Source organism: Leopardus geoffroyi, chromosome A1 (assembly GCF_018350155.1).
Source record: "Leopardus geoffroyi isolate Oge1 chromosome A1, O.geoffroyi_Oge1_pat1.0, whole genome shotgun sequence".
Classification (NCBI taxonomy): Eukaryota; Metazoa; Chordata; class Mammalia; order Carnivora; family Felidae; genus Leopardus; species Leopardus geoffroyi.
In genome coordinates this window covers 188682030-188744702 of record NC_059326.1, presented here as the reverse complement: position 1 = coordinate 188744702, position 62673 = coordinate 188682030, and the positions used below count along the sequence as shown (strand labels likewise).

The following is a 62673-nucleotide window of genomic DNA, read 5'->3' as shown; positions in this document are numbered from 1 at the left end:
TAAATATTTTTCATGGATAATTGGAAAAGCAATAGAACTTACACTGTTTTAATAACAAAATAAATTTATCTTCTTCAGAAGATAAAATATAGAAGGGAAAAAATATAGAAACAAGTCCTGTTTTGTTTGGTTTGGATTTTTCAGATTTTCCCCAAAACATTTTTTATTTTCCCAACTTTTTTTATCTTGTAGAGCTTCAAATATACAGAATTGTTAAAAAATTGCAACCATCACTCATATGCTCATCTATATTCAGCAATTGTTAACGTTTTGAGTATTCGCTTCATATGTATGTGTTGTTTGTTAAGCTATTTGAGAGTAAATTGCAGACATCAACACATTGCACCCCTTAATACTGCAGGCTGCCTCTTCTAAAAATAACAGCTTTCTCTAATATTACCAAATGACCTTGCCACACCTAAGAAAATAAATAATTCCCTAATCTTTTACTATCCGGCTGATGTTCCAATTTTCACATTTCTCCCCAAAATATCTTTCACAGGTAACATTTTTCCTAACCAAGATCCACTCAAGTTTCACCCGTTGCCTTAGTTTTATGTATTACAAACCAGTTTTGCTTTTAATCCATCTGAGTACTTGTGGACTGTTTGGAATCTCTAACATCAGCAGGAGGGAAAAATGTATTGTTGCTATCATTTTCAGATTTAAGCTCTGCTGGTGTACCTCTATTTTACCCAGCCACTTTCTCTGTTTAATTCTGATTAAGACAGAGATGGCTAGTAATGCAAAATTGTGTGTTGCTTTTCAAGCATGATGATATTAGCTAAATAGAATGGGTACTGATTGTCATAGACATTTGTTAGTTACCTTCCCAATATCTATTATTCTCCTTTTTCTCTTTTTAATATCATCTTGAACATTCTAGCCATGCAGTCTATTGTGGATTAATCACTTTACCCTATCTCCCTTAGTGATTAGTCCAGGGAAGGACTCATGACCCAAGTCAATCAGGATAAGACTCAACACCAGAGCTTTTGACCAGAGCTTTCTCTTTCCTGCTAGATCTAAAAAAGGAATCCCATAATTTCAAGGACTACGGGCAGTCATCTCAGATCCAAAAGGTAAGAGACAGCCTGAAAATGTCTCAAAGCAGGTCAAAGAACCTGCAACACAAAAAGAAACCAGGACCTGGTCACAGTGTATGAGTCCTGTTCTAAGCCTCATGTGAAGCCAGCATGTCCACCTTCTATTCTTCATATCAGCCAATACATTACTTTGGCTTAGCTACTGTGGGGTGAGTTTTCTATTATTTGCAGTTAAAAGAGTCCTAAGGCATTCAATCCTTTTAATCTGTAGTGTAATATGCTGTTATAAACAGAAGGAAGTAACTTAAAAAAATAATAAATAGAAACACAATTGTACAACTTAACAAATTATAAAACAAAGCTATTTAATCACTCTCCAGAAATAGAAGCTTGCTAATACCCCAGAAAATCCTCACATACTCTTTCCCATCACAACTATCTCACCACAAAGGTAACCATTTTTCTGACTTTAATATAGTCACTTCCTTTTCTTTGTTTAACCACCCAAGTGTGAATCTCTAAATACTGTAGTTTAGTTTTGCCTGTACTTGAATTTTATGTACATGGATGCTTATAGTATGTATTCTTTGGTGACCAGATTTTTCTGCTTAACGTTGTGTTTGAGATTCAGTTATATTCTTGTGTGAAACTGCGGTTCAGCCATTTTCATTGTGGTATAGAATGCTATCACATGCATAGAATATTATTTGTTTATTCATTCTGCTATATATGAGCATTTGGGTTCATGAACACCCAAATTCCAGTTTGGGGCTGCTACAAATTATGCTATCAACATTTTTGCTCTTGTCTCCCAGTGCACATGGGCACACATTTCTTTAGAAAAGAATTGCTGTGCCATAGTCTGGAAGTATTCAACTTAGAGGTGTTTGCACCAATTTACACTCCCAGCAGCAATCCCTCAGAGTTCCCATTGCTCTGCATTCTAGCTTACAATTGACGTTGTCAGTCTTTCAAATTTTAACCACTCTAGTGAGTTTGTAACTTGCATTTCCTCAACTGCTTATGAGGTTGAGTACCTTTTCACGTATTTCCTGGCCTTTGGACTTCCTCTTTTGTGAGTTGTTCAAGTCTCTTACCCAATTTTCTCCTGGGTTGTTTATCTTTTGCTTTTTGTTTTATAGTCCTTTATATTCTGAATGTAAGCCCCTTGTCAATTATATACACTGCAAAAATCTTCTCTTGTTCCATAGCTTCCTTTTCATTCTCTAAATGGTATTTTTTAATGAACATAAATTCTTAATTTAATTTATATTAAATGCTTCTTTTAAGCCTGTTTCCCCCCTGCTCCACAGTGTCATCCATTGTAAGTCAGGTGTGTATATTTGAGTAAGTTTGTTTCTGAACTTACTATTCCATTCCACTGGTTTGTTTACCTTGATGTGGATACCAAACTGTTTCAATTACTCTAGCTAAATAAGAAGTCTTGATAGGTTGTTGAGCAAGTCCTCTCCCCTGAATTTCTTTCTTTTGTTTTCTTTTCTTTTCTTCAAGAGAATCTTGGCTCTTTGCATTTCTTTATCAATTTTGGAATCAAATTTGGAATTTTGGCTTGTCAAGTTTCCTAAGATCTAGTTCAGATTTTTAGTTTTTCACATGGAGGTCTTGTATTACCTTTTATTGCATTAATTCCTAGATATTTTATGTTTTTGATGCTACTACTAATGGTAATTTACATTTTATATTAGTCTTTGAATATGAAAGAGTAAATCTCAAGAGTCCCTGTCCCTGGGAACTTTCAGTCTCTTGGGTTTGGAGACAGACCCATAAATGGTTTTAATATAAAGCTAAATGAATTGGTTACGATAAGGTAGGCAAAGTTTACCATGGAAATACAAACGGGATGGATTAGTGCATTCTGTAGGGTCACAGGGTGGAAGGAAGGAAAAGGCATTCTAATTGTTGAAAAATAGATAAGGAGTCACCTGGTGAGTAAAGACTTGAGGCAAAGAGGGGGAAAGCACACATTTTACATACACATTTCAGGATGTAAACATGGGACACTCCTGCCTCAGGGAGTTGCCAAAACAATACAATGGGATGTCAGCATGGGTGTGAAGTAAATTCTCCCTGGGCATAGTTTACAAAAGGAATGTGAGCAAACTAGTTCCAAGGCTCCTGGACCCATTTATCCAGATAATGGCGTGAGCAGAGAGGGGATTTGAGAGAAGTTTCTCTGGAGAGAGCTGTTGCTGTCAGTACCAAGCAAAGGAAGCATCATGGGGGACACTACCTCCTTCTGCTCAGGTCTGATGGTAGAGAGATCTTCTGTGAGACCATTCACAGAAGTTGAAATATGTTCTCTGCAAAAGACTGAGAGAGTAAAAGACAGTGTGGCTGTCTTGGGACGGACGAGCATTATCAGAGTTTATCAAAGGAAGCAAAAGGTGTGTGGGTGTTTCCCAAGGAGCAGATGTGCACCACATGGCCCCAGTTGTCTGGAGTCCTGTACAATAGGACTAAATAGAAGGACAGAGGAGACTGATAGTAAGAAGTTGGAGATAAAAATCCAATTCCTAGGGTCACATGTGATCACCTAGAATAGGGATGCATCCACCCAGGTCATTGAAGAATTAAGAATCTTCGGGGCGCCTGGGTGGCGCAGTCGGTTAAGCGTCCGACTTCAGCCAGGTCACGATCTCGCGGTCCGTGAGTTCGAGCCCCGCGTCGGGCTCTGGGCTGATGGCTCAGAGCCTGGAGCCTGTTTCCGATTCTGTGTCTCCCTCTCTCTCTGCCCCTCCCCCGTTCATGCTCTGTCTCTCTCTGTCCCAAAAATAAATAAACGTTGAAAAAAAAAAAAATTTAAAAAGAATCTTCTAGGGGTACCTGGGTGGCTCAGTCAGTGAAGATTCTGAATCAATTTCAGCTCAGTCATGATCTGGCAGTTCATGGGATCGAGCCCCCACATAGGGCTGTGTGCTGAGGGCACATAGCCTGCTTGGGACTCTCTCAAAATAAATAAACAAACATTTAAAAAAAATGAATTTTGGGGCACCTAGATGGCTCAGTCGGTTAAGCATCCGACTTCAGCCCATGACTTCGAGCCCTGCGTTGGGCTCTGGGCTGACAACTCAGAACCTGGAGCCTAGTTTAGATTCTGTGTCTCCTTCTCTCTCTGTTCCTCCCCCACTTGCACTGTGTCTGCTCACTCTCTCTCTAAAATAAATAAAGATTAAAAAAAAAATTTTTTTACATCAAAAAAAATTAAAAAAAAAAGAAGAATCTTCAAACAACCCATGGAGAGCCACCAGCTTGCCTTAGTTGGTCAGTTATAAAAAGCCAGCTAGCTTCTCCTAGTTGATAGACCAGTAGCAGTCCGGTGCTGATCGTTCAGATTCTACAAAGTAACCAGCAACCAATGTGGAAGCAGCCTAAGTACTCTTGCAACCAGGTCCCCCTTCTAAGTCACTGTGTGGACTAGCATCCTGGGGCTATTAGCAAATCACTTTTTGTTGTATTATCCCTGTATCTTTTCAATCAACTGCTATTAAAAAAAAAAAAAAAAAAGTGCACTAGGTACTAAAAGAGAAAGCTTCAAGTGTAGCCATCTGCCAGACCCAGAGAAGTTGAAGACCCCCAACAAGTATGAACTTCCCCATCCCTGACCTGTCCCGCTTCGAGCGGTCTCCACCCAGGTAGGGTCTGATGCAGTTGCTGGTACACTGGAAGGAAGGCAGTGGGGACAGAGCAGAAGTCCACCACTTCACATATGGAGAGATCTTTCACTGAAGGGAGATTGAAGCATTTAATTAATCTTCTGACTGGACACATTCTAATTACCGAATCAAGACTGTTGATTTGTAACTTAAAGTGAGTAGGACTGCCCATCCATTAAGGATTCTTGGGATCTGCCCAAGTTTGCTTTGGAGGGCAGGGCAAATAAATAAAATAAAATAAATTTTTTTTTTAATTTTTTTTTTTAACGTTTATTTATTTTTGAGACAGAGAAAGACAGAGCATGAACGGGGGAGGGTCAGAGAGAGAGGGAGACACAGAATCCGAAACAGGCTCCAGGCTCTGAGCTGTCAGCACAGAGCCCGACGCGGGGCTCGAACTCACGGACCGCGAGATCATGACCCGAGCCGAAGTCGGCTGCTCAACCGACTGAGCCACCCAGGCGCCCCTAAAATAAATTTTCTGAATAAAAATGTTGATAGCTAGTGGGTAACAAAATCAGATACCCCCAGAGTGTAAAGTACATGCAAGAAATGAAAAGCAGTATAATTATGATTTGATCTCAGATTTCCAGAGGGAATGTAGGGAGAGATGAAGTAAACTGGGCTCTATTCAAGAGCTGAGGAAAGACTTTCCATGGCATGCTAAGGAGTCTGGACTTTAACAGGAAATGAAGCAATACTGAGTAGTTAGCACAGGACAGTAATAGTTACTGGGCATTTACTATGTTCTAGGCTCTATACTAGGTAGTTTAAATGAATTATCACATTGTGCTCTGCTTCCTGTCCGTCTAGCCATATACCAGAAGAGGTAATGAGTTTGTTCATAGAGACACGTCTGAGTCCAGAACCCAAACTTCAGTTAAATCTAAGCTTTGTTCTTTTCTTTTTTTTTTTTTTTTAATATTTATTCAATTTTGAGAGACAGAGAGAGCAAGCACGCGCATGATTGGGGGAGGGGCAGAGAGAGAGGGAGACAAAGAATCTGAAGCAGGCTTCAGGCTCCGAGCTGTTAGCGCAGAGCCTGACTCAGAGCTCAAACTCAAGAACGGTGAGATCATGACCTGAGCTGAAGTTGGATGCTTAACCGACTGAGCCACTCAGGCACCCCCTCTAAGCTTTACTCTTGTTTCTCCCCCCCCCGCCCCAAGCTTTACCACTGACTACCTGTGTGACACTGGGCAAATCACTTGACCTCTCTATACCTCTGTTCCTTCATTTTTTAGGATGGAGATAATTGTCCTATCCACCTCATAGAGTTTTTGTGCCCCCATTTTTTGTGACTTCAACAACATAGATAATCCATGTGGGATTTTTTTCCTTTTTCTTTTTTTTAAATTGTGGTGAAATTCACGTAACATCAAATTAGCCACATGTTGTTGTTGTTGTTTTTAATTTATTTATTATTTTGAGAGAGACAGAGACAGCATAAGTAGGGGAGGGGCAGAGAAAGGGAGACAGAGAGAATTCCAAGCAGGCCCGACATGGGGCTCGAACCCACAAAATGTGAGATCATGACCTGAGCCAAAACCAAGAGTCAGACACTAAACCAACTGAGCCACCCAGGAGCCCCCCAAATTAGCCATTTTAAAGTGAACGATTGAGTGGCATTTAGTATATTCACAATATTGGGCAAACACCACCTCTACCTAGTTCTAAACCATTTTCTTTGCCCCCAAAGGAACCCTCTGCCTGTAAAGCAGTTGTTTCTCCTAATCCCCTTCCTAATCTCCTCATTTAACATTCTCGTGTAAATGATCTTTTCCTCCCACCCGTTTGTTACCATAGTTAATTCTCAAACTGTCATTAACATCAACTTCCAGAATTTCAATTTTGAGCGTCTTTCTCTGTGATCACTCCTACAAATACTCTTTTTAAAAATATACTCATGTGTTCTTCTTAGCATCAAGCTTCCAATCCACTGACCCTACCAACTCTTCACATACCTTTCTTATGTCCTACCTCTTTCTTTACCCAGCATAGATTCTACAGTCTACCATTTAAATGTCTCATTTAACTTAAATGACTCATGTTAACTTTCCTTCCCACCATCTGCTCAGCACCTGCACTTGAGCAGCTGAGATTGCTGGACAAACCACACAAGCAACCATGAATCTCAAAGCTTAGCCTTCAGTGCTGCTACACAGAACCATTGCATTGTTCTAGTGAGGTTGTTCTCGACTCCCCAGAGTGGCTCACTCTGCTTTCTTCTCAAACTTCCAATACCACCTACTTTCTCTCCTCCATTCACTTTCAGCTGAGTGAGTAGCTGAGAAGATGGATGCAACCGATCAAGTTCCTCACCTTTCTTCCATGATCTACCAGCTTGGTGGTGATATTCTTGGTCTTCACTCCCCTCAGGTGGGAGAAGTTTCCCTGCTTCTGTCAAAGGTCATGTCCTCCACTAGAGATCTGGATCACAGCCTCTCTTGCTGTTCAAGGACTTAGAACCTATAATAATTCCCCTTCCCCCTCCCCCCCATACCATCAACTTCTCTTCCTTCTCTCATGGATAACTACCACTAGCATACAAACATGCTTAGGATGGTAGTCTTTAAAAAATCCCTCCCTTCATGCCTTGCAACCATCACCCCCCATATCACTGCGAAGATTTTCTGGGAAGTTGTCTATAGCGCTCTCTCAATTTCCTCACTCTCCATTTGCCCCTCAACCCACTCCACTTACAAGTCCACCCCAAATACCCCTTGAAACCATTCCCAGTGAGATCATCAAAGACTTCCTCATTGTCAGGTCCAACAGTCCCTTGCCAGTCCTCATCTACTACTACTACCAGTAGCATTTCAAAGAATCTGTCATTTCCTTCTTTCCAAAAACATTTCCATTTCTTGATTTCTGCACTGGATTCCTAGGGCCGCTGTAACAAAGTTCCACAATTGGGAAGCTAAAAATGACAGAAAATTTTTTTTTCTTTCAGTTCTGGAGGCTAGGAGTTCAAAATCAAGGTATCAGCAGGGCTCTGTTCCCTCTGAAGGCTCTAAGGAAGAACCATGCCTTGCCTCTTCCAGCTTCTGGCAGCTCCCAGAAATCCTTGGCACTCCTTGTCTTACAGATGATGCATCACTCCAATCTCTGCCTCCATCATCACATGGCCTTCTTATAAGATTATCAGTTATTCAATTCTGGGCTCATCAGTATCCAGTATGACCTTATCTGAACTTAACCAACTGCATGTGCAGAAACCATATTTCCAAATATGGTCACATTCTGAGATTCCGGATGGACATGAATTCTGGGCGGACAGGATTCAATTCAGTATAACTCCTGTGACTGCACACTGCTGGTTTCCTCCTTCCTCCTGGCAGCTCCCCCTCACTCTCCTTCTGGGGCTACTTTGCTTACCCTAATTCAACTCTAAATGTTGCAGTGACCCATGGCTTGGCCCAGGGCCCCTTGCCTTCTTCTTCTGTTTTTAAACGTTTCTCTCTCTCTCTCTCTCTCTCTATATATATATATATACATATATATATATATATATCACGAGATCATGACGTGAATCTGGGTACTCCCTGCCCCTTGCCTTCTTTAAATACACTCTCTCAGGGCACCTGGGAGGCTCAGTGGGTTAAGTGTCCGACTTCTGCTCAGATCATGATCTCCCAGTCCGTGGGTTCGAGCCCCACCACAGGCTCTGTGCTGACAGCTCAGAACCTGGAGCCTGCTTTGGATTCTGTGTCTCCCTCTCTCTCTGTCCCTTCCCCGCTTGTGCTCTCTCTCTCTCTCAAAAAAAAACAAACATTAAAAAAATTAAATATACTCTCTCCTGAGGGTATATCATCTAATCCCATGGTTTTAAAATTCCACTGATGACTCCCAAATTTATGTTCTAGCCCTCACCTGTACCCATATTGATAATCCTAGTTAAAACTTATTGGATGCTTCCTATGTGCCAGACTCTATTGTAAATTCTTTCTGTGTATTAGTTAATTTAATCCTTACAACAAATTTATGGGGTACTATTTTTATCCCCAATGTATGGATGAAGAAACTGAAGCACAAGGAGGTTAAGTAAATTGTTCAAGCTCACATAGAGAGAAGGAGCCAGGATTTGAAACTGTGTAAGACGGGTCCAGAGCCTCCTCTCTTGACCACTACATGCTCTGGCTTTCCACTGGGCTCCAGGCTTATGCTCTCAAGGTCAAACTTGACATCTGCACTTACAAGAATTAAATAGAATGCTTGACTCCCACTCCCCACCCCATCTCCATTCCCACCTTAATCTTTTTGTCCTTGCTTCTACATCTTAGTATTTGGTACCATCAACACCCAGTTGCTCAAATTAAAAAAAAAAAAAAATCTAATAATCAAATTTGATTTTGTTCTTTCCACATCCACCCCAGCCTCCATTCCCACCCCCAACAAATCCAAGGATGCCTATTAGCTTTACCTCTAGAACATATCCGTTTGCTCCGTTTTCACTACCACCCTAGTTCATGCTAAGCTATCATCATCTCTAGAGTTAGTGCAATTACTTTCTTCCTGGTCTTTCTGCTTTCACTTTTGCAGTCGATGTATATAACCAACCCAACAGCCCAATGAGTCTTTTGAAACATAAATCAGGCCATGACATGCCCAAGTTTCAAAGCTTCTAAAATACCCCCTTACATTTACAGTAAAATCCCTACTCCTGTTCTTAGCCTACAGGTTCCTGCTTGATCTGGCATTGCCCGCCTCTCTACCCTTACTCCTACCACTCTCTTTCTCGCTCAGGTAGCTCCAGTCATGATCTCACCCCTGCTTTTCCAGGAATGCTTTGTGCCTGCACCAGGTCCATGTACCTGTTCACCTTCATGCCAGAAATGCTGTTGGAAATGCTCTATTCTCACATCTTCTTCACATCAGACCAAACACTGCCTCCTCAAAAGTCCTTTCCTAAATCCTTACCTAATGTTCTGCCCCAATCACTTTCTTACACATCATCCTATATTTGTGTTTTAATAGCATTCACCACTATTTGGAGATACTTTAATTATGTAGTTGGTTATTTAAACAGAGACTTTCTCTGTCTTATTTATATTTATGTCTCCAATGCCCAAAATGATGTGCAATACACAGTGACTGTTTAATATTTTTCAAAGGAGGAATGAATGAAACTAAGTGAACAGACAAGCAAGGCCAATCACGGGAGGTTGTTTGGAGGTCAGTTTTACGGCCAGTTTTCAAAGGTCAGTTTGAAAGGAGAAAAGATGATTAGAGAAGAGAAAGAATATTTTTAGCAAGAAAACAAAACATTCAAAAAAGTGATATAGTCTTGAATAAGTGACAAACAGAGGCAATAACTATACCACTTCAGGTGACATGGAAAGTCGGCCAATACAGAAGTAAAATTAGCTTCTTAGAGCAAGGAGTTATCATCATTTGGTTAAACATATTGAATGTCATCCTAAGGGGTTTAAATTTATTTACGCCTTCAACAAATATTTATTCAGTTTCTACTATGTGCCAGGTACTATTCTAGGTACTTTTTAATATAAAAATAAACCAAAGAGACATGATCTCTGCCCTCATGGTGTTTATAATCTAGTGGAAGGCTGACATCAAATATTAATATTCCATAAACATTTGGAATTGCCAAACAAACTGCCAAAGTGTGTGTGCTGGGTTAGTATTTTGGTAACATTAATCAATGTGATTTTGTCCCTAGAACTGTTTCCCTTTGGCCCTTACCCGTCCATTCATCTCAGTATTCTGTATGTAATGACTCAGAAAAGGTATGATACAGTGAAATCCAATACATAAGTAACAGGAATCTTGCTCTAGCTTTGGAGATCAAGAGTCACAGGCTCCACTGACTGAGCCATCCAGGGACCCCTGTATTCATTTTGACCTAAATGTGAGAATTGATGACAGTAAACTACAAAGCATTGTTATGAAAATAAAAAAATATAAAAATAATATTTTTAATAAATAGTCTTTGTCTAGAAGAAAAACGAGACTAATTGAGAGGACTTAATTTAGATTAGGGGTTCAAGAAAGGCCTCTCTGAGAAAGTGTCTTGTGAGCAGAGACTTCAAAAAATGAGATTACCAAGGGAAGAACAAGGAGAGGAGAGTTCCCGGTGGGGCCCTGGGAAGGGCTGGATGTGCTAGAACAGAACAGATGGAGCTGGATTGAGAGGAGGCTCAGGTCAGATCAGATAGACCCTCGGAGGCCATGCTACACCATCTGTTACACAAGTATAAATATTATACAAATCCCAAGTGTTGTGAAAAAACCACCAAGGATTTTAAGCAGAGGGCAGAGGTGTTAGGTATGGCTGATTATACAGCCTGGGCACTATATAACTCCATGAAACACTGCAGGCATAGTCCCTGGTGTGGCACATTGCCTCCCTGCGGGTGACATAATCAAATTAAGATTTTAAAAATATCAGTCTGTGTGCTGTGTGGAGAATTCTAGGGCCAGAGTGGAAGCAGGGAGATCACTTAAATGGCTATTGCAGTCTTCAATCAAGTAGCCTAGCATAGTACTTGTGATAGAGAAGAGTGAACAGACCATATTTGTGGTTTCCACAGTTAGCATTAGAGGTCCAGGTAGATTCCTGAATTTGGGAGTAGTCTACTTAATGGTGCTTGAGAAACATTAATCTTCTAGCCAGTGGTGTGCTGGAGCAGACGTGTAGCAGCTCTGCACTGGCTCATGAAAGCTGAGTGTGTACATCTCTCTCTAATTCTTTATTCAGTGACATCAAATTGATAGCTTGAAATCTGCCTTGGTGGGAGTATTTACACCAAGGAAATTGGCAAGTGCTACAAACAGAGCTTCTGTACCCAAAGAGCTGGTTGTGATACATTTACAAGTACACCACTGCTTCCAGCTTTTTAAAAATATTTCAACACTAAAGAATCACTACATAAGATATGGTAAGTGATGGAACATTCATAAGGCTGCTGCAGTTAAAATAAATGGGATGGTTATAAGAGACACTGGGAGGAAAAAAAAATCTGTAAGACTTGATGGTTTATTAAAGGCAGTGATGGGAAGAGAGGAGCAGATTATATTTTCTCCCCTGGAAAAAGAAGTCATTTCCAGACGCATCTCTTTGGAGAAGACTGCAAAGAGAACATTTCACAATTGAGTTTCCCATCATGTGTATTTTAAAATGGCCCTACTTCAGCTGTCAAGATTTGCAAGTGCCTCTTAAAATTCCAGCTTATTGTAGCTCAGAATTCTGAATTCTATCACCATTTATTGGTGTAGTTAAATGAATGGAATAATAATTGAATCCCAAACTCTCAGTCACTGAGCATAACTGTCTCACTACAACAAAAGATCTGTAGAGATCTAGAGAAGAACATTCTTTAAAACTCAAAAATGTCTTTTGATCTGTGAATGGTGCAGAATCAAGGCAGCCTGTGTGGAGACTAATCAGGCCTTAAGTAAATATGTGGAAAGTTCATATGAGGGTTTCTAAAGGGCATCAGGAAAGGAAGTGAAAGAAGCTACTAAGAGATTACTAAATAAACATTTTTTTCATGAAAATAAGTGTTCTGTAGAATTTATAACTTACATCCTAAGAAAAATACTAAACACCCTTTACTATCAGCATGTACATCTAATAGTTCAGAAACACTAAATGTGTTAAACCTTAATCAGTATAGGTGAAATATAAAATAATGATTTCATTTTTTCACTCTTTCAGTAAACCTCTGTTGAAGGCATACTAAGAGACAAGTATTTCCCTAGATCTTGGAGATATAAAAATGAATAGGACTACCTTGGGTTTGTGCATAATAACTGAGGAAGACGGAGTCATGAACAGATTAGAGTACAATGTGGACAATGCAGAGGTTCAGTATTTAGAAGACATTATGGAAGCCCAAGAAGGGACACATAACTCAGAGTTGAGTGAGCAGAGGCAGCTTCCTGGGGGAAGTGACACTAAGCTGAATCTTAAAGAGTAGGGGGAAGCCGGATGATGTATGTGTATGGAATGGGGGAATTTCAGGCAGAGGGGAGAGCATGATAAAAAACACAGAAGTGAGAAACAGCAAAGCGTTCTTTAGATCCTTACTTGAAAGGCAGAAGGGAAATAAGGAGAGGAGGCTGGAGACCTACAGTTCTCAGTGGCACACCAAAGAGAAGGCAACTAGAACGGTCCACCCTGGGTGTAGACAAAGACGGGGGGCATTGTCTGTGGAGTATTTGAAAACCATAATAAGAATGATTACATTGCCAACAATTCTAAACAATGATAAAATGATCCCTTCTGTCAAGTGGCCATGCTCCTGAGTAGACCACTATATGTTTTTCCTCAAGATGTGGAGCAAGGAAGTGACATGATCAAGTTCCTGAGCTGTGCAGATACAGAGATGCCAGCTGCAGTTATATCTAAATGAGAGATCCTTTCTTTGCATCCCCTTAGAATTTGAGATAAGTTTTTATTGACTTATGGGAGATCATGAAGACAGATACAGCAACTAGGCATTGATTTTGGACTGGAACTGTACATTCAGGAGTCAACACAGAGTGGTAGTTAATTCTCTGGGAGTGGAAGAGAACCTGGGAAAAGACAAGTGGGCCATAGATGGAATACTGGGTAGCTGACTACTTCATGGACAGAAGACAGAACAAAAGTCTAAGAAATAGAGAGTGAAGGGATGCTCAGAAGCCTAAGAAATCTAGATAGCACAAAACTGTGGCAAGACTTCCCAAGCCCAAGGAGGAGAGAGAGCATTGGAGATAATGCAAAAGAGATAAATATCAGTAGGTGTCCATGAGGAAGAAATCATGGTACCTGCTGGGAGGTAGCTAGGGGGTTGACGATGTAATGGCTGAAACCCTAGCAAGAATTGAGAGTGACAGACTCATCTGGTAGTTTAAGTGCATTTATGGGCCCATAACCCAGTCCCATATTAAGCTCTGAAGGTGACAAGACCCCAGAGTTTACCCACAACCCAGTGTGTTCAGGGAAACCCAGTGTGGTTCAGGGAATAAAACAGACCCAGTGAGGGTCCTTCTTGCCTCAAAAAAAGCATGGCCCTAGCAAAGAGACTCATCAAACCAGAAAAGACAGGAACATGGGTGGACAAAAGACCAAAGACCTTATGGGAAGATGCACATCTCAAAAGATGCTATCATTCTAAGAGCTGAGGCCCAGATGGCTTCTCCATGTGACTCACATTAACTAAACCTATGTTTACCCCCTACCTCCACTTAAATGTTACCTCAGAAAACTTGCATTGTCTGAGGCTCATCTTCTCCCCCTGATAGAATAATTACCCATCCCCAAATAAAAGTTAAGTTCAAAGATAGAAAAATAGTTATATTTCTTGCATATTTCAGTTTGTGAATCGCAGTCTATATGTTTATTACAGAAAACCATAACCTATAAATCCTAGACTCAATTGGGTCTTTTCTCTATATGGACACTGCATTTAAAAAAGTATGGTGTAGTGGCACCTGGGTGGCTCAGTCAGTTAAGTGTCCAACTTGTGATTTTGGCTCAGGTCATGATCTCACAGTTCATGAGATCAACCCCACATAGGGCTCTGCACTGACAGCACGGAGTCTGCTTGGGATTCTCTCTCTCTCTCACGGAGTCTGCTTGGGATTCTCTCTCTCTCTCTCTCTCTCTCAAAATAAATATATATATATTTTAAAAAGTACAGTCTAAATAGGTGAGAATTATTTAAAAATGAAATGAAATTCTGAGCTTTAACTTGCATTGCTCAACAATCTTTACAGAGGATTTCATTTATTTTTTAGTAAGTATTTTATTGTTATTCTTCTAGAAAATTTTTTTTAAAATTAAGCTTCTAGGGCCAATGCAGGGCTTGAACTCACAATGAACCCAAGATAAACAGTCACATGCTGCACCAACTGAACCAGCCAGGAGCCCCCACAGGGTCTCATTTCTAACCCACAGGAACACTTTTCCTGTGTTCTTTTTCTCTCTTCCACATTTCTCTGCAACCAAGATTACACTGGATTCTCTCATTCTTAACTATACCTCCTCAAAACTTTTCCTCCTACAGGTCACACTGATAATTTTGCTTTCTAAATTCCTAATTTTTCTGTTCTAGATCTTCAATCAGCTTGACTTCCCTTTCCTTCTTCCTCTCCCCCTCCTATTCTTTATTTCGTCCTGCTTTCCAAGATAGGGGGGGATTGTGAATCTACCCAGGCAAAGAGAAGAGGCTAGCGGGGGAAGAAAACTAGAAACACTGGTTAATTTTTAAGCCACAGCTCTTAAGAGAAGATGGATAAGCAAAAAGATAAAAATGTGAATTACCTGAAATTCTACTATTGTAAATATGTTGATATATTTTCAGACTTTTTCCTATGCATTTATAATACACAGAAGTTTAAGCTGCAAAAAAAACACACATCATAATAACTCGTATAGCCCCTTTTAAGTAACAACTATATTGTGAAAGTCCTTTTCTTTCAAGCTTTATACATACACCCTCACTGTTAAAAGCTATATGGCATTCCACTGTTTGAATATGCCATAAATGATGCACTCTGTGTCCCACTGTTAAGACACTTAGGTTATTTCTGATTATGCTATTATGAACACTATAGTTGTCCTTTGTTCACTTGTGCATTATTTTCATAGGATTAATTAGTAGGTGTGATAATTCTGGTCAAAGAGTACACATATTTATATTAGCTTTCTAGGCTGCTGGAACAAAGTGTCTGCTGGAACAAGCCAGGAGGCTTAAACAATAGAATTTTATTGTCACAGTTCTGGAGCCTAGAAAGTAAAGATCAAACTGTTAGAAGGTTGATTTCTTCTGTGGGCAGTGAGAATCTGTTCCATGCCGCTCTCCTGGCTCCTGGTGGTTTGCTGGCCATCATTGGCCATCCTTGTGTTCTGCTGCATTACCCTGATCTCTGTCTTTATCTTCACATGGTATTCTCCCTGTTTGCCTATAGTGCCCAAAATTTCCCTTTTTATAAGGACACCAGTCATATTGTATTAGGAGGTCACCCTACTCCAGTATGACATTTACAATAACCTGATTTCTAAATAAAATGATATTCTTGGGGCACCTGGGTGGCTCAGTTGGTTAAGCATCCGACCTCGGCTCAGGTCATGATCTTGTGGTTCAGGAGTTCGAGCCCCATGTCAGGCTCTGTGGGGACAGCTCAGAGCCTGGAGCCTGCTTCGGATTCTGTGTCTCCCTCTCTTTCTGCCCCTCCCCCACTAGTGTGCCCCCCACCCCTTTCAAAAATAAACATTAAAAAAATTTTTTAATGACATTCTTAAGTATTAAATGTTAGGACTCCAACAAATGATTTTCAGGGAGACACAATTCAACCCATAACATTATCTTTAAGACTTTTAATATATGTTTCCAAAGTTTTAGAGTGCATCTTTGAGAGATGTAAATGAGGTAGCATTGACAGGATTTGGTATGATTGATTATAACTGGGGAAGGGATCATAAGAAAGGAGTAGCACTGGGTGATTTCTAAATATGGCCCATGGGCAATTGAATATAATATAGTACAAATATACTGGGAGAGGGAGTTTGGTAGTTAAGTTTCAGACATACGGAATCTGAGGCATTATAAAAAAGGCAAGTGGAAATGTCTAATCAGTACCTATATATGTGGGTCTGGCGTTTAGGAAAGACACAATTTGTGAATCATCACTACTTAAGTGGAAGTTGAGAGTCATGGGGATGGACGAAATCACCCACTAAGGTCACCCAGTGACATGAGCTAAAAGAGGATCAAGGACAGAATCTTAGGGACCCAAATACTTAAAGGGTATTTGGAGGGTGAGAAACTTACGAATGTGACTGGAAAGGTTTCAAGGTTTCAAGGATGAGGACATAAACTAATACTTGGAAGGATGAGTAAGACTTCAAGGCAGACAAGGAAGAATTCCAAGCTGAGGGGATGGTTTGAACAAAGAGCCAAAGAATGGGAATATACATAGCATAGCCTGGAAATATCCAATAACTTGACATGGCTGAGACAAAACAAGAGAGAAAGGAGTGGTAGAAATGAGAGAAGGAAGGTACATTAGGGCGAGATGTGAGAGGGGTCTTATGCCTGTCACTGGTCTGTTAGTGCTCAAATCCATTCCCTGACCTTCCCTGCTTACCTCTATATCACAGGATGCTGACCTTGGTAGCCCACATTTCTCAGGATGTCTTGGCCACTGGCTTCTGGTTAGGTTTGGCCAACAGAGGCACAGATGGTAGACTAGAGGGCAGCATCTCAGGCAGTGACTGCGTCTACTCCATAGTCCAGTTCTTGCTGGTCACACTCTACCATGGCTCCAGCTCTGGCTGCACAGTCCATCCAGTGGTGCTGGAGGCTCCTCCTCTAACTTCCGGGTCCTGCCACATACCCTGGTTCCTGGGCTCCAATCATACTATAGCTCTTCCTTTTGTCTTCTTTCCTAGAGATGGCAGCAGTTCCCTGCAGTTGTTGATTTCTGAGATGCCTCACCTTATTTTCAGCTCTGCCAAAGCTCTAAAACTAGTTCTCCACCTTAAATTCCTTGTTATTTCCAGATTTTTTATTGTTGTTGCTGCTCTTATGTTATAATTAACTTGTTCATATGATTCCTGGTGCGTCTATCCAATAGTCTCTTTCTAACACCTTGGAGTAAAATTGCTAGATTGCTATCTTCAGACTTGTTTTACACAAGAGAAAAACAAGCCCATGTAAAAATGGATTCCTAGCTAATGCCACAATCAAAATTGAATTTCCATGGATCAAATATAAATAGTAAAAATTTGGAAGCTTCAAAATAAAATACAGAATATCTGATCAGTGCTAGGGAAAAATTTCTTATAGAAGATACAAAAAGAGCAATCCATAAAGCAAAAGGTAAAACATTAAACATACTCAGAATTAAGAACTTCTGTTCAATAAGACATGATAAAGAGAATGAAAATGAAAAGCATAACTGGAAGAAAATAGTCACAACACATATAATGCACAAAATATTAGTATCCAGAATCTATAACTCCTACTAACCACTAAGAAAAAGACAAACAACCATACAGAAAATAAGCAAAAAGATTCTTGACAGAAACAGAAATCCAAATGCCCAGAAATAGAAAAAAAAAGCTTAATCTCATCAGTAGTCAGGGAAGTGAAAATTAAAACCATAATGAGAAACCATTTCAACTCACTAGACTAGCACAAATGTAAAAATGACACAGTACTAAGGTTTTGACAAGAATGTAAAGCCAGGTAGGGGCTCTGTCGGTTGAGCGTCCAACTCTTGAATTCAGCTCAGGTCCTGATCTCACGGTTCCTGAGTTCAAGGCATGTGTCAGGCTCTGCAGTGACAGTGTGGAGGCTGCTTGGGATTCTCTCCCTCTCCTCTCTCTCTGTTCCTCCCCAATTTGCACATACGCGAGTGCTCTCTCTAAATAAATTAATTAATTTAAAAAAAAGTATCGAGCAGGGCAAACTCATATATTCCTCATGGAGATATAATTTGGCATAACTTTGGAAAGCAATTTACCATCCCCTGGTAGGGTCATATAAGCACGGATCATATACCAAACAATTCTATTCCTAAAGATAAAATTAAAGTATCTGTGCACACATGAAGCAAAAGACACTATAAGAAACTCCAATGTAAAATAGCTTATAAGAGTCTCAATAGGCAAAAACTTTGGCCAGATTCAAATTTCTATTGGCAATAAAATGGATGATAAAATTGTGATGTATCTATGTCACGGATTTTTAATACAGCAGTGAAAATTAATACAAGCACACACATAAAATGGCCGAATCCCATAACGGTGTGAAAGTAATCACAGAATGCCATATGTGATTTAATTGATGTAGCTTAATAGACAAACCTGAATAACATTTTTTTAATTAAAAACATTTTTTTAAATAATTTATCTATTTTTGAGAGACAGAGTATGAGTGGGGGGAGGGGCAGAGGGAGAGGGAAACACAGACTCCGAAACAGGCTCCAGGCTCTGAGCTGTCAGCACAGAGACCCACATGGGGCTCAAACTCAAGAACTGCGAGATCATGACCTGAGCCTGTCAGATGCCTAACCAACTGAGCCACCCAGGCACCCCATTTTGTAATTTTTTTTAAGGTTTATTTTTGAGAGCCAGAGAAAGACAGGGCAGGAGTGGGGGCAGGGCAGAGAGAGGGCAGAGACACCAAATCCAAAGCAGGCTCCAGGCTCTGAGCTGTCATCACAGAGCCCACCCAACACGGGGCTCAAACTCACAAACTGGGAGATCATGACCTGAGCAGAAATCGATGGTTAATCGACTGAACTACCCAGGCGCCCCTCATGTTAGAAGTATATACCTGTGTATTAACCTTTAAAACAAAGGTCATGCTTAACACCAAATTCAGGACGATGGCTGTTTCTAGGTGGAAATGGGGAATGTGATTATGAACTGTAAGTTTAAGGAAAGGATTATGTTTCTCTGGAGTTCATAATCAAGTACCTGACCTAGTCTGTGAGTTCACAAAAGCCTACATGAGGAAAGGGCATTTGAGCTGATAGCTGAAGAATAAGAAAGAGTTAATTAGAACAGTGCTTCTCACAGAGCCCCACCAGTAGCTGTGAAATATAATGGTATCTCCAGTCATAGATTTTTATTAAAAATATAATTTTATGCAAATAAAAACAAAAAAAAAAACTGCCCATTGGAGTTTCTGCTCTTGTGCAGAAAAGACATCAATATTTTTAGAAAATGAGCCTTATTCTGAGACAATCTGGAGGCTCTCATTCTTCTTTAACGTAAACCAGACTTGAGACCAAAATCATCAATACAAAACTTGTGGCCATTCACAAATACCTGGAAATATCCAACTCTTCACTTGGGGCTATAAGAGAGACTTCGAAGAGCTATCAAAGCATTTGGAGCAAGTTGAGCTGAGGGCTGATATTATAAGAGAGACTCAATCTTTCTTTGGAGAAATATTTAGATCCTTTGCCCATTTGTAATTGAGTTGTCTTTAAGTTGTTGAGTTGTTAAGAGTTCTTTGTATATCCCACAAAGGATAAGATAGGTATGCTTTGGTTCTGAGGTACAGGATTTTCAAATATTTTATCACATTTTGTGGAATGTCTTTTCATTTTCTTGATAATATCCTTCGATGCATAAAGTTTTTACTTTTTGGGAAATGTGACCTAACAATTTTTCCTTTTGTTGCTGATGCTTTTGGTATCATATTTAAGAAACCATTGCCTAATCCAAGGCCATGAAGATTTACTTATGTTAGCCTAATGGAGTTCTGAAAAAAACGGATTTATGTAGCTAAAGTAAATATGTCTTTAAAGCCTATTAAAGAAAAAAAAAGCAGCCAAATATACACTGAATTATCTGAAGAAGTAAAAACACTAAATGTACTTACAAATCATATTAGTCACAAAAACTCACAAGCTTCATTGCAGTCAGAGAGATCCAGTTTTAAAGTGAGATTCCAGAGTTTCAGCAGAAACTTAAAGTCATTTCTAAACTGTACCAATGAAGGAAATGGACTATGAAGCAGTCCACTTCAAGTGATTTACTATGGAAAGGAAGAAAAGAATCTGTCCATAGCAGATGAAAAGATCCTTTATGCATGTGAAGATGTGGACACTTATAGAATACAAGCCAAATCCTTTTAGAAAATCAGAAAGAACGGGGCGCCTGGGTGGCTCAGTCGGTTGAGCGTCCGACTTCAGCCCAGGTCATGATCTCGTGGTCCGTGGGTTCGAGCCCCGCATCGGGCTCTGTGCTGACAGCTTGGAGCCCGGAGCCTGTTTCAGATTCTGTGTCTCCCTCTCTCTCTGACCCTCCCCTGTTCATGCTCTGTCTCTGTCTCAAAAATAAATAAACATTAAAAAAAAATTAAAAAAAAAAGAGAAAATCAGAAAGAACCATTGGGTCTTTGATTATCAATTATCATGAGGGAAAAAGGTTTATATTTGGTGAGATATCTGTTGGCTGAAAAAAATGTTGGTAAGAAAATCAAATCCATACTTCAGAGAAATAAGTGATTTAGGAAGAATTTAAATCTCGACTTTGCAAAAAGTATCTTTATGTCCCTGATGTCCCAAAATGGGCATTTGGCAGAGGCTCAGGAGCTGCTGAAACTCCCTGGTACAAGGAAAGAGGTCCATTAAGTTGGGATGGCTTGAAGATCCAGGATCTTGTGCCTGTGTGGACCACAGTCCTCAGGCCGACTGCATCCTGACACAGCATTTCCTCCACAACAGCAAGACAAGTTGTTCTGGTGCTCTCCATGCTGGAGGATCCTCAAGACCTTCTTTTGACAACTCTAAGACATGCACTTGCAGAAATACAGGCCAATAGGAATGACACCATGGATGACCTTGGTCATTTAATTATGCCAGATTCAATCCTCTCACCTGAATGGAAGGCAGCTGACCCTGGGCTCTATTGTTCTAAGTCATCCTCCTGTCAGAGGTCAGATAGCACAGATGGGTCCCAGGAAATAGTTCCTGACAAGAGAACCTCCTGTCATGTTCTTTTCTCTGGAAAGCCAGTTTGGACCTCTCAAGAATCTTTTCCACAGAGGGATGTCCTTGGCCCAGCACATTCTTCATTGGCAACAAGAAACATCTCTAAACAAGTGCTGGATTTTGGTTTTTCTGTTCACACAACATTAAAACAGAAGTGAGGCACCTTCAGAATTGGTCTAGCCTTCTAATGAGCCTATTTCTAAAGATCAGAATCATAAGAAAAATGCATTTTTGCTTTCTCCTAACGTAACTTTTGATATTTTCTCCTAGTTTCACTGCTATTAAGTGATCATTCCATGCCTCAAATGGAAGATGGAATTATAATTCTTAAGACACTGTTTTATTACTGTATATTATTTAAACATGGTTCTTAAAAGGAAATTGTTTCCATTTTATTCTATTTGTAGGTATGGTTTTTACAGTATTTTTGTCGTCGTTGTTGACAAGTCCACTAAAATAATCCAGGAACACAGCAAGAATTTTGCCTAATAAAATAATTTTCAGTGTTTTCTCTTTTTAGTTTTATTGCTATTAGTTAAGTGGTATACAAGTGCTCAAATGGAAACATTATAGAATTACAGTTCTCAGGACAATGTTTCATAAATATACATCACATAAATAGGAGTTTTGTTAGTAAATTGCTTCCATTTTATTCAATTTCTACAAAAAGTATATTATTTTTGATATTGCTATTAAACAAGTCTCTTCTACTGATCCAGGAAAACATAATAATTTTGTCTCCTAAACTATTTTTCAATTTGCTCTTCTTTAGTCTTTCTCCTGTCATTATGTGATTACACAATTGCTCAAATGGAAGCTCAGCAGAACTGTAATTTTTAAGATAGTGTTTATAAATTTATTTAAAAGTGAATGTCATTTTCTCTGTTTCTAGATAGTCTGAAGATAGTATTTCAATTGTTTAACTTTAACTCCCCAGTAACATTGTCGTCAAAGTATCATGTCCATATCAGTTGTTACAGAAGACCTCTGGAGGGAATGGTATCAGACATCAGATGTGCTAATCATTGATTGGAAATACAAATCAATACATGTAAAAAGCAATGCCAGTGATATGCTATTGGAGTCCTGAAGCTGCATTCCCCAGCCCTGTTGAGGAAGCAGAAATTGAGTTAAACCAAGGTCAGAGGTAGAGCACCAAGCAACAGATTCTAGTTTTAAACAGACTGCTGCCAATGATTTTCTCAAACTATGGGCCAAATACAGGATGCAGAGTTTGCCCTTTTTTGTGTTTTGGGATAAAAAAATTTAACCTAACATCCATAAGGCTGTTGTGAGAATTAAATGAAATAACACATCTATGGTGCTTGCATGAATAAATAACAGCTGCTATCATGATTACTGCCAATTAGAAATATTATGGTGGAAAGCAGTGAAGAGAAAAAAGTTACAGGTTAGATTCACTATACCAAAAGGAGAATAATAATCTTGACTAGTGTCATAATTGGAGTTCTTAAAATGTAATCAAATCCAGAGGGAGCAAGTTTACGAAAAAAATTAATGGATTCATATTAATTTAAATTATGAAACATTTCAATATTTGAGAACCATGAACTAATTTGGAACTGTTTAATACTTCTTATAAAGGCTAGTAATAGCGATGGCATAAAATAAATTTGTAGGTGGCAAAATTTAAAGTTAATGTAAATCTGAAGAGCTGCGACATGGACGGAGAAAAAGAAAATGAATGACTTGTTTATTGATAAGATGTGATTATCGTTAAACAAAAGAGTGGATAAATGAACACTGAATTAGCTAAAATGTTAAAAAGAGAAAAAGTAATACTGAGAGCTGTCAGGAAGAGAATTAACACCAATAACTGTCAATGTAGAGGACACCTGAGGAGTGGCTGCTTGGCCTTACAGAGAGGCCTCTTCTCTAAGAACCCTCCCCAGGAGACAGGGGCAGGCTCAGGCAGAACCTGATGCACTTTGAGGAGTTGATGGGTCCAGAATCAATGTGACCTAATTAGGCCAGTAAGAGTGGATCTCAGGACTTGGGGATTTGGAGCTGAGTGATAGACTGGGAGTCAGAATCATATTCATAGCAGTACTCTAGGGGTAAATAAGGTCTGTAGATTTATTGTTAAGGACCTTAAACTTGCCTTGGCTCCTGTTTCAACAACATTCAACTAATTCCCTAGGTCAGGTACCATGCCCTCCTGATGCCTCCCTTCCTCCCCAGCCCCATCTTTTTGGCTCAACCCAGCCTGATTAAGTTTCCGTTATTTAAAATCAGGAAAAATATTTCAAAACAAATCATCTTAAGTAGTATTTATACAGCATCAAAAACAGTACCACTTTCACATTATCAATGAAATTCTAAGTACTAAATGTAAATTCTCTGTGAAGTTTATTTCAATGTGAATAATGAAGCTCTGGAAATTCCAGCAAAGATAAATGTGAACAAGAGAGAGGCAATACTAGTTTTCAATAAAAAGAAAGAACATGATTTTTCCAATGTACTACATGATCTTTTTATTTGTCATTTTGCGAGTGGAAAACTGATGGAAACTATGTCACAGGTCTACACGCTGTTATTTGGGAACTACTGAATGAAACCCTAGAGATTCTGAAATATAGAATTAAAAAAAATCTTTTGATTATTCAGTAAACTCATTTTTATAAACAGGGACTGAGGTCAGGAGAAATTGATCACCTTGAGGACGATAATTTTAGGCAAGGCTGCATTAGAACCCTATCTAATGCTCTTTGGACATAAACACATTGCTAAAGAAATGTTTCCTCACAACTGGAAATCTAATGAATAAAATAATGGTAGCCTATTCATTACAGATAGCTTGTTGGTGATCAAAGCTTGCTTTGTCATGCTGTAAATGTTTAAATTGTAACAGTCTAGACATTTCATTAATATTTCTTAAAGAATGGGAGATATTAATTTATCCACTTATGAGTCACCATGGATAAAGAAAACAAATAAATGAAATTGCCATTATAATGTGAAATGCTGCAACATAATAACAATTTGATGTTCTTGTTTAAGATTTCAAATTGAATGTTGATTAGTTAGCAATATATTATACTAAAATTTTCATTTCAGAAATAGTTCATTAGTCTAGAATTTGTGGATAGGGACATTTGTAATTATTTCTCCCACAACTGAAAAGATACAACCTCCAATGCACAACTTTGGATATATACAAGAAGCACAAGTTTTGCAGTTAACACTGGGCATGGAAAACTGGCTATAGGGCCATCTATGGGGGCCTGTTTCAACTGTAGGAAAATTTCTCCTCTTGATATTTTCCCTATAAAATGATGGCAAAGTTAAATGAATCTGGATCTTCTGTCACCCTGTAATTTTTATTGACTTTAACATTTTCATTCCATTTACTAAATAAAGTAAAATCAATTTTCTATAATGAATACACATTATTTTCATTATTGGGAGAAATAAACTTTACTATTAGAATAAGTGCAATCAAGTCATAATTTTTTTCCCCTATAGTTGGTAATTTCTAGACCATTTATTTATTTATTTATTTATTTATAAGTTTATTTACTTATTTTGAGAGACACAGAGACAGCATGAGTAGGGGAGGGGCAGAGAGAGAGGGGGAGAGAGAGAGACAGAGAGAATCCCAAGCAGGCTCTGCACTGTCAGCACAGAGCTCAATGCAGGGCTCAAACTCACAAAACCGTGAGGTCATGAGCTGAGTGGATCAGAGAGTCAGACACTTACTTAACTGACTGAGCCACCCAGGCACCCCTTGACCCTCTATTTAAACTAAGCCTACCAATTTCAGGCTTAAAACTAAGTTCCAGGGATCTACCATACAACTTTGTGCCCATAGTTAACAATACCATAAGGTACTTTTTTTAAGAGGATAGATCTCAGGTTAAGCGTTCTTAATTCAATAAAATCAATTAAATCTATGTAATATACATATTTTGTTTTCAATGAACACAATGAAAATTTTAAAACTCACTTTTTTCCTAATTATAAAAGTAATGCAGAGACTTCCAGGTCTGGGACGAGGTGGAGTAGCTGCACTTCTCCCCATCCCTCCTGCTAAGTACAACTAAAAACCCTGGATGGAATTATGAAACAAATACATGAAAACTCTGAAAAGATGGAGAAAAGGCAGATTGGCTAGTTACCTTGAAAGACATGGCAGTGAATTCCCTGGGTTTTCTTTTTGCTTCATATTTCTCAGACTGGGTGCTGGAGATGCAGGCACCCTAGAAATGCCAGCAGGCTCAGACACAAAAAAGGCCCCAAAAGCCTGCTCTCTTTAGACAGGGCACCAGGAAAGGAAGAGCCTAGCAAGAAGGAAACATTCAGTTAATAATCACTCATGCAGAAAAAGGTTAACATTGAGAGGCCTGAGCCATAGAACGTCCTGCTTGCAAGGTGGGTCTTTGGCTAGCTTCTGGGAACTTCACTGATAAAAACTGTTCCCGACACCGATTATTAAACTTTCCTTAAATGATACAGATGCTTCACTGTGCCTTGACTGTTCATGCAAATGATAGGGTTTAAACTGTACATCTGCTTTCCTTTTGAGGGTCTGGAATTGGTGCTAAGCAGTGGGTACCTATATGACCAGACCAAAAAACCTTGGGCACTGAGTTTCTGATGAACTTCCCCGGAAGACAACACGTTCTATGCATTCTCACAATTCACTGATGGAAAAATTAAGTGCATCCTGGGCAATTCTACTGGGGGAGAACTCTTAGAATCTTGTGCCTGGTTTCCTCTAGACTTCACTCCACAAAAATTTGCCTTTGCTGATTATGCTTTGTAACATTTACTGAAAATATCATTGAGGAATACAACTGTACATTGAGTCCTGTGAGTACTCCTATTGTATCACTGAACATGAGAGTATTCTTGGAGACCCCCAACATACTGCCATACTCCAACCAAGTATCAGAAAAAGTGGTGGTCCCATCCCCACCCCTGTAAGCAATAGCCCAGTGGGAAATGTAGACTTTCACTCATGCCAGACTATAATGAGGTACCCCAACCCTCTACCAGGATAGTGTCAGAGAAAGCTGAGTGGGAAGCCAGAACTTTTACCATCTTCTAATGGAAATGTGGTCCTCCCCCAACCCCATCTCCCATAATGTCAGTGGAGGCCATGTGGGGAGTAGCGATGAGGCATCCTTCTACCTCCCAACTATGGGGGCTTTCAGTTGAAGTCTGGTGGAGAACCTGAACTCCCACTTCTATACACCCCTTTGTCACATGGGGTGACAAAGAATGCCTAATGGGGATATGAACTTATACCCTGACCAGGAAGTTATAAGGTAGCATCCCCGTAACCCCACTCTGTGGTGTCAGAGAAGGCCTGATAAAACAGAATATTTAAATAAGATCCAGAGTATCATAATGTAATACCCCAAATGTTCAGGATACAGTAGAAAGGTACTTTTCATACTAACAACCAGGAAAATCTCAATTTGGATGAGAAAGACAACAGATGCCAACACTGAGAGAACACAGATGTTGGAATTACTTGATAAGGATTTTAAAACAGCCAGCATTAAAAATGATTCAATAAACAATTATGAACATGCTTGAAACAAAAAGTTTCAGCAAAGAAATGAAAGACATAAAGAAAAGACAGATAGACATTTTAGAACTGAAAGATTACAATATCCTAAAGTAAAAAACTTTTTAAATTAGTGGATGGGCTCAACAGAAGAATAGAGGAGTACAGAAGAATCAGTAAACCTGAAGATATATAATAGAAGTGACCCAATCTGAACAATAAAAAGAAAATGGATTTAAAAAAAATTAACAGTCTTGAGGACCTGTGAGCTATACTAAAAGATCTAACATTTGTGCCACTAGAGTCCTGGGAGGAGAGGAGGAAGAGGGTAGACCTGAAGAAGTATTTAAAGAAAAAATTTCTGGGGGTGTTTGGGTGGCTCAGTCAGTTAAGCGTCTGACTCTTGATTTCGGCTTGTCATGATGTCATGTTTGTGAGATAAAGCCCCACATTGGGCTCTGCACTGACAGCACGTAGCCTGCTTGGGATTCTCTCTCACTCTCTCCACCCCTCACCTGCTCCCATGCATGCACATTTGCATACGTGCTGTCTCTCAAAATAAATAAACAAACTTAAAAAAAAATTACAAACTGGGGAGAGTAAAGAAACTCAAATGGAGTTAAGGTTTTTATATTTCACTCAAACTAATAAAACGCCATCTCCAGTAGGCTGTGATAAGTTATGTATACATAATGTAATACCTAGAGCAACCACCGAAAATTTATACAAAAAGATATACTTGCAAACATTACAGACAAATCAAAATGGAATTGTAAAATCGTGTTCAAGTAACCAGCTGAAAGACATGGAAAAGAAAACAGAAAAACCAAAAGCAGAAGGAACAGCAAACAATAAATTGGCAGACTGAAGCTTTAACATATCAGTAATTACATTACATATAAATGGTCTATTTTGTTTGTAAAAGCCAAAAACTGAAAAAAAAAACCCCAAAATTTCCAAACTGGTGAATAAATAGACAAATTGTGGTAAATCCATGCCAGGGTATTCTACTCAGCCACAAAAGGGAGTTGCTACAAACAATAGTTTGAATAGCTCTCAAGTGTCTTACGGTGAATGAAAAAAAAAATTTCTGAAGACATATGTTTGGGGCGCCTAGGTGGTTCAGTCTGTTAAGCATCTGACTCTTGATTTTGGCTCAGGTCATGATCTCATGGTTCGTGAGTTTAAGCTCCAAGTCGAGCTCTGCACTGGCAGGGCAGAGACTGCTTGGAATTCTTCTCTCTCCCTTTCTCTCTTCCCCTTCCCCATTCATGCTCACTCTCTCTCTCAAAATAAATAAATGAACATTTTTAAAAAAGGCATATATTGTATGATTCCATTTACATAACATTCTAGAAATGACAAAAGCATAAAGATGGGAAACGAATTAGTGACCAAGGGTTAGGAATGGGAGGAGGAATGGGGGTGTGGGTGGGTACAAAGGGCAGCACAAGGATATCTTTGTGGTGATGGAAGAGTTCCGTATCTTGACTGTAGTGGTTATGTGAATCTGTACGTGTAACATATGGCATAGAATTATATGTAAACACAAGTACCAATGTTAGTGTTTTGATACTGTAGTACAGCTGTGTAAGACATATCATTAGAAAAAAAACTCAGTGAAGGGTGCACATGATCTCCCTTTTTGCAACTGCCTGTAAATCTGTAATTATTTTTTTAATTACACATAAACTGTGCATAGAAATGGGTATACGTCTACAGCATAGAAAAGACTTGCAAAGATAGGCATAAAATTATGTGTTAAGGATATATCTCTTTTATTTGAATTTTTAAAAAAATGCAAAGTTATTGCATTTCAAAATCCAAATATAGAAAAATATAAACAAGATGAAAATCACTTCCTCTATGATGCCATCAAGAGAGAATTTTAATTCACTCATATAACAGATACTGAGTGCATCCTATGGTGCCGTGAACTGTAAACATTTCGGTGTGTATGTCAGAACTTTCCGGTGCATCTAGAGTCATATACAAATTATCATCATTCATGGATATGCAGTATTCTTTTTTTTTTTTTAATTTTTTTTTTCAACATTTATTTATTTTTGGGACAGAGAGAGAGAGAGCACGAACGGGGGAGGGGCAGAGAGAGAGGGAGACACAGAATCGGAAACAGGCTCCAGGCTCTGAGCCATCAGCCCAGAGCCTGACACGGGGCTCGAACTCACGGACCGCGAGATCGTGACCTGGCTGAAGTCGGATGCTTAACCGACTGCGCCACCCAGGCACCCCGGATATGCAGTATTCTATGCATAATATGTATTATTGTATAACAAGCTCTCATTACTTGATGTTTTCTTCATTAATATTCATCCATTCAGCAAATATTTGATTACCTGCTTTAGCCAACATCAATGCTAGACTCCAAAAATATAATGGTGAATTAATCAGATATGGTCTGTTTCCTCACAAAGCTTACAATATAGTGACAGACTGTCACTAAACAATTTTTTTGAGATAAATACACAATTACAGTTTGTGTCAAGTTTATACAAATATAAACAATGTTTGAAATACTCAGCAGGGCTGCCTGGGTGGCTCAGTTGGTTAAGCTTCCGACTTTGGCTCAGGTCATGATCTCACGGTTTGTGGGACAGCTCAGAGCCTGGAGCCTCCTTCTGATTCTGTCTCTCTCTGTCCCTCTCTTGCTTGCACTCTGCCTCTCTCTCAAAAATAAATAAATATTAAAGAAAATTTTTTTGAAATTCTCAGCTGTGAAAGGAAAGGTATCTTGATGGCAAGCTATCAAAGCATGTTTATCATTGATGGAAATGAACCAGTAGAGAGAAAGGTTAAAAATATAGGTGTGAGAGAGGATAACAGAATTAAAGAAAGGTGAGAAGGAAGGAGCCAGAGCACAAGTATAAGGGTTGGCTTCAGGTGGAAGGAAACTACCACAATGAAATAGAAGCAAAAGAGGCAAAGACAAGTACAGATATAATTTAGTTTATAGATTCAGAGGTCTGAAGTTGAAGCAATTCCTCTTTGAGACCTTCTATTTTCTTATCAAAAGTATAAGAGAAAGTCATCTGCCACGAACAGGATGTAAACTAGAAGACCTGAGATTTAAAGACAGTTGTGGTTTTCAGTTGCCATTTGGAAAAGCAACCTAAATAGAGAAAGTAAACTTGCCAGGCCAAGTTAAGATACTGTGGAGTCTGCCATATGGGCCAGATTCTGACCATTTTCAGCACACTGACTGCAGTCAGAGAAAGGTCAAGGGAACAGATTCTAGATGAGAGAAATAAAGTGCTGTAGTAACTAAAATTTAAAAGAAAGAAAACAAGAAAGAAAGAAGGGAAGTATTTTTCAACTGGGGGGGAGAGAAAGAAAATGGCATGAGAGAAAGGGGAAGGAAGTGAACAGGTCAGGGGAACATGGAGGTAAAAGCAAGGCGGTAGTGGATGTCTGGCTGGGGTGCAGCAATGTCCTTTAGCCTCACAATCCAAACACGATCACAGTGATATCAGCAGTTTAACATCAGATTTTATGAAATTGGTTCCATGTTTCTTTTAGTATCTTAGACCCAACAACCTACTGAAACTCTCGGAATTCCCAGGCCTCTAGTTGCTTCAACGAATTATGAGTGAGGCACAAGTACATTAGAAGAGAGGGTCTAGTGAGCAACAAGAGGCAGAAGTTTAATTATTCACTTCCTAATGGCACTTGTGAGTTGCTATGAGCACTTTTTAAAAGTCCATTTTGTATTTATTCCTAGTTACCAGGAATCCAGCTCCTTTATTCTTAACATAATTTTTGATTTCATGAATGTTTACCTTAATAGAAATGGACTTGGAAGAACTGACATATGGGCAAATCATCTGTTAGATGGACTCTGTCCAAAATAGTTTGCTACCATTATTCTCTGAGAAATACCACTGTTCAACAATTAGGAATTATTAAATTATCCACACTCGGGGAACACCAAACTTATCAGACCTTTCATTTAATGGCTCTTTTACTATTAAAAAGAAGAATCTCTTTATGATTCCTGTTGCTTAGAATTAAACTTTAAAATGCTTTAGTTGACATTTATGATGAACAAAAACAAGCTTCTCTAATAACAGCAAAAAAATATAAAGTGGCCAAGCAACTGGTTAGCACATGAACAAGGTACAGACTGGGTTGAAAGAAAACTGTAATTCATTGTAGAGTTCAATCCCTGGTTTTTGACCATCTCTTTGGCTGGACTGTAATGTGTGATTCTTGTACAAATTCTTTTAATTTGGGGTTTTCCTTTCCTCTCTCTCCCCCCGCCCCCCCCCTTTTTTTAAAGAAAGAGGGTAGTTTTTTCCTTTTATTGAAAATGTTTCATTTTTAAAAATGAGAGACTTTTCATGCATTACTAGTGCAATAAAAATTACCAAAAGAGAGAGGTAAGGAAAACATAAAATAGTGTTTGCCTTAACTGAAAAATTGTTAGGACACAAAACTTGGTTCTTTGCTTCAGTTACATCACTGCCAATTAGAAGGAAAAAAAATACATAATTCAAAGACTGGTGCTTATGTGAGGCCAATATTCTCATTTTCCCTTCCTTTTCAAAAATTTTAAGTTTTGCTTGGCACCATATACAACAATCTAGTGGCAATTTATTTTTTTGTTTCCTCCTGCCTAACATCAAATGATGCACGTTGGGAGTTCATTGTATGAATCAGATTGGAAATGCTCTGAATTTCCATTAAAATCTACAGTTCTTTTGTCAGGGTTTGTAAATGGCTTACCTCGCATTCAGAGGGAAAAATGGGAGTGGGGGCGGGGTTGGGCAGGTGGAGGCAAAATTCTATACTGGAGTAACCTCGATGGCAGCTCTCATACTGAGATTCGCTGCCTTGGTTTTCTGAGCGATTTAGGCTTGCCCCTTCCCATTCCTGACGGTCCTCAATTTACCCTTACACTGGATAAAATGGGTAGAAGTTTAGGCTCCTAAAATCACTAGTGCAGGTAGCCCCTGATGCCAAGGAGGGAGTCTAAAGTCTTCAGTCATCAAAGGTCACCTTTTAGCCCTCATCCGGAACATGACACAGCCACACGAGTCCTACGGCAGAGTCCTACGAAGGTCTCAGCACCCCCCGGGAAGCCAGCGCAACACCACTGACCCACCTCCGACTTTGGCGAAACAATACCAAAGACGTCAAATCCCTGAAGCACCCGCCAGCTCTGCGCCCACTAGAGGGCGCATGCGCAGAACGGGGGAGGGCGGGCAGCCATCCAGGGATCGTAGGTATCTGAACAGGGGGTAACTGTCTCGGAAAGGCCTGGCTCCGTCGCCAGGTGAGGAGATCCCTGATAGCAGCTATATAGGATTAGCCTCACCAAAGACAAACACGAGAAGCAGCCGTCTGGTCTCCGGCGCGTTTCCGTTTCAAACTTGAACTTCCGGTTCGTTAGCCGGTTCCGGTCCGTCTTTCACTTCCGGTCACCCTCTGTTCCGCCGCGGCCGGTTCTTGCGTCCACTGCTGCCGGTTCCGCCGCGCTCCAGGTGAGGGGACGCGGGGCACCTCGGTGCGTTGCCCACTAAGAGGCCGTTGGGGCCGAGGGGGCGAAGCTCAGCCCTGCTGTTGGCGCGGCGGGCCTCCCCTGCGGTCGGCCCTGGAGGGCTGGAGGCTGCTTGTGGGCGCCCTGGGCCGCGTCTGCCCTAGTCTGCGGCCCAGGCCTCCGGCCCCGGCCCGCTCGTCGCAGGGGCCGCCGCCCTCCCATCCGGCCTTGTCTATGTCGTGGGCTTCCCGTCCCCCAGTGGGTTTTGCGTCCCCAAACTTCGTTCCTCCCTCCTCCGGGGTTTGTCCATCTCTCCTCCTCCTTCCTATTGAAGGCATCCCGGCCTCCGGGGTTTTTGAGTATGGACTATGCTTGTATGTTGTCCCAGGGCTGCTGCCTCTGCACTACCACGCAGTTGCTGCTGCTGTGCTGTAGGCTTGTTGAAAAGTTAACCTACTCCCAATTCCCAAGGTGTTAACTTCTGCTGCTGTTACTTTCAAAATTCCACCTTTGCCACATTTTAGTTGTGTGGTCTTGGACAAGTTGTTTTCTTTCTTTTTCAGTTTTTGAATCTCTATGATGAAGACAATAGTTGTTCAGGATTGTGAAGATTAAGTGATATAATTAAGTTGTTTAGCGTGCTGGCCTTACTCTGTTATCTCCACCATTCGTCTTCCTCTCTACAGTTTACAAAGTGCTGTCAGGGTGTTATCTCATCCTTAGCACTGTTCTTGCTAAGTAGATCTTAATTACCTCATTTGGGGTCAGGAATTTTGGAACTGACTAGGCAAGTCAGTACAGTATGTTAGGCAGAAGAGCTAACCCAAACAGCTCTTCCTGACTCTAGGTTCACCCTAAAGGTGTGAACCTTACTTACTTGTTTGGGTTTAATTGACCCCCCCCCCCAATCCTTTTTCAGTTTATAAATCTGATAGGGCGTAGAAAGATACAAAGTACAGTAAAACCTTGGTTTGGGAGCATAATTCGTTCTGGAAACATGCTTGTAATCTAAAGTACTCGTATATCAAAGCAAATTTCAAGAACCATTGGCTTAGTTGTGATCATGGGATCATTTAAATGTGATCATGTAGTGTCACATACTACTATTGCAGGACATCATTTGTTTATCAAGTTGAAGTTTGTTAGGAAAATTTGCACATCGGGGAGAACACTTGCACAACAAGTTACTCAGAATCCAAGGTTTTCCTGTATTAGAATTGTGTGAGAAAGGTTAAATGTGAAAACATAAAATGACTCATGCGTTTGCATTGTGTTGTTCCATTGTGAATGATCTCACTATTGAAGAAATGAAGTTGAAAAGTAGTTTTAGGGCTATCTATGAATTTAAAAATATTAATAGTACTTGTTTTGTTACGCTTGGTCCTTTAGAGCACTTGCTAACTTGGAATTCCCACTAGTGGTATAGGTGATGTATAACATTTGTATACTACTTTATTAAGCATAAGAGCCCATTCCATTCAGCGTATTTTCTTTCTTAGCCGAGAAAATTGAGGAGTCTAGAGTATTGCCTCTCAAACTTTTAGTGTGCCTCAGAAATGGTGGGGTTGCGGGAGGCTGGGACAGGGACTGTTAAAACACAAATTGCTAGGTCCTTTCTCTCCAGCCCCAATTATGTTTTTAACAAGTTACCAAGTAGGGTCATGCTGTCATTGGTCTGAGACCACACTTTGAGAATGCGGGTCTAGAGGTGACTTGTCTAAACTCATCTGGAGCTCAGGTGACCTCACTCCAAACTCTATGCTCCCCTCACACAACATAAACTGTTAGTACTGGTTGCATTCCTAGCTCTTGTGAATTTTCATTTTTATTCCCACCTTCACAGAAAAATAGTATTTAAACCATATTTCAGTTTGGTTCAAGAGGTCTGTTTGGCGTTTTATTGACGATCATAATATTTGCTAGCAAGTTATCTCTAAAATGGATTACATTGCCCTAAATTAACACACTTTATTTAGATTTCAGTAGTGTAGGTTGTAAACATAAGAGAGTAAGTATTAAGTGAATTTATGGTGCTATCTTCTAGTGGACATGGTGCAGACAGTTTAAGTTTCTAAATTATTTTCACATGATTCAGTTTGCTGCCTTGCTGTTGGTCATAATTCAGGAAGAATGCAAGCAAATATTTCATTAAATAAGTGATAGCATTTGTAAAGACCAATACTTTTGAAATTAGGAAATTCCATTCTCTGACCTGTGAGGGAAATGCACCTAGGAAAACTGGTAGAAAGCTTTTAGAGGGAAGAGACCTACATGTTAATGGTTGATGAGAATAGTAGCTGCTGTATAATTTTGTGTGCTTATATCTGTATCTGTGGGTTTTGTATTTACTGATCTTTCAAGAGACACAGTTGTGATGTAGGAGAAGAAACATGAAATTTAATCAGAAGACCTGTTGTGTTCCCAGCTATGTGCCCATGAAAAGATTACATACTTCTCCGAAGTATCTTCTCTGAAGATTACTCTCCGAACTCTCATTTCCTTAATTGTAAAAGAGGGACAATTCTTATCAACCTTATTAAATGACATTGCATGAAAACTGTACAACTTACTAAATATGAAACAAATAATGGCTGTTTGCTATTTAGCACAGTGCCTGGAATACTTCAATTCCAGTTTTTAAGAAAATTTATTTAGCCAGTGCTTAATTTGTGTAGTGCTTACTATGTGCCAGGTCTATGTGACTTATAAATATTAGCTAATTTAACACTCATAAGAACCCCACAGTAGGTAGTATTATCTAGACACTAAGAGTCTGTAAACCTAGACACTAAGAGTCTGGTAACTTCCCAAACTCAAATAGCTAGTAAGTGGGAAAGCTGGGATCTGAACCCAGGTACTCTAGAGTTTTCCCTTTTAACAACTCTCTGTACCAGTTCTCAAATGTTAAATAAATATGAATGGTCCATCATGGAGAAACTTGCCTGTAGCATAAACCTGGTCAAAGAGGAAGGTATAGGTAGCTTATCATTGCAGCTTAACGGTTGGACAGGCAGAATCTGAGTGTTATGAAGTAGTAACTTAAGCCAAAAATTGGGAGGGTAGGGGAATTTTAACTTTGAATCCTAATAACTTTTGGTGTTCTGGTAGCATTTCTGTAAGGAGAAAATCTTGTTTCTCCACCATCAAGTTGTAAAGAAAGACTCAAACTACATTGCTCCTAAAATTTAGTTACAGGTTTGGCTACATCTTTGATGTATCTGTTTTAACTTATTTACTTGTATATCTCTCTCTTTTTAGGAATCTTTTTCTGAGTAAAAGCTGCTTGATCATATGTTTCAAGGATGGCTCTCCCTATCATTGTAAAATGGGGTGGACAGGAATATTCAGTTACCACACTTTCAGAAGATGATACTGTGCTAGATCTCAAGCAATTTCTTAAGACCCTTACAGGAGTGCTACCAGAACGCCAAAAGTTACTTGGACTCAAAGTTAAAGGTAATTCTCTCTTCGCTTTAAACTTCTTGCATTGATATGTTTGTGACTTTTTTATATTAGCTATTATCTTTTCTCTTTAGTAAGTCTTTCCCCTTGGAGATTTCTTTGATAAGGATATTCCTAAAATTGTTTTATAGTAAAAGTGTGAATTTTAAAAGTTACTTGAAAATACCATCACTATTAAGATTACTTTTGATTCTTCTGACGGTGTTTGCTTGTTAAACCTTTGGCACAGAAGCCTCAGGTAAAACAGCGTAATTTCTGACATCTTTGTTCTAGCACAGCTTTTTCATTACAGTTTGGTTCTTCTACTCTCCCTAAATTATCTTTGCTGCTTCAAAAATAATGATGACTTAAAAATTATAGGCAGTGTTCATATACAGCTTGAAAGTGTTTGTGTTTATCATATCATGGAAAGGTGAATTTTGGGTAGCAGTAAATCTTTAGTTTTATCTTAGGTGCTCAATGTTCAAGACTTTTTGGAAAACATCTTCATTTTGAATTGCAAAATATAACATGAATTTGTTTCATTTAGCTAGCTGAATAAAAGTGTTCCTCTTAGATGGAGTTGGGGAAAAAAATCTTGTGTTAGTTGTTACTTCTTAGTGTGTTAGACATTGCTAATTCAGCAGTGACAGTTTGTTAATTTAAGAAAAAAGAAGCTGCTGTGGAATCTGTACCAAACCTTTTAATGTTAGGGTTTTATATAATGGGATAGTGAAACCAGCACCTGAACTTTAGTGAGAAAACAGTCATTTGCTTGTATTGTAGGCAAACCTGCAGAAAATGATGTTAAGCTTGGAGCTCTCAAACTGAAACCAAATACTAAAATCATGATGATGGGAACTCGTGAGGAGAGCTTGGTAAATGTTTACTTTTGTTACCATTTGTCCCTTTGAAGATATTATGATTTATATTACACTGTTATATCATATTTTAATTGTGGTAAAATTGTCAGTTTAACAGTCAGTGAAAAATTAAAGCTTCCCAATGTATGTGGTATTAACTCAGCGGAAAACAAATATTAGGGAACTTGTTAGTATATAGTTAGCTGTAAGTGTGGTGCAAATGGTCAAATTTAACATGGTTAAATCTGTCCAGTGAACATATATAATGAAGTATAAAATGTGGAAATTTTCTCACAGTCTATCTTTGAAAGATTCTTGAACTCAGATTGTATCTTTTATTTGCTTTTTATGCTATGCATGCATTTGTTATGTTAAAGATAATCTGGTAAAACAAAACCATTTTTTCATCTTAATAGGAAGATGTCTTAGGTCCACCTCCAGACAATGATGATGTTGTCAACGACTTTGATATTGAGGACGAAGTAGTTGAAGTAGAAAATAGGTAAGTGCTTTTCACTATCAAAGGAAATGGGTTATAATGTGGAAAAAAAAAAGGTGAATGTTTCATCTGATTTTATTTTTCTACTAGGGAAGAAAACCTATTGAAAATTTCCCGCAGAGTGAAGGAGTACAAAGTGGAGATTTTGAATCCTCCCAGGGAAGGGAAAAAGCTTTTGGTACTAGATGTTGATTATACGTTATTTGGTAAGTCAGCTGAAATTGTGCTTCATCTTCTGTTACCCATAACAACTCTTTTTTTCCTTTTGTTTACTTTTTTTCTTCCAGTATGAAATATTTGAAAGCTTTTCTTATTATAAAAAGTAAATCATTCATTATAGAAAATTTAGAGGTTACCTGTAACCCCAAAACCCAAAGATAACTATTCTTGTATTTGGTGTGTATCTTCCAGGGTGTGTTTGTATGTATATCCTTTTTACTTTTACTTGATGATATATTGAATATCGCAGTCATTCAATATACTCATTGTGAATTAAATGTATATAGTTTTTAGTCACACAGTACTGTAGTTAATGGATACATCATAATTTAACCAAGGTATTCCCTGTTGATTAACATTTAAATTTTTTTTTTTTCAACGTTTATTTATTTATTTATTTTTTTTGGGACAGAGAGAGACAGAGCACGAATGGGGGAGGGGCAGAGAGAGAGGGAGACACAGAATCGGAAACAGGCTCCAGGCTCTGAGCCATCAGCCCAGAACCCGACGCGGGGCTCGAACTCACGGACCGCGAGATCGTGACCTGGCTGAAGTCGGACGCTTAACCGACTGCGCCACCCAGGCGCCCCTAACATTTAAATTTTTATGAGGATTATTTAAAACTTATTTTTGATATTTTATCCCTGGTTTTTCATTTAATTATGTTCAGGGCAGATTCTTGAATTTAAAATTTCTCATGTCAAAAAAAAAGAAGATGTTTATTTCATCCAAAAATATTGCTAAGAAGTGATTAGTTAACTCCTGATACAAGCATGAATTTATTTAGCTCTCATCCTAAACTTTAAGTACAGGTCATAGGTTAATGTATACTTATTTTAAAATTTGATAATTAAGTTAATTGGGCCTGTCATTTTGGAGAAATGTGATTCTATCTGGAAGGTGATTGGCTAAAAGTGAGTATAGGTGGCTCTAGTTTGCTTTCCATGTCACAAAATAACATCTATATTTTAGAGGCTATGTGAAAAATAAATTTACAGTTTACTGTATAAGCCTGAATTCTGGGTATTGCTCTTCACAAATTAAAGTCGATTACTTAAAATTAGATTGCAAGGATTTTAAATTGTGTGCTTTGAAAGACCTCTGTTTATCAGCCAATGTAATTCAGTCTTATGTAATTTGCATCTGAATGTTTATATTACATTTTGTAAGTTTTGTTGATATCACGTACTTATCTATGATAACAAACTAATAATCATCTGTGACTGATTTTCTTTTAGACCATAGGTCTTGTGCAGAGACTGGAGTAGAATTAATGCGGCCATATCTTCACGAATTCCTCACATCTGCATATGAGGATTATGACATTGTTATTTGGTGTAAGCTATATTTTTTATTTAGATTTCTATGGAAATAATGTTGTTCTGTAAGTTGTTCTGCTTTATAAAGTGACTTAACATGACCTCAGGTTAAATATGATACGTTTTTCATTTGCTTTAGCAAATTTCTAATGAAGCATATTTAATTTTCTTGCAACACAATTTAAACTTACATTTACCATTACCATTGAAATAGTTAAATGTAGAAAGAGAGTAGATGATGCTGTCAGAACAAAAATGATCTTATTTCCATAAGACCTCACCTTGATGAGAACTTTTCTTTCTGATCTTTACTGTAGAATCTCTGAAGCCTCCAGATATTGTTGCTTTCTCCTTTATCACTGTAGTTTCAAAACACTTGGAGAAAGATATGTGTAGAAAAATCACAGTGATGTTCTTCAGAAGTAAAGGAATGTGAATTTACTTAAGGGAAATTAATAGATGGACTAAAGCAGTATTGCTTAAATTGTGGTTGGTGGCCCATTCCAGGAACTTACAGGTCCGTAATAAGATCAGTTTGCTCCAAAAAGTAAATTTATTACATACTGAGCACACTGTTTAGTTCAATGGACATTTTTTTCTGGTAAGACTTTATTGCTAAGGGAAGCAGTGTGTTGATTTATATCTTACCTCTCAAACATTTAACGTTGCCTCTTGGCAAGTCATAGGCAGAAATGAGCTATCCTGATTATGAATTAAATAAAATCTCATCAGTTAAAGATGCTGCATTTAATTGTACTGGGTTTTTGATGAGTGACCACATAGTTGTTACTTCAATCTTTAAATTTCCTTTGTACTTTTCCTTTTAATCAGAGGAAATTATTAATTTCTGTTCAGTATTAATATGAGTTCATAGCCATTAAGGTTAAATACATAGTTAAATACATAATTTCTTGGTTTATAACATACAGAGAAGAGAGCTTCCTGGGAACATATTTTTGTTCAGCTGACACCTAAATGACATTTGAGAAAAAAAGGTTTTCCTCTAAATGTTATTAAACTAGACTTAGAAATTTAGAGAACTTTTTACTGTCATAGGTTTAAAATAAGTTATTTTTATAAATTATGATATTTTTGTGGCCGTATGTTGAAAAAGGCACTTTACTTTAGAGCTAAATAGAGTTTTAATTCTGACTTGGTCCTTACTTTGTGACACTGGGGAGGTCAGTTAATCTCTCTGAGCCTTAAGTTCCTTGTCTGAGAAATGAAGATAAGTATACCTATATTACAGGGTAGTTGCAAGAATAAAAGTGTCAGTATGTCTGTCGTATAGTAATTACTTAATTGGAAACCCTTTTTATTAGCTATGAATATTTTTGTTTTCATTTGGGTATTATAGACCCAAAATAGATACTGAATTAAAAAAAAATTGTTTTTCCCTGTCTTGTGATCGTTGTCATTGTAGATACATCAGTCTCTCAAATTCTAGTTCAACTGACCAGTTTTGTGTGTAAGGTGATTCTTTGTGTTTTTGTACATGTGTGCAAAGATTTTTATTTTGAGAGCTCAGGTACCTCTTTTGCCTTTAAAAAATACATACATACACATATACACACTTTAAATAATTAAACTTGTTTCCTTTTTAAGCATTTTACTTAATAAAATTTTTAAGATTAAAAAGAAAATTAGGTAAAATGTTTAAAATGTAGTTTAGTCTAGTAACTTGGGACCAGAAGGGCATATAAAACAGGGTTGAATTTTAATATCAGTGATCTTGAGAAACTGGTTGGTGTCTCACAATGAGCAGATACATAGATAGAATTTATTAATTTAGTTGTCTCAGACTCATTGTTAAAAGCTCCTAGACTGAATAAGCACTAAGTTTCCTGAGCCTGGCAAAATGCTAATTTTCATCGGACCTAGCAGTCAACTTTGGCATCAACTTTTGGCACATAACACTGATTTGCTTATATTGACATAGATACCAATGCATTGCATGGCAGTGGGAATGTGGAAATAGATTGGAGATCCAGGCACCCTATATTTAAGTTTGCATTGATAAGAAAATAGTTTTAGGGCTGTTTTTAAAAAGGAGTTTAGGTTTTAATTTATGAATTACCTAGATTCAATATTCTTTTGAACATTGGTGACCTGTATCTTTTAGATAAGAGTTGTTAAAATTCTATTTTGTGTTGACACACTAAAAATAAGTTTATTTTTAAGAATACTTAAAATTACCATAAATATGTTAGGAATTCTTATTTGTGATGCATTTGAACTTTTAATCTTGCTTAGAAAACTTACTTATAGAGAAGAAAAAAATTTTAAATGAAGTCCAAGCTTTTCATTTGTATCATATTATCATTCTTCATATTTTAGCTGCAACAAATATGAAGTGGATTGAAGCTAAAATGAAAGTAAGTGTTAGACAATCCATTTAAGAATGTTTTGAAATTGCATTTGTCTTTTTAGAAGTTCCAAGTTGAATTGATTTCATCTCATCAGAGGGCATTTAGTAGATAAACAAATGCCATTATTAGGAATAGAGGTGTGTTCAATGGAGTACTACGTGGCAATGAGAAAGAATGAAATATGGCCCTTTGTAGCAACGTGAATGGAACTGGAGAGTGTTATGCTAAGTGAAATAAGCCATACAGAGAAAGACAGATACCATATGTTTTCACTCTTATGTGGATCCTGAGAAACGTAACAGAAACCCATGGGGGAGGGGAAGAAAAAAAAAAAAAGAGGTTAGAGTGGGTGAGAGCCAAAGCATAAGAGACTCTTAAAAACTGAGAACAAACTGAGGGTTGATGGGGGGAGGGAGGGAGGGGAGGGTGGGTGATGGGTATTGAGGAGGGCACCTTTTGGGATGAGCACTGGGAGTTGTATGGAAACCAATTTGACAATAAATTTCATATATTAAAAAAAAAAAGGAATAGAGGTGTGTTTAAAGTCTGTTCAATAGTGGATTGTATTGAACAATTAAGTCTTTTTCAAAAAAACTACAGCACCGCTCCCCCATTTTTTTAATCCTCCATTTACAATCCTTTTTCCCCCCTTTTTTTGCCTTGGTTGTAATACTTAAAGAAGTGATGTTCTTCTGAAATACAAAATGGGACGTAGTCAGTTTCTAGTTTAATTTCTTTGGACTCATTTATTGACTTAGTAAAATGAAACTAAAAAACTTGCTAGTTGTTGAGCAAGGTGTGGTGGCCAGTAGGGTAGAAAGTTGGCATTGTAGGAAAGTGTAGCTGGAGTATTCAGAAAGCTTGGAATTTTTCATATTATTATGTTTTAACCACATGAATATTTTTATTTATAGGAGCTGGGAGTGAGCACAAATGCAAATTATAAGATTACCTTCATGTTGGACAGTGCTGCTATGATAACAGTACATACTCCAAGGAGAGGATTAATAGATGTAAGAAATCATTTTACTTCCAAGGTACCTGGGTGGCTCAGTTGGTTAATAGACTGACTCTTAGTTTCGGCTCAGGTCATGATCCCAGGGTTCAGGAGTTCAGGCCCCACATTGGGCTCCCCGCTGAAAGTGAGGAGCCTGCTTGGGATCCTCTCTCTCCCTCTTTCTCTGCCTCTCCCATGCTTGCACATTCTCTCTCTCTCAAAATAAATAAACTTAAAAAAAATCATCTTCTGTTTAAAGACTTGTTTATTTTCTAGCGTACCTTTTTTTCTTTTAAAGATTTTATTTTTGTAACTAATCTCTACATCCATTGTGGGAATTGAACTCATAACCCTGAGATCAAGAGTTGCATGCTGTATTGACTGAGCCAACTGGGCGCCCCTCTAGTGTACTTTTTGTATTTATATTGACGGAATAAACTACAGAAAGAGTTAGGAAGTATATCTGAGAAGATAGAAAGCATCAGTTGAGTTTGACATAGGAAGATGTATGTAGGGCTAATAGATTGGAATTTTAATGATAGAATTAAGGATCTTGAGGCAGGAGTGTCAACGGTCATGGATAATTATTCCATGATGATGGCAGCACAGTGTTGCTAAAAACAAGGTAGGTGTCATCAAGGAAAACACTAGAAGCAAACCAAAACATACTCGCCCCACGCCATATAAAATTTGATAAATAAAAACAGATACCATAATGCATGTACTTTGCTATGATGTATGTGTAGCCCTAGAGAAGAGCAACAAGACTGTCCGAGGAAAAGATTGGGCTAAAAAGATTAGAGTTCTTTAATTTGTTTACTCATCAAGTAACCAGTCCTATTATTGAACTCCTACTAGAACATATGGTGGAAGGCACTGTTGGAGATGAGGAGACATAGTCTATAGCTTTGGGAAGCTCATGAACTAGTAGGAATTGGGGAGAACTATTAGCAAATTAGGAAAGCCCAGTGGGGACTGTATTGAAATCATTGAAATCATATATAGATTTATTTAAGTGATGGAGATTTATTCAATAAAGGAAATACTTCATACATGAAGGGAAAAACATTATAATGTACTAAAATAGTACATTCATAAAGTCTAAACACTAAAACAAGTTTGGGAAGTGTTAAACATAGTAGTGTTTATAATAGTTAAAAATTAGAGAGAAATAAAAATAAATCTGGTGGTTGCCAGAGAGGAGATAGGTGAGGAGATGGGTGAAATAGATGAAGGAGATTAAAAGGTACAGACTTCCAGTTATGAAATAAGTCATGGAGATGAAAAGTACAGCATAGGCAATATAGTCAATAATGTTGTAACGACGTTGTATGGTGATATAGATGGTGACTGCACTTACTGTGGGGAGCACCAAGTAATGTGTAGAATTGTTGAATCACTGTGTTGTACACTTGAAACTAATAAAACACTGTATGTTAATTATATTTCAAAAAAAAGTGAATAAATCCTCAATATCCAATAGTAGAGAATTGGGTATAAAAATTTTTGTTCATGTAATGGAATGATGTAATAGAATATTTAGTGAATGAAAAATTTTTCATGATACGTCATTAAAGTGAAAAAAATACTTAGAAGGCAGTATTTGCAGACTGTTAGAAATAGTTTTTAGCTCTTTGGTTCAGGTTCCCACTTAACAAAACATCTGTGAACTCAAAAGCTGTTGATGTTTATAAAAAAGACTGGAGGCAAATACAGTATTATCAGAATAGCTAATTATTATCCTTGGTAATGATTGGATTATAGGTAATTTTAAATGTTCTTGTGTGCTTTTTTGTGTTTTCATGTTTTTTTCCTATAGTCAGCAGTATTTAATTGAGAACAAAGTAGTCCACGTTTTAGGGAACAGAGTACACTTGACGTAATTAGAAAGTGACAGCACTATTAAGAGGATGCAGGATTTCTAACCCTGGGTGTCATAAACCAGAGCTCTTGTCCTCTTTCTTTTTTTTTTTTTTTTATTTTTTTTTTTTAAATTTTTTTTTTTTCAACGTTTATTTATTTTTGGGACAGAGAGAGACAGAGCATGAACGGGGGAGGGGCAGAGAGAGAGGGAGACACAGAATCGGAAACAGGCTCCAGGCTCTGAGCCATCAGCCCAGAGCCCGACGCGGGACTCGAACTCACGGACCGCGAGATCGTGACCTGGCTGAAGTCGGACGCTTAACCGACTGCGCCACCCAGGCGCCCCTCTTGTCCTCTTTCTTAAGTCTTTTTGTTAGCTAAGAAAATGAAGAATTGGCTTACTGGGTCAGTTCCATCTTTGTCTTGAAGTATTTGGGGGGTCTGTTTCAGTAGTAAACAAATAGTAAAAAGTAATTAAGGCAAATAAAATTATTTTAAATAGTAAAGTAATTTCAATATCATTCTTTGCAGTAGCTAAGACACTAAGAAGAAAAAAGTCTTTCTCCATATTAAAATATGTTCTAGAAAGTGAAAAAGAATATTTTTAAATGACAACTTTTGTCATCATTTGTATACTACCATTTAATCTCATATAATATTATTATCATAGAATCTCATATTACCATAAATGAGACTCCTGTCTTCAGCAAAAAGTACTTCTAAAAATTAATTTATTTAAAAAATTTTCTGAATGTGTATAATAAATTGATATTCAAAAATAAGAAAGTATGTAATGAAAAGTCCTCTTCCCACCTGGCCCTCTAGCCAGTTAGTCTTCTCTTCCTACATTCTTGTGTGGTTTTATAGAGAATATATGCAAGTACCAACAGATAGGAATGTATAAGGAATTATCTTTTTGAAGACTTATTTTAAGAACTCAGAACTAGGGGTGCCTGGGTGGCTCAGTTGGTTAAGCGTCCGACTCTTGGTTTCAGCTCAGGTCATGATCTCACATTTTGTGAGTTTAAGCCCTGCCTCAGGCTCCCTGCTGACAGCATGGAGTCTGCTTGGGATTATTTTTCACTCCCTATCTCTCTGCCCCTCCCCTGCTCACGCTGTCTCTGTCTCTCTCAAATAAATAAACTTTAAAAAAAAAAAAAAAAGGAACTCAGAACTAGGGCCGTCTGGATGGTTCAGTCAGTTGACCATCTGGCTCTTGATTTTGGCTAAGGTCATGATCCCAGGGTTGTGGAATCAAGCCTCAAGTCAGGTTCCATGCTGAGCGTGGAACCTGCTTAAGGCGATCTCTCTCCCTCTACCCCTCTCCCCCCCCCCATCACGTGCTTTCTTACTCTCCTTCTGTAAAAACAACAGCTCAGAAATAAAAGCAAGAGATTACAAATTATAGTGCATTTGAAGTTAAGCAGTTGCCCTAGAAGTTGTGCACCTGTGCCACTAAATTAAAGGCAGAATCAATTTTCTTTCCTCTACAAAATATTTAAGTTCTGTATTAATAGAGCCAGGTACATTGTTTATTATTAAGGTTTTCTAATTTTGAAAACAGACCCCATGTGACATTCAGGCTCTGAGGGGCATGTATTAGCTCAGGAAGTCATGTGACTACTCAGACAATTACTTCAGATTCTTTTTAAATAATTACCCCTCCTTTGACCTCCAATCTTCACATTAAAATTATGGAAAGTCTTACAGTGAGTTTAGTCAGGTAGACATGAACAGACCTTTCAGATGTTAACATTGTGAGATCCATTGTGTTTTAAAATGTGTTGCATCTCAGCTGTGATCCTTTCACATAGCCAGCCATCAGCGTCCTACAGGAGAAAGCAAGTGCTCTGACGCAGTTCTGCAGGGCATTTTGAGGTATCTCTGCTTTTTTTTTTATTTTTTTTTTTATTTTATTTATTTATTTATTTTTTTTTTTTCAACGTTTATTTTTTTTATTTTTTGGGACAGAGACAGAGCATGAACGGGGGAGGGGCAGAGAGAGAGGGAGACACAGAATCGGAAACAGGCTCCAGGCTCTGAGCCATCAGCCCAGAGCTCGACGCGGGGCTCGAACTCACGGACCGCGAGATCGTGACCTGGCTGAAGTCGGACGCTTAACCGACTGCGCCACCCAGGCGCCCCAATCTCTGCTTTTAAGAAAGGATGAACTACTGATAAAATTGAGTTAAATCTAAACTTTTATTCTAAGGTAAAGCCTCTTGGTGTTATATGGGGAAAGTTTTCGGAGTTTTACAGCAAAAAAAACACCATTATGTTTGATGACATTGGAAGAAATTTTCTAATGAACCCACAGAATGGATTAAAGGTAAGACATAATTTTACTTACTATGCTTATGTAATCTGGAATTTGTGGTAGAACTTTAGCACTGTTGAGTTTCATAAATTTTCAGAAGTCCTATATTATGGTCACAGGCAAGAAAGCTTACATATTTAGAAAAATTCATCTACAGTTGAACATTCTGTTTCCCACATTGATATCTTCTTAGTTTGCCAATTTATCCAGGTGTTTTTAATCAGCTTTGTGGAGCAACATACGGGCTTTTGTTGACTTTTAGCATCGTAAGTGAAAGCATCAGACATTTTATTAGCGATACAAATCTTAGAATTTCTGATGTTAGTTGATGTTAGCTTGAAAGCTGGCAGTAAAAGCTTATTTTTTCCTGTTTAAACTGAAACTAAGTGTTTTGAAAATTCATACAGGAAAAGTAGAGATCTTAGAGTTATAAAATGCCAGAGCTAGGAATCTCAATCATTTTGTCTATCTTCTTTTTTTTTTTCAACGTTTTTTTATTTTATTTTTGGGACAGAGAGAGACAGAGCATGAATGGGGTAGGGCAGAGAGGGAGGGAGACACAGAACCGGAAACAGGCTCCAGGCTCTGAGCCATCAGCCCAGAGCCTGACGCGGGGCTTGAACTCACGGACCGCGAGATCGTGACCTGGCTGAAGTCGGACGCTTAACCGCCTGCGTCACCCAGGCGCCCCTTGTCTATCTTCTTAACTTTATGTAAACAATCGGAGGATCAGAAAATTTGTAACTTGCCCAAAGTTATGTATGTGACTGGTTAATGACAGAATTTGAGTTGGAATCTAAGTGACTTGATTCCTAAGCCAGTGATTTTAGCATGAAGTCAGATGCAGTTTTGTAGATACGATGGTAACATTTAATCCTGGTGGCAGCGTAACATTGGTAAGAGAAAAATTTGAAACTTTACATTTCTGGTACCTATGGTTGCCTGAATGTCAGTACGATGTGAAAATGGAAAAGATAGCTTCATATTATACTAATACAAGTGGAATCTCAATCTGAAATGGAAATATGAACCCTAAGATATTTTTATTCTCAGTCCTGAACCTTTCCACAAGTTGGGTTCTTGATAACTTTAAAAGAGAAAACTTAGAAGAAAGTACATTTTTTTAAGCTTTCCTTATAGACTCTTTATGTACTCTTTAGTGTATGAGGATAGCTGAGAGACAGAATGCTGATCTCAGTAGTGAGTTGCAGCAATTATAAAAGCTATTGACTGGGATGAAAAGTACTTGAGGTAGATTGGTGGTTATGTTCCTCTTTAAAAATGGTGTCTGTTTGAGGCTTTGGAAGCAGTGTTTTTCTTGTGCGTAGTTTACCAGGTGTTGCACAGAAATAAATTCTTGAGGAAAGATTCATTTGATCTAAACCAAATGAAACTAGTGGTTAATACCTGCTCAGGACAGGAAGTGAAGTCATCATGATGTTCAAGGAGTGATTTTTGAGGAAAGCTTTAACTTAAAAAAATTACATAATCCTTAGTTTCATGTGTGTTTAGAAGAAACTTTATTTTTCCAGCCCACATCTGGGCCCTACTTATCTTTGGATGCAAAGATGATATAAACTTCTAGTTCTTCATGTTAGTTTAGAGAAGGATTATTATTATTTTTTTAAACAAGGTACTCTGTAGAATCACTGAATGAATTCCTAAAAATACCTAAGTCTCCAAATTGCCCAAATTTTAGTTCAGGAGAGATATTTTTAAACATTCTATAGGTAATCTCTCACATGTCTCCTTTTGAAAACCTCTTTTAAGAAGGTAATTATTAATGATCTGCCCACATTGACATAGAAGCCGTTTTGAAATTGAGAAATATTCTTACTGTGTTTTGTTGTCATGGTTTCATAATGCTCTTGATAAAAGTCTCAAAAAAGATTTCACAGAGATCTTAAAGACTGCTTCTTTTTAAAAGAACAAACTTATAAGCTTGCCAATCTTAAGGTTTGACATGGAATATGGAAGGCATTGTGAATTATGAATAAATACAGTACCGAACTAACAAAACTTGAGTTTTGGTCATGGATAAATCAGTACTCTGAAAACTTCATATTGTTATTTGTACAAGGAAATGATGATATAAGAAAATGCAGATAATCTAGACCATCTTAAGTTCCTAAAAATGTTTCTTTGATATGAGACTGTAGTGGTCACATATGTTGCCTGTCCTGTTAGTGAGATCATTTTTGAAGAATGGTACAAAAAGAAATGATTATGCTAGATCAAGTGAAGTTGGGTGGATAATAGACTTTTTTTGCACTTAACTAGTTTAACTTTTAGATCCAGAGTCATAGGAGTATTTTAGTTTTGCTGTTTAATAGTGCTTAAGACTAAATGTTTAGAAAGTCAACCTAACTTAGCAGGACCTTGGTAAATCTTATTTACCAGCCACAGAAACTGTACTTTCTCTTTTAGTCAAAATCCCTTCCTACTGTTAAACTAGGAATCACATTGGCACATTGTATGTTAATAGTTTAAAAGTTAGCATGTTATCTTTTTTTACTTGAATGAAGGAATACTTTGAAACATTATAATATTGCCCAAGATTATGTAGAAACTCCTTTCATCACATCCTGATATCATCCCTCTTTACTCCCAGCCCCAGGGCTTAAGCAAGGTCTGATTCTTGAAGAGAATCTTCCTGATCTCCTACATGCATAGCTGTTGCTGTGAGACAGCACTGCCCACTCTACCTGTTTGGGGGCAGAATCTACAACTGCCTGCATCTGTGCAGACTCCCCCTGACAGCTCTGATTGGTGCCCTTAAAGTTGTGGAAGCCTAACTAACTAATGGGGGTCCTGACACCAAGCTGTTCTGATGCGAGTAGAACATAAGGAAAATTTTCTTCTGTCCATTTCAAGCTGGTGGTGTGTTTTTCCAATAACAGAGTAGAAAAGTATATATATATATATATATATATATATATACATATATATATATACATATATATATATACATATATATATATATGAAAAGTATATATATATACATATATATATATACATATATATACATATATATATATGAAAAGTATATATATATATGAAAAGTATATATATATATGAAAAGTATATATATATATGAAAAGTATATATATATGAAAAGTATATATATATGAAAAGTATATGTATATATATGAAAAGTATCTATATATATATGAAAAGTATGTATATATATGAAAAGTATATATATATATATATATATATATATATGTAAAATATTTAAGACCTTTCCTATTCTTGATAGGGTATGGACTTCTTTGGGTTCATTGTACTTAACAGGGGACAGAACTAAATGTCCTCTGTTTTTCAGTTTACTATGTAAAATTAATAACTAATAAGCAGTTTGCATTTTCTCTAAATCATGATAAGGATATATTAATACTTTATTAAGTGTGATTTATTCAGTTCTCCTTATATGTGTGTTTTAAGAATATGATTTTAAAAAATTTTTTTATAAAATGGAAAAATCCAAACATAAATAGAACTATATAGGATTATATAATGAACTTCTGTGTTTGCATCATTCAGTTTAAACAACTTATTAATTCTTAGATGATTGTTTGCTCTGTACCCAACCTACTTCCCTCTCTGTAATTAAAGCAAATCCCAGACATATCGTTTCATCTAAAATTAATTAAAAATTGTTGAAAGGTTGTCTTGAGTTTTATAAAGATATTTGAACTGATAACCTAAAAAGACAAAACTCTTTATTGGAACTGTGACAAAGAAAAGTGCATAAGATTTATAATTTAACAAATAGATAGAAAGATAACACATGTAATTACCACCAAGTCAAGATAGAAATATCCCTTACTAGTTAACAATTCTCTACCCCATCTACCATCCTGACTTTCCTGCTTTTGAAATGAATGCTTTTCATCATAAAATATATCAACCTTAAAAATCTGGAAAATATGACTTCTTTTTATGGGAAAACTCTTGCGGAGCTAAAAATACTTTTACTGGGACTTTAATGATAAAAATACTTGCGGTAAAACGAGAGAAAATATGTTATATAAATATATAATAGCTATGTAAAATTTTATAGAAAAACACGGAAATGGAAATCATCATTGTTAAAATTTATTTCACTCCCCTGTTAGATCAAGCTTGTATTTGGATTAACATTTTATGAGTTAGGTGGCATGAATTAATTGGTAAGAAGCAGCTGGATTGATAGAAGAGGAAAAAGTCTGGCAGTTTTACAAAGTAGAGAAGCCACGTAGAGTTCAAGTGCCGTAAGAAAGCTGGTGTTGCCAGGTTCAGACTGAAAAGGTAACGTAAGGTAAATGAGGTGGAAGAACTCTTAACTTGCATTAGGAACATTATAGCGTGACTGTCAGTTTATCACACTGAGAGTGCAAAAGTCCTCTTTAGTGATATTTTAATCTCATTACTGAATCCTAATGAGAGGGTAGGGTAGATTTGTGCCAGTTTCCTTATCGTAATGTGAAGTGTTGGATGTTTGCTTCCTAACAGATAAGGCCTTTTATGAAAGCGCACCTAAATCGAGATAAAGACAAGGAACTTTTAAAATTAACTCAGTACCTCAAGGAAATAGCAAAATTAGATGACTTTTTGGACCTAAATCACAAATATTGGGAAAGGTAAGTGCTAATTGCTTATTCATTTCCCATTTACATTAATGAATGAAAAAATTATCTGGTGACCCTGGTATACACATAATTCTGAATTTTATTTAAGATGCGTGAATTCTAAAACTGTTTTCTAATCCAGTGACATCTCCCCCAAAAGTATTTTTCCTTTTCATCTTAACCTCTAACTTGTTCATAAACCCACATCTCTTAGGGTCTTTAATACTTCTAGGAGAGATGATTTGAGATTGGTACACATTTGTGATGCTACTTGGAAGTTAATTCTGTGACGCTAGATAGGTCGCCCTTTTATAAATCATACGAGAATGTAGTCCCTGTTCTTATATGTAAAATAAAGTCAGGATAAAATAAAACACACTAAAATTTTTTCCTGTTAAAAATCACTCTGCAAGTAATTGCTCTGTATAGCAGAAAAATTTGAAAACTTTAATCCAGTGGAGAAACAATTACTTAATGATTTTCTTTTCTAAAGAGAACCACAGTTACCATCTTGATTTATGATCTTCTAGCCTTTTTTCTAAGCACAAACATATCTACATAAGCACAAATCTACATATAGACTGCATATAAACATCAAGATAATGAAGCAGGGATAACTTCTGGAGAAGTGGACAGGATTATGTGTACTGCAAGTAATTTTTTGGAATTAGATCTTTAAAAGATCTGGTTGAATTAATACAGCAACAAAAGAAACCATTCATGTAATAGGCTAAGATAGGCTAAACAGGAATAAACTCTAAAAGAAAGCTCTTTGTTTTGTGGGTTCAAGTGCTTCAAGCCCTGCATTGGGCTCTGTGCTGACATATAGCTTCTAATTAGATGATTCTCATAATTCTATTAGGAAGATAAAGCAGGCATTTTTATTCTCATCTCCAAATTACAGATGGTGTAACTAAGGAATGGAGATAATAAATGCTACAAATTGAGCACGTTTTACACCATAAAAACTTGTCCAGGTCTTCTTGGGGCATCTTGGCTCAGTTGGTTAAGCGTCCGACTTCAGCTTAGGTCATGATCTCATGGTTCTTGAGTCTGAGCCTTGCATTGGGCTTGCTGCTGTCAGCACAGAGCTTGCTTTGGATCCTCTGTCCCTGCCTCTCTCTGCCCCTCCCTCCCTCCCTCCCTCTTTCTCTCCCTCTCAAAAATAAATATTCAAAACAAAACAAAACAAAAAAACTTGTCCAGGTCTTCTGATTTTAAGAACTCTTTCCCACCCAATACTACTAAGTATAGTAATTTATACGTGTGAGAAATAGAGATAAAACTTTGAATTTAATGGTAGATTCCTATAAAATAATGTGAAGGAAAAATTGTTTACTTAGTAAATTAACATCTTCACATCTTTACACTCTTGATCAGAGTCTTTTAGTATCTGTGACCCACAGTCTTTACTCAAGAAAAATAAGGTCTTTAAATGAGTGTGAAATTCTTTATGAAAATTGCAATGTTAGTTAATATATCACTTTCACATTAGGAAGTCATACAGTACGAAGGGAGAGAGTGCAGTCTCCAGAGCCTTGTTTTGAATCTAAGCTCTGCCACTTTCTAGTTCGTTGAACTTGGGCAAATTGCTTACCCTTTTCATGTCTGTAAAATAGGAATACATTCTAAAAGAAAGCTCTTTTGGCCTGCCTGGGTGGCTCAGTCAGTTAAGTGTTTAGCTCTTGGTTTTGGCTCAGGTCATGATCTCCTTGTTCGTGGGTTCAAGCCTTGCTTTGGGCTCCCTGCTGACAATGCAGAGCTTGCTTAGGATTCTCTCTCTCTCTCTCTCTCTGCCCCTCCCCTGCTTGTGTTCCCTCTCTCTCTTTCTCTCTCTCAAAATAAATAAAAGCTCTTCATTGAGCTGTTGTGAGGACTAAACGAATTAATACCTGTACTTAAAACATTGCCGGGGGGCGGGGGGGGCACCTGCGTGGCTCAGTGGGTTAAGTGTCCACCTCTTGATTTCGCCTCAGGTGGTTCATGGTATCAAGCTCCGAATCAGGCTCTGAGCTGACAGCTGGAGCCTGCTTGGGATTCTCTCTCCCTCCCCCTCTGTCTCTTCCCTGCTCATTCTCTCTCTCTCTCTTTCTCTCTCTCTCCAACAACAACAACAAAACCCCAACCAAACAAAACCAGTGGATGGCACATAAACAGTCAACAGGTATTAGTGATTATTAACAATTATTACTCATCTGGAAAAGTTTTGTTATTAAAATTAACTGCTTCCTTTGGGAGGAGTTAGATTGTTATTGTGAATTTATTGTGATACAGGGTAGACATCTTTATTTTATTTCTTGCAGGTATCTGTCAAAGAAGCAAGGACAGTAGTTACCAGTTACATGAGCAGTTACCAAGGATACTTGAGATCACAAACTTCTTGCTTTTCTGCTAGAAATCATTATGATAGTGCTGGACACTGCAGTGAATATCAGACTGCTTATACTTGGTCTTCCAGTTTTTTTGTAAATTTAATTTTATATTTTTTGAAGATCATAGCAATACGCTTAAAAAATCCTTTTCCCCCTATATGAATATACTGTTACTCTTGAAAAATATTTTCTCCAGCATTGAGTACTGAGTTTTTTTCCCCACACACACAAAAAAGTGGACAAAAATATATACTCAACAGTGTCATTTTGTGGCTTTGGAAACAAGTTATGTTTTGCATTTTGTCTCATTGTGCTGTTGTCTAACTAAATCTGAGGCCAAACCCATGTTGAAGCTACTGCTTTTCCCTTTAAAACCGAAAAAAAAAAAAAAAAAAAAAGTTTTTGCGTAAGGAACCTAGTTTGGTATGCTTAAAATCACTGAGAGTTTTTTTTTATTCCTTTGTTGTAGACACAATTTCTTACTGTGCACTATTTACATCTCTACACTTTGATCTGTCTCAGTTTGGTCTATATGTATGTCTGTGTTCTTTGAGTAAAACTGGAAAACATCAGCTGTGATACAAGTATGTCTCATAGTATGAGAAATAGAAAACATAAGACTGAAGAATAAAACTAAGGAACAAAAGTGTCTTTTTGGTGGCTAAGTAGAAGCACTTCTGCCTAAAACCATTGTCATAAAAGCAATTAAAGGCAATACATTTTTAAGTGGGACATATCACTGGTTCAGCCCTAAAAAGCATGAACAAAAAGTTTTTGTTCTGTTCCAGCTGTATATTGTCAAATGCAAACACTGTGTTTCAGTGAAAATATTTAGCCATAAGATTAAAAACAAAATTATTTGCAATGCCTAAGCCCGCAGATATGTAATGTGACCACTGTTTGTGTTGACAGTATTGCTTTATACAGATCTTGTATTTGAAAGGAATCCGGTCCTTTCAAATAAACATGGTGTATATTGTTCTTACGGGACTATTTCAGTGGTGTAAATAATAAATACTTTTTCTTAAAACATTGGTTTTGGTCTGTACTACCCCAAATATTTTGCCTCTGTGGAATCACAAAACGAAACAAACATTAGGTTCAGGCAACGGCCTCTTGAAAAACATTAAACATGTATGGTTTAAAAGTGTGTATAGCACTATTCATGCATTCAGAATTGGTTTTAGCAGCTAATTAGATATGTTAAATCACTTAATTCTACAAAGTACCATGTTTTCAGGAAGATAAGCTGTTTTCTTTGTGACAGGTTATTATAAAGATACATAGTGTGGAAGTGTTAGAGAACTCTTAAATAATTAAAATGATTCAATTAAAAACATCTTTCTAAATTGTGAGGCTAAATTTAAATAAGGATGGAGTAGCAGTTTTTGGAATATTCATTTCACTGGGGCATTTTCCCCTTGTAAAAGGTGGTTTATTGTTCCAAAGTAGGCATGGAAAGGGCTTAATCTTTTTAAGAAAACTGAACACTTAAAACTGTTTAGTTCAATAAAGAAGAGACATTTTCTGAATCAATATAAAATACAAAAATGAGCAAGCCTCAGAAAGCAAAGTAGGATTTTTAAGAAACATTTTCTGCCGTTAGGTGGTGCCCAAACCAAAGTTTATTAGCCAGTATGCTAAATTTAGCAATTCTGGGAGAACATTGTTCCTGTCAGCTTAGTGAGATCACATGTTTGTGTGATTAATACATTCATAGAATATTAGACTTTTACTTTGTCTTCTGCATCTCATGTCTTCTTGAACAGATTTATCTCTCGATCTCCATGTATGTGGCTCACACAACAGAACCAGGAGATGACTTAATTCAGATACATACGCTGATGAAATAGCAAGTTAGTTTTATGATAGAGCTGTTCCAAACTTTGAAGCAATTGATTCTTGATAAAATATATTTAATCTAAAAACTGCAGAACATCATTAAACCTTTGATTCAAAGAGAGCACTTTGAGATCTAGTAGCCCCTCAGGTCCTGCATGAAGATGAGTTATTGGACTAATGATACCTATAGGAGTTACTTTTAATGGCAAAGAATAGATAAATGGGTCATTACGGTGGGCAACTGAGATGTGCTTTATTCACAGAAAGTAAAATAATTGTCAGATTTGTGGAGGAGGTGGAGCTGTGCAGGGAGAGGGACTGGGAAAGAATGATATGGGAAAAAAAAGAAAATGCAAATTACTTAGAGTATAGTTTGATTTCTAAATGACGGTTGCCAAGAAAAATAATAAGACGTGAATAGTGAATAAACTGGTTGAGGGTTTTTCTCATTCCAGGTAATCAACAGAACTTTCAAGAAAGAATTGTTACAGTTTCTCCTAAGGTATTTATACGTCAAAATTTATTCTTACTAACTAGAATAGCAGCTCAAGAGGTGTCTCTAGGGATTAAACACTTAGATATTTATGTAAGGATATACTAGTTTTTGGAATTGCTTTGGAGAAGCTGTGTCAGTTTTGATGGGAATGCTAAGTAGTTACAGCTTAAGGAAAAATCCTTGAAGATTAGCTTGACAGATTTATCAAAGACTTATGAGAAATTAATGCATGATAAGAACTAGAACAGAAATATCAGACATCCTGTGGGTTTAAAAAAGGCCATCGATTACCTAATGTCAATGAGGTTCCATGTAGAATATAAAATCTTACAAATCTCTTGACACTAAAGATTTTTTAAAAACTCTGAAAGTAAGCAAGCACTTCTTAAATGCTGCTAAAAAGTTATTTCCTAATATAAAGCATTATTTGTTAAAACCTGATTTCCTCATGAAAAGCTTTAAAAGTTCAACCTATGGTTTATAAAACCATGTATAAACAGTGGCAATAATCATTAAATATAAAAGCCAGATTGCTTAAGCATTAGTGATATTTCCATTAGTCAATAGGGCTACAACAAACAAGTTAGATTGTGTATGTGTGCACTTTGTGATACTAGAGGCCAAACTGGTGACTTTTCAGGAACACACAGATTATTAAAATGAAGTAAACCATTGAATACAAATCTCTCTTAATCCTATTACAAGCTATTAATTCCTTGCAGCATTTTTGATCGCTATCACTTTTTGTTGCTTAATATGTAGGAACAGTTATGGTTTCCCAAATGAGGCCTTAGGGAAAAAAGGCAAGAGATTTGTCAGAATAACACTTGGCTAGAATCCCTCCTTACTAACAGTGAGACCTTGCTCAAGTCTTAACTCTTTGAACTTGGGTTTCCTCCTCAAAAAAGTACGAATAATAACACTTCTCTTTCCCATAGTCCATTGCAAAGGTCACATGAGACAATTCATGTGGAAGTTCTTTGAAGCAACTAAAGCTATGTAAATGTTAGATGTTACTAAAAGTGGTTCAGAGGGTGTGGCTCTGATTGAGCTGTATCATTCTTGAAATTAGAGTGTAGAATTAAAAGGAAAACTTTCTGTAATTGCGCATATGTTTTACAAATATCACCTTGGTTTTCTGAGAGTTCTAAACAGTCAAGGAAAGTAGAATGAGGACGTGCTTCTTATGGCCTAGGTGTTTTTGTAAGTACCCAGCTGCTTTTAGTAATTGTCCAGACTGAAAGACCTGCCGACTCCACTCCTAACCCCCCAAAGTACATATGTTTAAAACTTTAGCAGCATTATAATATATCTTTATATAGTGGAATATTAACATTATTTTAATCTTTTAACTTTGGAAATGCTGTTCCCAGACAGAAGCTAGCTAGTTTTGCTATGCATGTAAAAAAATTAAAAATTACTCCAAAGCAATGAGAATTTTTTCTTTATGTATATGTGTGTATATATATATATATATATATATATATATTTGCAGTTATATATAAATATATATTTATATATATTTATATATATATATTATAAACATATATAAATATATTTGCAGTTATAAAGATATACTAAGGTAGATACTAATTTTTCCCTGACAGGCTTGGCAGAATAAACTGTCTATGTGGGAAACAGTCAGTCAACATCTAATGTACATTTGTTAGTACCTACTATGTGTCTCAGGCATTGTTCTTCAGAGGTAAACACAAGAAGAGTCTCTCCCCTCACAGAATTTATGTTTGAGTAAAGGAAACAATAAAGAAAAAAAACAATATGATAATTTTCAAAGAGTAAGAAGTGCGATGAAAACCTAGTATGATGAAAAGTGGAATTGAACGGTGGTGGTTGGCAATAGAATGGGCCAGAGTGGGAAGACCTGAATAAGAGGCATCACTCAGAATATTATGGAGAAGAGCAGTGTGGGCAGAGCTAGAAGCATGTGCAAGACCTTAAGGCAGAAACAAGATAGGCAGGCTCAGGGATTAGTGGCAGGGAAGTGGTAGCTGGTGGGAAATGAGGATGGAGAGTGGGCAGAGTCCATGGGATAGGATTTTGCAAGTCACAGTAAGTAATCTGGTGAATTCTAAGTGAAATGGGGGAGCCAGTGGAGGATTTTGAGTAGGGGAATGACAATTTTTTCATAGCCTTATTGAGATAAAATTTACACTCTAAAATTCACCCATTTGAAGTGTGCATTTCAATGGTTTTAGTATATTTACAGAATTGTTCAGCCATCACCATGATCGAATTTTAGAATCTTATTTGTTTTTAAAAAGATCATTCTGGCTCTGGTGTGGAGAATGGATTATAGAGGGGGCGAAAGTAGAAAGGAGGAGATCAGTTAGGAGGTTACTGTTATTATTCCAGATGGGAGGTTTCGAAAGTGACCAAGGGGAAGTTTGCACTCCTTCACTCCTTCACTACATCACTTCTGAACTGCCTATTGAGGGGCACCTGGGTGGCTCATTTGGTTAAGCGTCCAACTCTTGGTTTCCGCTCAGGTCATGAACGATTTGTGATTCAAGTCCCACATCGGGCTCTGCTGTGATAGCACAGACCCTGCTTGGGATTCTCTCTCTCCCTCTCTCTCTGCCCCTCCCCTGCTCACTCTCTCTCTCAAAATAAATAAATAAAAACTAAAAACATAAATAAATGCTTGAATTACCTATCAAGCCCCTGTGATGTGCTAGGTACTATTTGAGGTGCCAGGTCTCCAGTGGGGAGTAAGGCAGATGTGATCCCTGCTCTGGAGAAGCAGCTGTGGGACTGAGTGTGGCAAACTCAGCCCTCTGGGGTTCACCCATTGCTAAGGTATTTAATTTGAAGAATAGAGAACTCAACATATGAAAGTCAACATATAAAGAACCCTTCTCACTCCACCTACACCCACAGTGAAAAAGCCGTCTGGGATTCCAGCTGGCATTGCTGTCCAGAGGCTGGACACGTGGTGAAGTGTCCAGCATGAGCATGCATGGCCTGTGACAGTGTGGAGGGGAGCAGTCAGGGAGAAAGATCAAAGACCCCTCTCCTTTTCTCTGGGGGGTGTTGTAGGGAGTGTAGAACATCCTTCTAGCTATTTCATACATGGGCAGTAGAGAAAGTCATTTATGGAGTGTTTTGCATTTGTGCTCAACATAACCACTTCCTCCCCAACATCCAACGGGGCTACAATGTGTGCCCTTAATCTGTGGCTGAATTCTGCTGCCAGATGTTTTCTCAACTCTCAATCCCAAGAACCCCTTCCTCCAGCATTCCTGGGGTTTATCTCATGCAAACTATTCAGAGGTGTGTTACAATCAGGTCTTTCATAGCATGTGCTGCTATAAAATTTTTGAAATTTTAGTCAAAGCAAAAACAAAATAATAAATTAAGCCTGAACTTCTGCTGAGAGGAGAGTAATGAAGGAATGCTTAAACACTATTGTCGATATCACTCAGTTCTAAGAAGACAAAATTTAACAAAATATGGCACCGTGAATGTTCTTTATTTACCCCTAAATAGCTTTTTGCTAAAAGAAGAATGAATGTGCATCCTTGTTTTGGTGGATTTGGTGGATCTGTTTAGTTAATGTAGACCTAATGGTTTGAAAGACCTTTTCTTTTCATTTTTAAAGACTATTTTTATTTACTTAAGAAGTACAAATACTTTAAAAAAATTACGTATAATCTCACCATTGAGGGGTAACCATGGTTGACATTGTGATGTACTTACTTCCAGGCTTTTCTCTGTGTCCATGTGTACTGATGAAATATGTCTATAAGAATGGCTAGACGTGTCTCAGTGGCTCTTTGTGCTTGAATTAGCCTGAGTGGTTATTTTTAGATCCATGTATTTGAAAGCCTCTAGAAACAGAGATCAGATTTCTATTACTTTTGTATTCTTTCCAGGTACACAGTAAGCTTCTGAACTTGGTAGATACATGGCAAATAAGAGTTAAAGTAATAAATGTGTAAATAAACAAGCCATAAAATATGCACTTACTCAATGTCATTATTTTTAACATTTGCTTCTTGAAATGCTTCCAACTGTAACAAGACTCAGGACAAAATAGAATACATGTATTTATTTCCCTTTTCATTTAGCTTCCCTGCAAAAGAATCAATCCCTGTATTGATTTTCTCCATCCACCTTAATAGGAGGATATAGCAAATAAAGAAAATATTTTCATGAGAGCTTCTAGTAAAGAAGAAATGTGTAAGTTCTGGTTGCTGATATGATGATATTGGATGAGTGAACTACTATGGTTTTAGGTCTCCATAATATATAAGAGATAGTTTCATCCATCTCTTAGATAACATTTTGCCTTTAGTGTAGTAGTAAATTGATGTGGTTTACAAATGCCTTCACTAGACAATAATAGAAGTGCACAGCACCATATCTAATGCCATAATTATTTCTCATACATTGATATTCTCAGGGAATTCTGGGAGCTCAAGACTAGATGATTGTCCATTCTGATTAATAGGACACTGATAGGTGTTATACTGATGCCACTGAACAGCAAATCATTGAAAGTGAAGTGCTACAATTTGCCTGCTGCCATCCAGCTCACTGAGTAACTAACTAAGCATCTATATACATCAAGCCCCACTATGAGGTGCGGTGAATGTGTATCAGAGCCCACATGTTGAGGAAGTCCTTCCAGAGCCACTGATCTATGACATTTCTTGACTAGGGCCTAACACAGACCCATGTTATTGTTGCTGCATCAGGCAGCTTCAGCATATGTGAAAAGATAGTTCGATCCCCTAGGTGATCCAGGTCAGGGATGATCCTTTGTTTTGAGTGATTAGAGAAATTCAGCTAAGTCATGTTTTGGAGTCAGGCTGGGAGTTCACACAATCTTGAAAGCACCACTTGGGGGAGCCAAAGCAGGGTATGGCCCTGATAAACCTGCATTTGTGAGACAACAGGCCTGGGTCAGACAGCCAGTCCCACAACTTCTGGGGGATTTAGGATTAGAAACGTAACCTCCCTGCATTTGTTTTCTATTGCTGCATCACAAATTACCACAAGCCTAGTGATTTAAAATAGCATGCATTTATTATCTCAATGATTTCCATGGTGAGAAGTATGAGCACAGCTTAATTGGATCCTCTGTTCAGGGTCTCACAAGGCTGCATGAAGGTAGGGACCAGGCTGGCTTTCATGTGGAAACTTACCTGGGGAAGAATCTGCTCATTCAGATTGTCTGCAGAGTTCATTTCCTTGAGGCTGTATGGCAGATTGTATGACTGAAGTCCCCCTTCTTTTTAGTGGCTGTCAGCTGCCCTCAGGTTCTAGAGGCTTCCCATAATTCCTTCCCACATGAACTTCTCCAATATGGCTACTCATCTCATCCAAGTCTCAAGGGGAGTCTCTGACTCCAGTCTGCTAGTCTTATATAGTATGAAGTAATCATGGGAGTGATTTGCTGTATTTATCCTATCACATTTGCTGTATTCTGTTAGAATCAAGTGACAAATTCCTCCCAGAATTAGGGGAGGAGATTACACAAAGGTGTGCACACCAGGAGGTAGCATCATTGAGGGTTATTTTATGGTTTCTCTGCCACAATCCCTGAGCCTAATCTGTAAAGTTGGTATAAAAATACCTACTTCACAAGTTGATTAGATTCAATGTGAATAATACTTACCGAGTGTTTGCATGGTGCCTGGCACATAGTAAGGATTGAGTAAATTTTCGGAGATGATGATGGTCATAATCATTGGTGACAACCAATGGATATCCTAATAAATATGTTCAACTTCCTAAATCATGCAGAGGATGTCAAGTTTGGACTTGAGTCTTTCAAAAGGAAGCATCAAACCAGTTCTCTTTGTGAGATGGAGAGGAATGCAAAGGCATTGATTATCTAAGGCAGGACATAATTAAGGAATAATATCTAACTTGACTTTGAAATAAATTGTAAGATTTCTTTTCTTTCTCTGGTAGTTTTGCTTAGGCACATTATTCCATATTACAGAGGTGCTCTAATTACTCTAATTCACTTAACTCTTTCCCTATTGATGGTCACTTAGTTTGAATCATTTAGTATTATTGCTAGCAAAGCTGCAATGAACATACTTCTACATGTATTCTGTGCATTTGTGTGTTGCTATAGGAAAAAGTTATTCAATCATTTATTGGGAACCTATTATGGATCAAAATTATATTAAGTTCTGGGTGGGTAAGATAGATATGGTCCCTTCCTTCATGGAGCTTACAGTCCATTAAACATTATAGGCATTAAATAACTCCAAATATAGGATGTATATTATAGGAAGAACTAATATAATAAGGAGGAGGGTGAGGCGAGGCAAGGTCAGAACCAAGGACAGAAAGGTAGCAAAGTTCTGGGGACTAAGGAGAACAACAGATAGACCACCTCTGGTGGTAAAATCACCAGGTGGTAAAAAAGAGGTAAAATCATATGATCCAGGGAATAAGAACTTTGACAGCATGGGAGCTACATTCCTGGTTTCACTGAAGCACTCTCAAAAACAAAACAAAACAAAACAAAACAAAAACCCAAAAAGCAAAAAACCCACGTGTACAAATCTTAGATGACTAACTCAGAAATATACTTTTCTTAAATTTCTTTTAAGAGTCCCTATTCTTGTTCTGAGTAGTAAAAACTTAATTTTGGTCAATTTGAAGTTCCCTCTCCTTTCCCCAGTGTTGAGTCTAAGTGCTATGGTGTTAACGTTATGCCAAGACATTGGGGACACAGGATTGAGATGGAGAAGGTGTCTGGTCTTTGGTTGTGATTTAGCCATGCTGATATCTCCTAAGGTCTCCAAAATCTGTGCTGGACCTTCGTCACTGGTCCATATAGGTCTCTGTTACATCATCCCTTGTTCCAAGTCAGGTCTAAAGGAGGCACCTTGTTGTGTCTGTACTTGTGTTGAACATACAGAGTAACTGTGGTTCCCTCATGCTTGAGACACTCAGTATAGTGCTAAAACCCTGTGCTACATCAGGACCACTCTCTGCAGCATCAGATCACCGTTCCATCTTCTCAGAAGGTGAAGATGACCCAAAGGAAGTCTCTCTGAAGCCATCTAGGTTCTCTACCAAGGCACAAACCATGAAGCCATTTCTTCTCTGAGATCTTGGCACCTCTCGTGGGCCCCACCTTCACCATGCTCTACGATCTCATAAACCTTCATGGAGTTCTTTCATATTCTCCTCTTGGCCTCATTTTTCCTCATACACTCCTTTTTCTTCAATTCTCAAAAAACTTAATCTGGTTGGGGTGCAGTGG

The 62673-nt window shown here is 37.8% G+C and overlaps 1 protein-coding gene across 2 annotated transcripts; it reads left to right on the top strand.

Annotated features, from left to right (window-relative positions):
- The first annotated feature begins 31751 nt into the window (after positions 1–31751).
- UBLCP1 (ubiquitin like domain containing CTD phosphatase 1) lies at positions 31752–54115 on the top strand. Of its 2 annotated transcripts, XM_045503315.1 has the most exons (11): positions 31754–32218; positions 35473–35670; positions 36442–36533; positions 36935–37020; positions 37108–37223; positions 38475–38573; positions 40893–40930; positions 41839–41937; positions 45997–46113; positions 50596–50723; positions 53015–54115. In XM_045503315.1, the coding sequence occupies exons 2-11, from the start codon at positions 35517–35519 to the stop codon at positions 53040–53042; spliced, it is 957 nt and encodes a 318-aa protein (XP_045359271.1). In that variant the 5' UTR covers positions 31754–32218; positions 35473–35516; the 3' UTR covers positions 53043–54115. The 2 variants fall into 2 exon arrangements, with proteins under 2 accessions (XP_045359281.1, XP_045359271.1); XM_045503325.1 differs by lacking the exons at positions 50596–50723; positions 53015–54115 and adding an exon at positions 48713–48962 and having other exon boundaries at positions 31752–32218.
- The last annotated feature ends 8558 nt before the right edge of the window (positions 54116–62673 follow it).

Excerpts from the sequence above, each read along its gene's own strand:
- UBLCP1 (XM_045503315.1), top strand. The coding sequence starts at position 35,517 with ATGGCTCTCCCTATCATTGTAAAATGGGGTGGACAGGAATATTCAGTT. Across the intron at positions 37,224-38,474 it reads TGTTGATTATACGTTATTTG|ACCATAGGTCTTGTGCAGAG; the intron begins GTAAGTCAGCTG and ends ATTTTCTTTTAG. Across the intron at positions 41,938-45,996 it reads CAAGGAGAGGATTAATAGAT|GTAAAGCCTCTTGGTGTTAT; the intron begins GTAAGAAATCAT and ends TTTTATTCTAAG.